Source organism: Salvia splendens, chromosome 20, assembly GCF_004379255.2.
Source record: "Salvia splendens isolate huo1 chromosome 20, SspV2, whole genome shotgun sequence".
Lineage (NCBI taxonomy): Eukaryota > Viridiplantae > Streptophyta > Magnoliopsida > Lamiales > Lamiaceae > Salvia > Salvia splendens.
The window spans coordinates 4,718,232-4,790,320 of record NC_056051.1 but is presented as its reverse complement, the minus strand read 5'-3'; the positions used below and the strand labels follow the sequence as shown (position 1 = coordinate 4,790,320).

The 72,089-nt window shown below is 36.8% G+C and overlaps 4 protein-coding genes across 4 annotated transcripts; 2 read left to right on the top strand and 2 right to left on the bottom strand.

Moving 5' to 3' along the window:
- Positions 1–5,717: 5,717 nt before the first annotated feature.
- Positions 5,718–6,808, bottom strand: LOC121781327. The gene is made up of 2 exons (XM_042179073.1): positions 6,473–6,808; positions 5,718–6,425 (listed from the first exon to the last, which is right to left on the bottom strand). The coding sequence occupies exons 1-2, from the start codon at positions 6,806–6,808 to the stop codon at positions 5,718–5,720; spliced, it is 1,044 nt and encodes a 347-aa protein (XP_042035007.1).
- Positions 6,809–35,117: 28,309 nt separating this feature from the next.
- Positions 35,118–38,056, top strand: LOC121782963. The gene is made up of 2 exons (XM_042180978.1): positions 35,118–35,204; positions 36,499–38,056. Exon 2 carries the CDS (start codon positions 36,511–36,513, stop codon positions 37,888–37,890), a length of 1,380 nt encoding a protein of 459 aa, XP_042036912.1. The 5' UTR covers positions 35,118–35,204; positions 36,499–36,510; the 3' UTR covers positions 37,891–38,056.
- Positions 38,057–50,962: 12,906 nt separating this feature from the next.
- Positions 50,963–51,607, bottom strand: LOC121781326. Its single transcript, XM_042179072.1, has one exon. The coding sequence runs from the start codon at positions 51,605–51,607 to the stop codon at positions 50,963–50,965; it is 645 nt and encodes a 214-aa protein (XP_042035006.1).
- An 8,608-nt stretch (positions 51,608–60,215) lies between these two features.
- Positions 60,216–66,133, top strand: LOC121781004 (probable LRR receptor-like serine/threonine-protein kinase At3g47570). Its single transcript, XM_042178678.1, has 5 exons — positions 60,216–61,042; positions 61,848–62,210; positions 62,488–62,775; positions 63,651–65,495; positions 65,602–66,133. The coding sequence occupies exons 1-5, from the start codon at positions 60,967–60,969 to the stop codon at positions 65,991–65,993; spliced, it is 2,964 nt and encodes a 987-aa protein (XP_042034612.1). The 5' UTR covers positions 60,216–60,966; the 3' UTR covers positions 65,994–66,133.
- Positions 66,134–72,089: the final 5,956 nt, after the last annotated feature.

Below are 72,089 nucleotides of genomic sequence, written 5' to 3'. Positions count from 1 at the left end.
GATTGAATGGGCAATTCGTCTTCGTCTTCAACCTTGTTGATGATTGGGACTCCTTGTCTCGCAAATCCCTCTCAAATCTTCCAAAGCCGCTTCTGGGGCGTGTAGTGTATCTGGTGTCGAAAACCTAGGTGTCTTTTATACTCGGGGCAGAAATAAAGCATTTGTAACGCTCCGCACAAATCGCCCGGCCGGGTGATTTGTAAGTGGGAAAACACCCGACCGGGTGTTTCATCAGGATCACGTATGTCATACAAAACACCCGACGGGTGATTTGGAATTTGGAAAACACCCGGTCAGGTTTTTCCTCTGGACTTTGACAGCTTCTTCGAAACACTCGACCGGGTGTTTTGGCCGATGGAAAACACCCGACCGGGTGAACCCTCTGGACTCCTCAAAATTTGCCTCGGCTCGTTCAAACTGTTATTCACTCTGTTTCAACCTGTTTTCATCACAAAACTCCGACAAAACTCATTAACTCTTCAATTAGTGTATGAGTGGTGAAAAACCTATATTAAACACTTTAAATTATCAAACTCACCATCTAATTACCCACAAAACCATCCTAAACTATGAGTTTGTCAACTCCTCCAAACTTAAACACTTGTTTGTCCTCGAACAAGAAGAAAGAAACAAGACTTTCAAACTCATGTAAGGATGTGGAGTGTCATCATTGCCTCAGTAGAAATAAAATATAACAAGTATCAATGGCCTCATATGAATGTAAAAGTATTATGAAATATAGCTTCAAGTTACTATCATGTACTCAACCTTGCCAAGTTTCCCTCACAAGGAGAAAATGCAATGTGCATTTTAGAAATTTCACTCACTCTCAAGGTGTATAAGCTCATGACATAACTCTCAAATCATCAAAGCATGCATAGTTTACCATAGGCTTGCTCGAAATCTACACTCTCCTCTACTACGGTGTGATTAAAGATCTAAGATCCGAAAGGTCTTTTCTATAGGTTGTAATGTCGGCTTTTTGGTTAGGTGACATAATTTTTGGCTAAATGACTTTAATCCCCAAGATATAACTTGTTCAACTTCACCAACTTTCTTTCTCAATCTTAGCTAGTCCTAGGCTTTGCCTAGACTCTTCTCATCTATCAACATTCCACTTTTGTTCTGCACCCATTTTCCAACCTTCAAGACACCTTTTTCACCAAAAGCTAATTATACACAATTTTTTAGTTTCACTTTCATTTTTCTTTTTCTTTTTCCTTTTTTTTTCTCATGCAATCCTATTTTTTTTTCTTTTTCTTTTTCTTTTTTCTACCTCAACACCCTTATTTTTTATTTTATTTGCTAAGACCACTTCCAAATTTTTATTTCCCTTTGATTTTTCACATGCAACAAAAAGAAACTCAATCCCTTGGTTTGTCAAAGAAAACGGTTTATCGGCTCAACGTGGCTAGCAAGGATTATTAATATGATAATGGGTAGGGTAAAATTTAGCTAACAAAGATGGCCTAACATCCTCCCTTATCTCTATAACCACTATGTAGACTCAAGGAGATCGCGAGCAAGTTCTAGAAACACATGACATGCTTGAGATAAAGCACACGATTGGCAATAAAATAGGCTCAATTCTCACAAGGTATATTGTTTTTGGCAAAAGACAAGGCACCATGCAATTCACTTTAGGCAATTTGAAATAAAATTACATTTTACTTAGCCATATCAACAAGGTTTTCAAAATTTTGAAATTTTTTTGGCAAAAATCATCATTGGCAACTCCTCCAACATGTCTCACACTCGTTCAAACTTCAACTTTTTTTTTCACCCTACTATCTTCCTACCCAAGGGATATTTATTCAACACAAAAGGAAACAAGAAAAACAAACCTAAAAAGAAAACACAACTACAAAAACAAGTAGAACACGGAAACATGGCAAAGTTAAGGTTACATGCCGGAAACATGGCAAAGTTAAGGTTACATGCCCACATATCATCATCAAATATAGCCAAAAGAATAAGGGTACAGGCCGGGGCATCATCAAATAAAGAGCATGAGAGAGAGATAAAAGAGGAAAGAGGGAATCCACTAGACACCCCCCCTCCCCAAACTTATTCCAAGCAAAGCTAGGATAAGTTTGAAAGATGGTGGATCTCCCATGGACCTTCACTGAGGCGGAGGAGGCGGATGCTGCCATTGGCCACAGAATTCATCGAATCGGGTATTGATGTTGGCCCATTGTGCATTGTTGAATTCAGTGAATTGGTTCAAGTTGGTCTCGAACTGGTTCCACCGCGCTTCATTCTAGGTCTCATACTGGGTCAGCCGTGCATCGTTCTGGCCCAATATTCCTTCTGCCGAAGCTCCATTCATGTCAACCTCTCATTTATCGAGCCATAGTCCTCCTCTTCTCGCTCTTGTCGGCTTCGTGTCCTCCGAGTGCTTGTCCCGGCTCCTCGTCACCACGCGGCGGCATCTCTACATTAGGCTCCTCGGGAACCTCATCTTCATCTTCATCCGCATGCCTTATTCTCAAGTTCTCGGGGGCCTCGGGAGCCTCAGGAAACTCCGCCCGATCAAATTCTTCATACTCGTCCGGATCAACATCGTCGAATCTCCTGTTTGGGTATCGGACTACGATGGCTTGGTGGATTGGGGAATTCATCTTCCAGTTTCTCTTATCCACGGGCCCGTTGATGTAAATGTTGACGGGGTCCGGAAGAGGGAAGTGATCCTTCAACCTTTGCAAGAAAAAGGCTCGGCCCCCATACTCTACTCCAAGATCATGTGATCTCCGGAGTGCTTCAATCTCCATAACCGTGGACCCAAGATCTTGCTCAAATCCCCTTGTGTTCACCCCCAAGTGGCGCGCAATGGCACTCACTACAGCACCGCAACATATCATACCTGAGCTCCTCTTTGATGCTTGCTCCATGTTCTTCACTATGTAGTGGACCATGTTCATTGACCGTCCATGTACTAGGCACCATAACAGGAATAGTTCGTCTTTCTGGACACTCCCTGTTTCAGTCCGTGCGAAGGGATGGTTATTGCAAGCCTTCTGGATCTAACGGAGAACTGGGTTTCGGATCATAGAGCTCTTAGCCCAGGCGGCCTTGAACCCCTTAGTCTCCAAAGTAATGTCGTTCCAGAATCTTCAATCCTTGAACTCCCTCGGCATTTTAAATTCGTCCGTTGTGATCCCATATATCTCCTTTAGCTCCCCCATTGGTAGCTCATACTCCATGTTTCTTAGTCGGAACTTGATGGCCGCAATAGTTCTCATCCGCATCACCACCACCAACGTGGTTAAGAACTCCAGAGTTAAGCGATGGTGGGAAACGATCTCCATCGTGAACATCCTATGCAGTTCCCCCACATTGCACAACTCATCAAAACATTGAAGTAAGCCTAGATTGTGTAGAAGGGCCCGACAAGGTTGCCTCGCAACCTTATAATCTTGTTTGGCCAGAGCCTTCCAAGTGGCCCGCACCTCTGCAGTTCTTAGAGTGACCGAACATCCCGCAGCTGTAAGGACCATCACTGTACCTACAAGTGCAAAGTATTAGCTTATATGTAACCAAAAACTTGCCATTTCAATCAATATTCACACGTTAGCGTGTGGAGTACAACTAAGTGCATGCATCACCCCCCATCATGTGCTTATATACCACCAATCAAAGCATACAACAGAAGAAGTTAAGCACAAAATCACAATTGAAGCTCAAAAGATGCACAAATTCATCCTACACTTGTTGTAGCATGTAAAGATCAAACAATTCACTCCATAATACCACGAATTCATCAGTAATCCTCATGACATAGTCAAATTCTCTCCCAAAGTCCAATCAATCACAAGTATCAACAATTCAAACCAATATCACCCACAATTACACCATCATTCCATAGATTTATCCTTCTACAATCCCAACTCTTCATCAACATGAAACAAATAAGCAACAAAGTCCAACAAAGGCAACTATCAACACATTCAACTTCACATTAAGCAAGGAATTCATAAATTCTCACCCAATTCTAGCAATTCTCCAACAAATTCACATTAATCCTCAAAAACCCATAACTATGCATAAAATTCATCATAATCTTTCATAAATCACTCAATATTCAACAATAATCAATGGGTAAAGAAGATAAGAGGGAAAAATTCGTACCTTTGGGGTTTAATTGAAGTGGAAATCGAAAATTAACCTCTTGCCTTTTTCTTACCAAAATTCACCGATTAATCGGTTAAACTTGTGTAAAAGAGAGAGTAGAAGAGAGATTAGACTGTAGAAGTGGGATTGGAAGGGAAGGATTGAGAGGAAATCACCGGAAATTCGGATTTGGAGGCTAGGGTTCGCGAGAAGAGGCGCCGGGTGTTTTGAAACCGGGTGTTTCTGCGCGCCCTATATGTAACGACAAAAACACCCGACAGGGTGTTTTGTAAATTGTAAAAACCCGGTCGGGTTTTCTTTCTAGACCCCCGATTGTTTCTTCAAAACACCCGACCGGGTGTTTTGGAAATTGGAAACACCCGGTCGGGTTTTCTTTCTGGACCCTCGATTGCTTCTTCATAACACCCGACCGGTTTTTCTGTGACATGGAAAACACCCGGCCGGGTTTCTTCTCTGGACAATAACCCATTTTTTGCCGTTCATTCCGTTCTTCACACATCGAAGCATATTTTCCTGTTCCACTCAAATCACACAACAAAACACCCATCTCAAACACATTTGGGCATCACTTAACAAAACAAACACAAGGAAAACACACCAAAACACACAAAAGCGATAAATTTTACCTACTAGGGGTTGTCTCCCTTATAGCGCAATTGTTTAACGTCGTTTGCCTGACAGTCTCTAAGCTTTCACTCAGTGATCCAATCTCACTCGGATAATGTCATCGGGGCCCGTCTTTGTTTTCGCGGCCAAGTAGAGCTGTATAGGCGCTTCTTCCACCAATTGGGCTTTACATCTTCCCCAACAATACTTCCTTTAGATCTTCCATTTTCCAGCTTGGCCACCTTCTTCTTTTCATCCCCCAAACTATGTTCGTCTTCAAACAACCTTTCGGGTACAAGTATCTCTTCCAGAGGTTTCTCCACCTCAACATCCTTACCATTCACATGTGCCACTTGTATTATCTTGCACTCTTCAACTTTCAAGGGCACCTCTTCCACTCCCTTAGCCTCTTCCACTTTCTTGGTCTCTTCCACTTCATGGCGTTCATCTTGTCTAATATAGAGAGAATGGACGTCTTGTTTCCACGCCTAAGGGTGAGTTCTCCCTTAGTGACGTCAATTAGAGCTTTCCTGGTTGCAAGGAATGGTCTTCCAAGGATGAGAGGGACATTTGGATCCTCCTTCATGTCCAAAACAACAAAGTCTACGGGGAAGATAAAATCATTCACCCTTACCAACACATTCTCAAGGAGTCCATTCGGGAATTTGACGGACTTATCCGCCATTTGGAGGGTAAAGGTGGTTGGCTGCAAGACACCAAATTTCAACTTTCGGAAGAAGCTTAAAGGCATGAGATTTATGCTCGCCCCTAAGTCACACAAGGCCTTAGTTTGCCTATCATTCACGATCACAAAAGAAATGTTGAAGCTCCCCGGATATTTCATCTTTGCCGGCATCTTTTCTTGGATGATTGCACTACAATTCTCGGTCAAATTTACGGTTTCATAATCAACCAACCTCTTCTTCTTGGACACAATCTCTTTCAAAAACTTGAGGTAGCCGGGCATTTGTTGGAGAGCCTCAATAAGAGGAATATTGAGGTGCACTCTTGAAGATCTCGAGGAACATAACAAGCTTCTCATCCAACTTCTTCTTTTGCACCAGTTGAGGAAAATGAATTTTAACCTCTTGTGGCGTGGGAGGAGCAATTGCCTCGGGTTGACCCTCGGACTGCATAAGAGGTGATTCCACCTCAATCTCCTCTTCATCTTTCTCTTCGGGTACTTCATTAGCTTCCACCTCGGGCATAGGAGGACTCTTATAGCTTGTCCCACTCCTTAAGTAGATTGCCTTGCAGTCTTTCGGATTTGGAACTGTAGTACTTGGGAATTGCCCCGATTGATGTAATTGTCCAACGGCTTGGGCAATCTGACTCATCTGCGTTTCTAGGCTCTTCATATGTCCTGCCATGCCATGCATATTATTCTCAACTTTCTCTAGCCTTTGATTGGTATGCTCCATGTTCTTGTGCGGCTCAGTGATCATTCCTTGAGAAACTGTGAACCCCGGTGGTGGTTGAAGGGCATTGTTGGGGTTCCCATACGATAGGTTAGGATGCGTCTTGTTCCCAAAATGATTGTAACCTCCACCCCCTTGATTGGGGCGGGAGTTGTTATAGTATCTATTGCCCCCTTGGTGTATGTAATTAACATCCTCTACACCCTCTTTCTGCTCCTGTACAGCCGGTCCCATCCCCATGAGATCTATCTTCTTATGGAGGAGCTCTATCTGTTTATACATGTTGTCATATGGCTGCTCTTTGCTGCAGAGGCTACCTTGTGTACTATTCTCCTCTCGTTGTTCCAGCCTTCATCATTAGAGGTCACTCTGTCAATCACTTCCATGGCCTCTGCTTCTCCCTTCTTTAGCAATGATCCCCCTGCGCTCAAGTTCAGTTCACGCTTTGCTTCAGGCAGACACCCCCTATAGAATGCTAGGACTTGATGCGTCGGATTCAGCCCATGATTGGGGCACCTCTTCATCATCCCCTTGAATCTTTCCCAGGCTTCTCGGATACTCTCTTGGGGAGTCATCTCAAACGAAATGATCTCTGACTGCCTCTTCAACGCCTCACTCGGTGGGTAGTATTTTTCTAAAAACTTTTCCACCATGGCCCCCCACGTGCGAATGGAGTTAGGCTCCATACTGTCCAGCCAATCCTTGGCATCATCCTCCAGAGAAAAAGGGAACACCCTTAATCAGATTTGTTCATCTGTGACTCCATTTATCTTCGTCGTGTTGCAGATCTGAATGAATTTAGTAAGGTGCTTGTTAGGATCCTCTGTGGGTCGGCCTCTAAACGCATTGTTCTCGGCCATCTGCAGTAATCCTCTCCTGAGTTCAAATGTGTTGGCATTAACATTGTTGCCAACAGTTGGGTTTGCCACCCCATGATATGCATACATGTTCTGGACAGGTACCATGTTCTGCCTTTGATCCAACCGTCTCTGCAAGTCTTCGAGTTGTTGTTGAAGCTGAGCATTCGTTGGAGGAGGTGGTGGAACATTATTGCCGTCTACGTTCTCCTCAGAATAGGATAATGTGGCTCAAACTGAATGGGGGAGTGAATTGGTGATGGAGTAGGTGACGGTGACTCTTGAACCGGTGAAGGTGATCGTCTCTGGACCGGAGAAGAGACTCGGATCCTTTGATTTAGCCTTCTCAAAGCGTTTCTCCTTCTGTTGGATGCTTCGATCTCAAGATCGATAGGCTCTAAAAGTAGACCCCTAGAGCGTGTGTGCATACAACCTGAAACAAGAAAACTCAAAGTGAGAGCTCAAAAATAAAATAAAAATTAAAGCAATAAAGTCTAAACTAGTAATCTCTATCTTTACCACGATATTGAGCTAAATTAACACAAATTGTCCCCGGCAACGGCGCCAAAAACTTGACTCAACTTATTTTAACACAAGAAATTCCCGCAAGTGTACGGGGCTATTGTAGCACAAAGCAAGCAAGAGTATCGTATCCCACAGAGATAAATTGTGTAAACTCAAGTACCACGGACCGATGTTAACTACTGTCTAGACAAAACAAAGGTTTGGTTTGATTCTTGGAAAAACAATTAAACATAAACAAGTTAAAAGCACGCAACAAGGATAGGTTTCAAATAAGAGAAAGAAGTAGAGCTTTGGATCCAACTACAACGAATACAGTGTGAACAATTCAACAACTTCGATTACCCAATTGAAGTCTCTAGGATTACTAGGAAAGCCGCTAGTCTAGGCTAAGCCCTCTCTCGAGTGCACTCAACCCGTTGATTAACCATTAATATTGAAGTCTCCTTCTAATACTTTACAATTAACTCCGTAAAACAAAAGGCTCAAGCCCTCACTCTAGAATTCCTTCTCTCGAATGTAAATGATCTAGGTGTTGTTCATTCTTTTATCAATCCTAATTAGGTATCTCTCGATTACTCAAAACTAGGTCAACAAACCAATTGGTAGCTAAGCAATTGAATTGAAAAAGCTCAAGAATGAAACAAAGGAATCACAAGAGCATAGGTAATCAAAAGTCCATGAATTAATCAAAAGCGTTCATTGTAGTCTTCACCAAAACTCTACAAGAAATTTAGTTACTCATATTCAACGCAAATTCACAAGATAAATCCATAGAAATTGAATTGGACATAGGAAAACTAATAAAGATACTCTCAAAGGTAGATTGAATGGGCAATTCGTCTTCGTCTTCAACCTTGTTGATGATTGGGACTCCTTGTCTCTCAAATCCCTCTCAAATCTTCCAAAGCTGCTTCTGAGGCGTGTAGTGTATCTGGTGTCGAAAACCTAGGTGTCTTTTATACTCGGGGCGGAAATAAAGCATTTGTAACGCTCCGCACAAATCGCCCGGCCGGGTGATTTGTAAGTGGGAAAACACCCGACCGGGTTTTTCATCAGGGTCACGTATGGCGTACAAAACACCCGATGGGTGATTTGGAATTTGGAAAACACCCGGTCGGATTTTTCCTCTGGACTTTGACAGCTTCTTCGAAACACTCGACCGGTTGTTTTGGCCGATGGAAAACACCCGACCGGGTGAACCCTCTGGACTCCTCAAAATCTACCTCGGCTCGTTCAAACTGTTATTCACTCTGTTTCAACCTGTTTTCATCACAAAACTCCGACAAAACTCATTAACACTTCAATTAGTGTATGAGTGGTGAAAAACCTATATTAAACACTTTAAATCATCAAACTCACCATATAATTACCTACAAAACCATCCTAAACTATGAGTTTGTCACCCCACAATAAAAAATCCATCCCTTTTTCTCCCCCTCAATCTCATGGTTCACGGTATATGCAGCGGAAATTTGGTTTAGGGGCTCAAACTGATTTTTAAGGTAAATATGGCCAATTTCAATATTTTCATAAATGTCAGGGGGCTTTTCACAAAATTCCATAAGTCGTGGGTCATCATAAATTGGGGGGGGGGGGGTTTGCAAAGTGTGGGGTTCTTTGTATAATTTTCGAAAAGTGATGGGGGGCTTTTGTGATAAATTCAAATAACTAGGGTTAGGGTTGTGAACGCCCAACCCTTTACATCCATTCGAATCGGCGCCGCTTCTTCTTTCGTTCCAGTTCCTTCTTCCGGTGAAATTGTCGGCTCCGACGACGCCTCCACCTTCGCCTCCGCCGGAAGCTTCTGGTCCCCCTTCCTTCTGCTTCCCTCGTCCATTCGGTGGTGCCTCCCATTTCTCGGGATTCGGATTTTCCGTCTCATTCCCGACGGTTAAGCCGACAACCATATTGGCCCTTGCCGTCTGCTTCTCCTCCCACCAATCGGGGTATCCCACCAGTTGGAAACAATTCTCTCACGTGTGCTTCTGCATTCTGCAGTGGGAGCAGCATAGTTTGGACTTGTCCGCCGGTTTGCTTCTCGGGCAGTGGGTGGTGGCCGTTGGTCGTGAGTTCCCACCCCGATGAGGTTGTCTCTGTCCATGTGCTGCAAGGCCGTGGCCGATTCCTCTAGATGGTAGATCGGTTCCTCCATGGTTGTTCTCGGAGTAGAGGTCCGCGTCACTTTCATAGGTGATGGCTAAACTCTCCCACAGTGCTTGGTAATGTGAATCTTAAGCATTCAAGACACATATGTTTGCCCCGGACTTGCTCTTGTACATATTTCAATAACCCAAACAAACCCAACAAGAAATGAAACAATAAAAATGGTGGAAAAAGGAAGAAGGTGATAAGTGTTATGATTTAGATTAAAGTTCAAGAAAGAAAACCCCAAGGCAACTCTCACCAAAGTAAGAATCTAATGGCTCCACAAAACTAGCAACACAAGAACTAGTAAAGCATACCTTAACATTCAACATAAGCCCGGCAATAGATTGGAATGCAACCACAAAGGATTTTGATAAATCTTCAAAAATGAAGATGGGTGCTCACAAATGGAGTCTTTGTTCTTACAATATCATTCAAAGTCTCCTTGAAATAAACCCTAGCAAGAGTATTTATACTAGAGTGAAAAAGAAGCAAAATAAAACAATTCTTGGCCAAAAAGTCACATTCAGGACAAAACACCCGACCGAGTGTTTTCCAGGGTTCATTTCACCCGCCCGCGTGAAGTCTCTGGACAAAAACTGGTTTCTCGGCAAAAACACCCGGCCGGGTGTTTTTGGGTCGGAAAAACACCCGCCCGCGTGTTTCTTTCTACATTGCGCGACTTTAGTCAAACGATCATATCTCTCTCATCCGAACTCCGTTTGGGGCGTATGAGGTACCCACGCAAAGGTATTTCGACGATGAAGACGATGGTGGTATTAAATCAGCATTTTTACACCGTCTCAGTAGGCATATTGATATTTGAACAGACCTCCACATTCGGCTTGACTCCTTGTCATGTCTCCACCCTCTTCTCGGACCCCAATCAACCCATGGCCCTCGACATCGTTGTATTCTATGATTGTGAATACATGGATTCACAACATCCTCTCCTTCTTTGTGAAAGGATTTATCCTCAAATCCGGTTCTTTGATTCATCATTATGACACTCGGATTCACATCATCCCCTCCTTCTTTTGAAGGATTTGTCCTCAAATCCCGATTAAGTACACCTACAAAATCGAGCTAGTCCAAATCAAATATCTTAGTACTGTACAAGAGGTTGATTTCACTTTGGAACCAAAAAGACATTTCACTAACAAGGAGATGGTTCTCACAATCACAATCAATGAACCAACTTCCACTATCACATTCAAAATCGAATTTAGAAATGAGAACAAAGGAGACCTCAATCTTAAGATCATTTTCTTGAAGCTTACAAGGAACCATACCAAGTAAAGTATCAAGGTTGTCAACGTGATGCTCACTTAATTTCTCCAACACTTTGAAAAAGTAATCATTATTATAAGAAGAATGTGACCAAAAATTATTATGCATAGCATGTAGGGTATGTTCAACACAAGACATGTGAACCTTGTAAAACACCACATGAATCTTGTAAAACATAACATCAATTAACATAAGGAACTTATCAAAATAAGCCCATCGTAATTGCTCTAACAATTTCAAGACATGGGCACACACATGGGAAGAAGGGATTATTATGAATTTAGTCACAACATAACCCACAAAAGACATGTGAGTGGAAAAGTCCTTCACAAAACGACCATAGAATATTACAATCCCATTGAAGAGTTTTACCAGATCCCAATAAAAACATGTAGTAAACCAATGAATAAACTCAACAATGTATGTACTCATCTTAGGTCTACTAGTTCCATTGACACACTTAAGAAACTCAAAATTTCCAACAACAGAAAGTTTAGGTATCTTAGTATGTAAGGAGCTCTTTCCAACATTCAAGCTAAAATCCTTAAGAGAAGTGACATTCCTATCAATGTATGGATTTATCAAGAAAGGATCAACATAGGATGCAAAGATAGACTTAGCATTCAAAGATTCAAGCTCTTGATGTCACAAATCACCAATGACAAAGCTATCATCACAAGTCGGCTTTGCAAAGTCAATCTTATTCTCATGTGTCACTCTTGAATTTACAAACTCATGCTTTAAGTACAAGATAGGCTCAACATGGTTCAAATCAATTTTGCAAAGCAAGTTATTGTCCAACACATCAATCTTATCTAAGCACTTCAAAGAAACATCACAAGGAAGCAAGGATAGTGTACTTGAACCTTGGGCAATGAGTTCTTCGACTTGTTCTTGTTCCTCTTGATCAATTTCGGTGAGGTAGTTTCCAAGCCATTTGCATCATGATGTCTCACTTCCATGTCTTCAATTTTACTCACTATAAAAGTCTCATCAACACAAAAAGAAATATAAGAAGTGTTAGTGGGTAAAAGTTTATATTTCTCACCAAGGGCAAAAGGCAAATGATTATCTAGTGCCCACCCAAGGTTGACCTTATAATCTAACAAGCCACTTTTTTTTCTCACATGCTTGTAGTTTTTCTCTCTTGATAGTTTTGATTCACACTCACCCCCACCACCCTCTCTTGGCTTTTGCATCTCACATTTTAGCCTTTTCTCACACTCTATATTTTCTTCTCTCTCTTGATCATTCCTTAAGTGTTCATTTACTTTTGCAATTTCATTTGGCTTCATTTCCATGTTCAAGACTTGAAGGAGTTTTAATGGCTCACGCTCATCTTCGTCCACCACTATGCTAGACACGCCATCATTAAAAGTTGGGCGGGAGTCTTCTTCATGTAAGGTTGTGGATTCTTTTTCATCATCACATTACTCTTCATCATTATCGGAAACAAAATCCACCATAGGCTTGACACGCTCTTTAACAATGTGGTTAACATTGTCACACTTACTTTGAATCAAGCTCTTTGAAGGATGGAAGTTGGATGACAACCACGAAGAAACCTTCGTGTGATAGCTAGGATGAGATAAGTCCACCTTCTTTGGTGGGACACTTCTTCCGCTTGTGCCACAACCATAATGTCGAGAGTTTGAGCTCTTCCTTGCTTTACTTGAGGTTTCTTCCCCCATTAACCACTCATGTACCTTATGATGACCATGATCCCTCATCCTCCTAGAGTGTGACTCTCCATGGAACTTTGAAACTCGTTCCCTTCTACTCCCTCTATCAAGTCCATCATCATGGTACCTTTACTTGTAGCCACTCCTATCATGTCTCTCTTGGTTACTAGGTGCTACGGAATGGTTATGCCTAACTCGATCTCTGAGGAGGGCTATATCTGCATGAAAAGTCGTAAAGCCCCCTTGCATAGTGGTAAGGTCACCACGCATCCCCGCCACCTCTCCCATAAGTTTTGGCATCATCTCTTTGAGGGCGTCGTCGTATGTGGACGCGATGTCGTCCCCATCCTCCCTTCTAAGCGAATTGTGCCTAGAATTCCTCGTATGTGGTGGCATTTTCAGGTACCTACAAAGAAGATAAAAAGGACTAGGGACAAGTCCCTTTTGTTAGTAACACAAACAAAACACACACCCAATGTCGCTTGGAAGGAGCTCACTTCCCATATTATGTACCCCTTTCCCCAAAATTCACACCCAATGTCGCTCGGAAGGCTTAGAAATTTTGGTGGCTAGGATACTCTCCCTCACTTGCTCTCGACGATGATAATCCACAAGGGTAGCACAATTCACAAACAAGATATGCAACTAGGCAAGTAATTACTAGTTCTAGAAGCCAAAAGATAAGTGAAAGTAAGGTGCTAGGCCAATGGGACAAATCAACAAAAACTTTGTGTGCACAATTTCACCAAACAACAATAGACCCAACAATTGATGCAATTTTGGTTTACAACTTTGGAATAATCAATTTGACATACCCAACAATATATATACCAATATATAGCTAAAGCCCATGTATATATTTTTAAGTATCTCTTTTTTTTTCTTTTTTTTTTCTTTTTTTTGATAATTTTCTAACAATTACAAGAACAAGAACCAATGGCTCTTGATACCAAATAATGTGAATCTTAAGCATTCAAGACACATATGTTTGCCCCGAACTTGCTTTTGTACATATTTCAATAACCCAAACAAACCCAACAAGAAATGAAACAATAAAAATGGTGGAAAAGGAAGAAGGTGATAAGTGTTATGATTTAGATTAAAGTTCAAAAAAGAAAACCCCAAGGCAACTTTCACCAAAGCAAGAATCTAATGGCTCCACAAAACTAGCAACACAAGAACTAGTAAAGCATACCTTAACATTCAACCTAAGCCCGGCAATAGATTGGAATGCAACCACAAGGGATTTTGATAAATCTTCAAAAATGAAGATGGGTGCTCATAAATGGAGTCTTTGTTCTTACAATATCATTCAAAGTCTCCTTGAAATAAACCCTAGCAAGAGTATTTATACTAGAGTGAAAAAGAAGCAAAATAAAACAATTCTTGGCCAAAAAGTCACATTCCGGAAAAAACACTAATTTATAGTATTTTGGTAGTGGGAAGTTATAAATCTTGTTGAATAAGAAGGGACACGTATAAACGACACACGCATGCAAAATCCCCTCCCTTTCACAATGACATATCCTCCTTGCACAACCTCGTCTTTGAAGAATTTTGTCACGAGTAGTTATATCTTATTTGAACCAGAGATGCATGTTTGAGTGGGAATTGCTCCACATTCGAATTACTACTATTTTTCCTCAAGAATATGCGATTTCTAACGTATTAAATGATGCCCGGTAAAAGTAGAGCGAGTGCGCACACTGAACTTCTTGGGAATTCAAAGATTGCCAGTAAGTCACACAATTAGTAAAACTTAGAGGTTGTTCGGTTTCGAAGATTATATGTCATGAATAAATATGTAATATATTTTGTTCATGAGATTGAATATCACAATTTAAATCAAGATGGATAATCCTATGATAATAAATCATAGCCACCACCAATCCATATCCAACAAAAATAATCTCACAATTAAATATAATCACGCGATAATGAGTTATGACAACCAAACGACACCTCAATGTACTAAATTACTACTCCCTTCCTTCTATGTTATAAAGACATCAATTTCTGCCCAATTATAACAAATAATTGTTAAAGTGGGAAAAGGTAATGTAATTTTCGAAATATTTTGTATCGAACAAATACGATTACAATAATAGTCATATCTGGATCTCTCTCTAATTATTTAGCTTAAATTAAAAATATTATCAAAATTATAACAATTCCATTTCATTAATTTTTGTTATTGTGTATATCTTTGTATTCTTCCATATTATACATACGATCAAGATTATTGGTAAACAATCAATAATATAAAAATTATGTTAGAAATAATGGGATGAAATTCCCAAGCCGTGTACAGGCGGTACTCTAACTATTACAATCGAAAGGAAACTTGCAACAAAAAGAGGGATGAAAACTACAACGAAAATAAAGCAAACCAAATTTATAAGTCGAGTCGAGGAAATCCCTCTTTCCGCAAGACAAATTACGCCTCGGCTAGTGCTCATGGAATGACGTATTGCCCCCAAAGATAAAACGACTTCCTCCTAGCGTGTAGAAGCACCTCAAACCCGCTAGGCACCGGCGAACTTGATGGATTTCCGAGAATTGAGCTATGCAATGCTCCTATATGCATACTATGATGTAGAGAGCTAGAGAGAATGATTTTTTGTTGGTGTATTTCATATCCCTCTAATCCACCTATTTATAGGATAGAGGATGGTACTTGAAAAGCATGGCATTCAAGATACAACATAAAGAAATTAGAGGTTACACAAGTTGAAAGGCCATAGGTCTAGGCCATGTGAAAAGCCTCCAAATTCCTCTATGTTTTACACGTTTCCAACAATCCCCAACATTGGTTAGAGCGCTGCAAGCTCAAACCAACACCAGACACAAATGCATGTATGCAGACTCTTTGCTCAATTCTCGAGAAACAATATTGCATTTGGAATAATAGCTTGGGGCTTTGAACTTTCCATAGTCAACACTATCGGGCATACCGGCGGCCTGATGGACGTGATGCTTTGAACCATTCCTCCTTAGTGTATACCGAGACAATAATATTGACACAATATTATTTACAAACTCATCAGTTCTCACGTTTGTGTCCTTTACTGGCCATGGAACACCACTTTGGACTCATAAGTGATTCACGTGTTGAAGCGGCCCACACTTCTTCACTTACATAGGTGATTCTTTTCCAGGTATCCTGCAATACCCACCTCCTCGAGGTTTCTAAGAATCATTAAAAGTCAAATCTTAGCCACTTACCACATGCAGGTTACAACACTCAATGCTTTCTAAATAATGGGCGAAGATTAAAAATCTTCCGAGTGTTACAACTAAATTCATATAGCTTCGTTTTCCCATTGAACCAAGCCCATGGGATCTCCAATCGTATGGTTGGGTTACCACTATAATCATCTTTTTAAGATGTGGTTTTCAGTCTTATTCCTTTTAGCAATTTATGCATTTGATCATGATTTAAACCTTTTGTTAACGGATCCGCTAAGTTATCAACTGACCTTACATAGTCAACTGTGATAACACCACTTGTGATCAATTGTCTGACGGTATTATGTCGCCGACGAATATGTCGAGACTTACCATTGTATAAGCCACTATGTGCTCTCCCTATAGCTGCTTGGCTATCACAGTATATCACTACTGTCGGCACTGGCTTCTTCCAACATGGAATACATTCTAGGAAATTTCTGAGCCACTCGGCTTCTTCCCATGCTTTATCCAATACGATAAATTCAAATTCCATGGTGGAACGAGCAATACACGTCTGTTTCATTGATTTCCACGAGACAGCACCACCTCCACAGTGAACACATACCTACTTGTCGAAAATGAGTTTTTTGAATCAGAGATCCAATTTGCATCACAGTACCCTTCAAGTACTTGGGGATATCTTGTGTAATGCAACCCAAAGTTCAGGGACGGATCCACATGAGCATCACAAGGGGCAATTGCCCCAGCTGAAAAAAATTATTTATACTATTTTGATTATTAATTTTTAAATTTTTTGAAATATCCTCTATATATGCCCCTTCTCTAATTCTTAAAATATGTTTATATGTATTTTGCCCCATCTATATAGAATTCCTGGATCCGTCCCTACCAAAGTTAATAGTCTACTTCAAGTATCTCAAAACTCTACACAGAGCTTTCCAATGTTCCTTGCTTGGGTTGCTCGTAAATCGGCTCAATTTGTTTACAGGACAAGCGAGATCAGGTCGAGTACAGTTTGTGATAAACGTCAAACTTCCTATGACCTTTGCATATTCTTCTTGGGCTACAGGATCACCCGTGTGCTTACTCAAATGCACGTTAGGTTCAAATGGAGTTTTAGCTGGCTCACAATCGAACGAGAGAAATTTCTTTAGCACTTTCTAAAATATAATGAGATTGTGTCAGAGCAATTCCCTCATAAAGGTCGGAAGTGATGGAGTTTTTGAAGGAAATAAGTGCATGCTTATCAGTGGTGATAGAATTCAAGGAGAGGGAAAAGCTATGTAATAACAAGATTGAAACGGCAAATGAGAAGATAGAAGAGCCCATTAATTTGGTGATTGGTTTCATTTGATAGACTGCGTTTTTTTATAACATATCTATGCTTTATATATAGTTAGCATTTAGCTTAAGTGATTTTATTTCAATTCCTTTTAAGGATGAGTCTTCGTCAAAATAATCGTACAAATATACATGTGGGACTATTCGTTCCTTTTGTTTTGCTGTTTAATTTTATTCTCTATGATATTTAGGTAAGTCCTAAATTATGGGTTGCAACTGAAACATTCTATGTCTATGTCTATATTGCAACTATTACTATCAAGCAATTTGTAAACGCCTATTAAATGAATATTGCTAGATACACCTCTAATATTGCTGGATAACGTGTCACGTGGCAGCACGAGATTAGTGGTACGTTGTCACTTTAAGAAGGGTTGTCATCTTAGTACAGTTCAAGTATGGTGTGAATTAATTAATTTAATATCACATCTCGTTGTAGGCTTCTAACTTAAATTACGAAGGTAAATACGTGTGAAGTCTTTTCTTTGATAAAAAAATTTAGACTGAGAAGCTGTTTTAAATGATCATGAAATCAAGTACCTGGAAACTCATTATTCTCGAGATGATTGAACATTAACCGTATGTTAAGTCTGATTATTATGTTGAATTTTAAAATGATGTTTAGATTTTGTAACTATATTTAAGCATGTAAGGATTTTATAAAATGGTGTGCTTCTCGTGGAAGTTGTCCAGCTATATGGATTGTCCTGTTGTGTACGTGTTTGCAAATGTGAAATGCAAGACAATGGATTGGTTGTGTTTCATTAAACAAATGTGTTTCTTCAACTTGACCGTTGTGGTCCCAAATGTTAAATGTGGTTTTGAATTTAGAGTACTCTTCACACTAAATTTTATAATTGATCACATAAAATGCCAATAAAATCAGTCACCCAATTACAAACTAAACTAATGTATCGTACAACCATTTGTGATTGATTAGAAAAGATTGATTGTTTGAGCATGTTTGTCAATGGCAAAATTAAAAATTGGCGCGGCTAAGTGTAAAAATGCAAATTAAATAAATTAGGTGATTCAATTGTTTGTGCTAAATAAATTAGGTGATTCAATTGTTTGTGCTAAATAACTAATCGGATCAATAATTAATTTATTCTGAAAACTAATCACATGGGAATTAGTTCGATAAGCCTAATATTTATTAATTATAGTCCAACCTCAGAATAACCTTTACATATCATAAATGGCTCAACTTTGAATTTGGAGCCCAAAAGCTCATTTGACTTAGTCATACAAATCCCCTCTCTGATTCAAGAATTTACTCGTGGGCTTATTAGGCTTCTCCAACTGGACTTCATAAACATGAGTTGGGCTGAAGAGTGTCTTAATTCACTTTATTTATTTGCTAGGCCCAAATATATACACACTTAATTTCTTAGATTTCATTGCTTTAGTTTTGACTCATGCCTTGTACAACATTCCATTTGCACATATCCTGAATTCACATCATTTGCTATTTTTGGGATACTTTTATTCGAGTATTTAAAACGCGAAACGAACTTGGCTTCTTTGATAACATTCAGCTAAATGTTTGACATTCTTTTGAAAATAACTAAAAAAAGAAATCAGGGTGTTACAACAATGTTCTATTCTATTTTTGTTTTCTCTCTTCTAATTATTCAACCTCAAGTAACAATAGGAAAAATTCTTATGCGCCACTCCCTCATTTAGAATGATTCTATTCTCTACTTCATTAAATTGGAATTCCATTACTCGCCTAGAACAAAAGAAGAAAGATCTCCCTCATCCGCCCCAATGTGATTCTCCTCCGTAGAATAGAACTTTGTAGAGGCGAAAATAGAACTTTTCCAATGGGTTATTAATTACAGATGGGTTTTGCATTAGTTTTTTGTTTTTCTGCAAACCCATTTCCGTAGATGGGCTTCTCTTTCCTTCATTGAACTGGAATTCACATTAGCAGTTATAATGGCTTTAAGAAAAATACTCTCTCCGTCTTAAAAGGGAAACGTGGCTTTAAGAAAAATACTCTCTCCGTCTAAAAAGGGAGACGTGAAAAAGTAGGAGAGAGAAAATGAAGTGAAATGAGTATTAGTGAATTGTGAGAACCAAATTAATGATGTGTAGGGTCACTATTTAATTTATTGAAAACGTTTCACATTTAAACTTGGTCTAATTTTGGGGGATAACTCAAAATGGTAAAATTAGTGTATTTTTTGAGGAGGATCGATGGAGTAAGTTATAAGATCAAAAGCGACCACAATAGAAATAGTCGTAAAACCAAATCAATAAAAAAGGGATACTACTAAAGAGTCCTAATATATATTAAAAGAATATTTTTATATATTCTGAAATTGCTATCTATTTGAGTGCTTTCTCCGTCTTTCAAAAATATAAATTTTTAAATGGATAAGTTTTAATGCACAATTAATAAAATAAGAAAAATAGAATAAAAAAAGTGATCAAAGTATATAAACATATATATGATCGATCATATTTTTAAGTTTGAATATTGCATTTATAATACCAATCCAAAGTTTAGATACCAAATATAGTTTACTAATTTATTTATAAAGTTTAAAAGCAATGCAATTATTTTGGTATAAAGACTCCTCAAGATAGCCAGCTAGAAAAAGAGTACTTTGAAAAGTATGCCTAGTTAATTTCATGTGCATTCAATTTGTGGGGTCGGTATGCTTAGTTATTTTTTATATAAAGTCCACAACTTTAACATAGCCAGCTTGAACAAAAAGTACTGTTGAAATTACCGAATATGGATTTTGAATTCCTATAATTATGCATAGTGTTTTAAACCTTGTGAAATAACAATCATTTCTCTATTTCTTGCTTTTGTTTCTGTATTCTTATAATTGTTGATAGTGTCTTAAACATAGTCTCAAACTCACGTGTCAATGCATAATTGAGTGGTCAATATAAATTCACGTGTCAATTAAATTCATGCAGTGTTAATCAGATTAAATTCTTGTACTACTCAACCAGACGTATTATTAATTCACTTGTCAATCAGATAAAATTCTTGTATTCCTTCTTAGTTTGTCGTACGTATTGATAAATTAATTTTACTATATTTGTCAAAAAAAAGATAGTCTTAATTGTAAATGATATAGTTAACTAGGATAGAGAAAAACAAGATAGTCATAAATAATGTAACGAACTTTGACGGTGGAACAATATTTTTTGAATGGAGGGAGTACATTAAATAATTGAGCCGAAGTTTAATAAACACGTGATTCAACAACTTCATTGGTGGGGCCAGTCGCAATTTAAATAACGAGCTTGAGAAATAATTGTACACTTGAAACTTATATACAGTGATCAATGTATAACTAATCTTAAATGTATAACTAGAGAACAAATCTCAGCCACATAATGGAACAAATATTATTTATTTTAATTATAGAAAATATGCTGAGGGTAATTTTGGAAATTGCTTTCTTAATTTAAATCTGCGATCAAAACATGCAAATCTGCGATCAAATTACTCCACAATCTGACCGCCACCGTGTGCCGATCTCTGACCGCCACCGTGATGCGTCGGAGGCGCTTCGGCAGAGAAACGTGGAGCTAGAGAGGGAGCTCCGGAGCAGCCTGGAGGAGGAGTTGCGGATTTTGATGCATCATCAGCAGCAACACCGTCGCCAGTTCCGCGGTCGCCGTGGCACTCGCCGATGCCCGATAACTGCGATGCCTTGCAGCGGTAGGGTGGAAATTGGCGCAGTTAGCTAAACAATAGGCGTGGAGTTCGAATTCTGTGGATTTGTAACGAATTTGCTGGCCAATCTCGATGCGGAGATGCTGGAAATTAGGGCGGGCGATGATGAGGAGATGATGTTTTTTTTTGCTTAGTTTAAAGTTGATTCATAAAATTCACAAAAGGCAGTGAGTTTTGATTGCCCTGAGTTTGAGGCATTCGGGTTTATTTGCATTAGTTTTGATTATGTATGAAATGAAGGCAATCAATTATTATATGTGAATTGTGATTACTTCAATTTAGATTAAATGATTTCTACTGATTTATTTATATAATATAAAAGAATTATTATTTAAAAGAAAGAAAGAAAAACCAAGCTTCACTCTTGTTCACAAAACACTTCACTCTTGTTCAGAAAACACTTCACTCTTGTTCACAAAACACATCACTCTTATTCTGATTTTACTTCACTCTTGTTCACAAAACACATCACTCTTATTCTGATTTTACTTCACTCTTGTTCACAAAACATTTCACTCTTGTTCAGAAAACACTTCACTCTTGTTCACAAAACACATCACTCTTATTCTGATTTTACTTCACTCTTGTTCACAAAACACATCACTCTTATTCTGATTTTACTTCACTCTTGTTCACAAAACACTTCACTCTTATTCAGAAAACACTTCACTCTTGTTTACAAAACACATCACTCTTATTCTGATTTTACTTCACTCTTGTTTACAAAACACATCACTCTTATTGTGATTTTACTTCACTCTTGTTAACAAAACACATCACTCTTATTGTGATTTTGTTAACAAAACACATCACTTTTATTCTGATTTTACTTCACTCTTGTTAACAAAACACATCACTCTTATTCTGATTTTACTTCACTCTTGTTTACAAAACACATCACTCTTATTCTAATTTTACTTCACTCTTGTTAACAAAACACATCACTCTTATTCTGATTTTACTTCACTTTTGTTTACAAAACACATCACTCTTAGCATGATTTTACTTCACTTTTGTTTACAAAACACATCACTATTCGAATGATTTTACTTCACTCTTGTTTACAAAACACATCACTATTCGAATGATTTTACTTCACTCTTGTTTACAAAACACATCACTCTTATTGTGATTTTACTTCACTCTTGTTAACAAAACACATCACTCTTATTCTGATTTTACTTCACTCTTGTTTACAAAACACATCACTCTTATTGTGATTTTACTTCACTCTTGTTAACAAAACACATCACTCTTATTCTGATTTTACTTCACTCTTGTTTACAAAACACATCACTCTTATTCTGATTTTATTTCACTCTTGTTTACAAAACACATCACTCTTATTCTGATTTTACTTCACTCTTGTTTACAAAACACATCACTCTTATTCTGATTTTACTTCACTCTTGTTAACAAAACACATCACTCTTATTCTGATTTTACTTCACTCTTGTTTACAAAACACATCACTCTTATTCTGATTTTACTTCACTCTTGTTTACAAAACACATCACTCTTATTCTGATTTTACTTCACTCTTGTTTACAAAACACATCACTCTTATTCTGATTTTACTTCACTCTTGTTTACAAAACACATCACTCTTATTCTGATTTTACTTCACTCTTGTTTACAAAACACATCACTCTTATTGTGATTTTACTTCACTCTTGTTAACAAAACACATCACTCTTATTCTGATTTTACTTCACTCTTGTTAACAAAACACATCACTCTTATTCTGATTTTACTTCACTTTTGTTTACAAAACACATCACTATTCGAATGATTTTACTTCACTCTTGTTTACAAAACACATCACTATTCGAATGATTTTACTTCACTCTTGTTTACAAAACACATCACTCTTATTGTGATTTTACTTCACTCTTGTTAACAAAACACATCACTCTTATTCTGATTTTACTTCACTCTTGTTTACAAAACACATCACTCTTATTCTGATTTTACTTCACTCTTGTTAATAAAACACATCACTCTTATTCTGATTTTACTTCACTCTTGTTTACAAAACACATCACTCTTATTCTGATTTTACTTCACTCTTGTTTACAAAACACATCACTCTTATTCTGATTTTACTTCACTCTTGTTTACAAAACACATCACTCTTATTGTGATTTTACTTCACTCTTGTTTACAAAAGTGATTGTTGGAATGAATTTGATATTCCTTCTTCTTCTTGGCAGATTTTCGCTTCTTCGCACCTGGTGTTTTTTTTATGTTTTTCATGTTTTTTTATGAATAGCTAAAGTGACTTCAATTACAATATGGTTAAGCGTATCAATAATACTATTACGATATTAATTAAAAACTAATTTGTACACAGCTTTCGCAGAAACCAAAATCAAATGGATCAGCTGAAGCCAAGTCCGCTCAATTCAAGGCCGCTGACGCCGATCAGCTTCATCGAGAGAGCCGCCACCGTCTACGCTGACTGCACCTCCATCGTCTACGGCTCCACCACCTACAGCTCGAACCGCCACTCAATCGCGGCGGTTCTCGACGGAACGCTCCTGATCTCCCGCTCCTCCTTCCCTTACTTCATGCTTGTGGCGATCGAGGTCAGCCGCCTCCTCCGCAGCCTCATCCTCCTACTCGCCTTCCCTCTCATCGCCGTTTCTCAATGAATTTCTCAATGAATTCAATTTTGCACCTAACATGATTTTGGATTTAATTCGGTCTGCAATGACAATAATACCCCTGACTTGTTATTATGGAGTAAATTTGTGATTGAGGGAGCTAATATCTCATTAAATTCAAAAATTAATATTAGCCCTTGATTTTTTTTGATCTTGTGGCTATTATTTGTTCTCTAGTTATATGGTTAAGAGGTGTTTGCCATAGATCATGACCCTCAAATAGAAGTTATATTAAAATAACTACTTTTCCATACCATAAGCCAACCGCCAACTCAATCCACGGCATTACACATATATACAACCACCACTTTAATATATGCATATTTATAATCATTATTATATATACATATATAATAATGAACAAAATTTTCTATTTGTGTGTTTGAAGGCGAGTGCACAACTGGTGTTTGAGGAAACGAAAGTTCCAGATATTTAGGCTGTGTGAGTTGGGGGGATGGGACGATGATAAATTTGTAACAATCGCTAAACAAACACGTTTTAATAGAGCAAAATCCATTGAAAAAAAAATGCTACTAAATTCAATATTGTAACTACAACTGACTCTAAAGTTTATAGTATTTTTAATAGTTTTTTCCATATTTGGAAATAAAAGAAACTTTTCCTTTTTCTTAAATGATCCTTGCTGTGGGCGCTGGACTTCACGCATCGATCCATCGTCAAGATGAACTGTGAGTATGATGATGGGTTGGTGTGCTCAAACTTACGTGGAAATTGGCTGCATATTTGCTGATGGAACAATGCTGGTGAGTATTAGTAATATCCATGAGTTTGTATTAATGGTTATTTTTCAAAACACCTCTTTCACTATTTATTCCAAAAATGAAATTGGAGAAAGAAGAGAGAGAAGCCCACTTTGCAGAGGCGAAAAATAGAACTTTTCCAATGGGTTATTAATTACAGATGGGTTTTGCATTAGTTTTTTGTTTTTCTGCAAACCCATTTCCGTAGATGGGCTTCTCTTTCCTTCATTGAACTGGAATGGAATTCACATTAGCAGTTATAATGGCTTTAAGAAAAATACTCTCTCCGTCCTAAAATGGAGACGTTAAAAAAGTAGGAGAGAGAGAAAATATACTGAAATGAGTACTAATGAATTGTGAGATCCAGATTAAAATTATGTGTGTGGTCACTATTTAATTTATTGAAAACGTTCCATATTTAGACTTGGTCTAATTTTGTGGGATAATTCAAAATGGTAAAACTAGAGTATTTTTTTGAGGAAGATCCGTGGAGTAAGTTATAAGATCAAAAGCGACCATAATAGAAATAGTCGTAAGACCAAATCAATAAAAAGGGGATAGTACTAAAGAGTCCTAATATATATTAAAAGAATATTCTTATATATTCTGAAATCGCTATTTATTTGAGTACTACCTCTGTCTTTCAAAAATATAAATTTTTAAATGGACATAAGTTTCAATGCACGACTAATACAATAAGAAAAATAGAATAAAAAAGTGATCAAAGTATATAAACATATATATGATCGATCATAATTTTTAAGTTTGAATATTGCATTTATAATACCAATCCAAAGTTTAGATACCAAATATAGTTTACTAATTTATTTATAAAGTTTAAAAGCAATGCAATTATTTTGTTATAAAGTACTCCTCAACATAGCCAGCTAGAAAAAGAGTACTTTCAAAAATATAATTTCATGTGCATTCAATTTTGGGGTCGGTATGCCTAGTTACTCTTAGAGGAACCTGTTTTTAGGTATACGAACTTTGCAAAAGTATCATTTTAGGTCCATTAACTTTGAAAATATTATTTTAGGTCCGTCAACTACAAGTAAATATCATTTATGGTATTTTGAACTTTTTCCGGACGAAAATGCCCTCAAGGCCTTCAAAGGGTTATTTGGACAATTCTTTCGCTACTAATCTTGTGTCAAAAACCTAGAGTCCAACAATTGTTTTACTACTATTTAATTCAATTACCATCCAAATTGAATTTAAATATAATTAAAATTTGCCGTAAAAAAATACTCCCTCTGTCCCATGTTACTTGAGGCATTTCTTTTCTGTACGAGATTTAAGAAAGTTGTGTTTAGTGACATAAATAAAATAGATAAGTAAATAAAGTAAGAGAAAGAAGAGAGACTAAAGTAAAAGAAAAAATAAAGTATGTGATATTGGATGTTTTGTTTTTAGCTAAAAAAGAAATGATTTAAGTAACTTGGGATAACCTAAAAAGGAATACGACTCAAGTAACTTGGGACGGAGGGAGTATCTGTTAATTTTTCAATTATTAGATGACCAATTATTTAGGGATAGTGAATTATGACTTGATACTTTATTTTATTTTTTCAATCTAAACTGCATTTTAAGAACTTACTATAGGTGATTTGTGAATTATATCTAGTTTATTTGTTTTGAAATTAGATAGCTATTAATTTTGATTGTTATTCGGAGTAATAATTATATGAATTTCAGAATGGAGACCAATTACTGTCCAAATTGAATTTAAATATAAAAATTTGCAGTTCAAAATTGTTACTCTTGGTCTCTGACGCAAGATCAGTGGCGCAAGATCAGTGGCGAAAGAATTGTTCAAATTGTCATTCGAAGGCCTTAAGGGCATTTATGTCCGGACAATGTTCAGAATATCTCAAATGATATTAACTTATAGTTAACGGACCTAAAATAATATTTTCAAAGTTCACGAACCTAAAATGATACTTTGGCAAAGTTCGTGGACTTTTTCCTCTATTTTTTATATAAAGTCCACAACATGGCAGCTTGAACAAAAAGTACCGTCAAAAGTATGTGTATTTCATTTCATGAGCATTCAATTTGATTGGTTGGTATGACTAGTTATTGTTCTTGAAGTCTCTCTATTAGCTGATTATGATATTTTTCTCTTTTTTCATCATTTCGTCTAGTAATAAGGATTACCCTAGCTAGATATCATTGTATTTTTTTTATTAATACTTGTAAATCTTATAAATTACTGAGTGTTAGATTATGTAAATCTTTTCCGTATCATATTAACAGAGACAAACCGAATATGGATTTTGAATTCCTATAATTATGCATAGTGTTTTAAACCTTGTGAAATAACAATCATTTCTCTCTTTCTTGCTTTTGTTTATGTATTCTTATAATTGGTGCCACAGTAGTGCAGATGTCCCGACGGACATTCCGACGGACTTTCCAAAAACACCCCATGTCACGTCATAAGGACATCCCACTGCACAACGGCGGACATCCACAATAATAAAAATTCACAAATTCATTAAATTAAACAAATTACGGAATTAAAATTTCGACACGAATACGGAGAAAATGCAACCACTTTATTTAAAAAAACATACATAATTATTAAAAAAGTACATAGTTAAAAAAACAACCTCCAGCTTCGACAAATGAGGCCCCCGTCTCACTCCTCGTCGCCACTGTCTTCCATGTCTCACATCCCCAAATTGCGCCGCATACTATTGATGACATCCTTCAGCATTGACATGTACACGCGGCAGGTCGTTGTCTGCCACTGCTCCATTGTAACTAACAGGGATTCATGTTGCGTGATGCGGGCGAGTAAGAGAGCTCGGGATCGATTTGGGAAGAAGCTGTGGATTGGACCTCGGCAGACCCGCTGGCGCTTCGAATAGCCATCCGCGTCGCGGACTTTTGCCCAACGGGGATACGGCGGCGGGCCGACGATTGAGGTGTCGGGAACTCTGCCTTGGCGACGCACTCCCCTATGCTTCAGACTGTCCTCTTTCTCCTGCCGGATCCCTCCCCCTTCTCATCGGCCCCCGCCCCACCCTCGTTCCTCGCAGGCGAGGTCGTGCCCCGTCCCCTGCGCCTCCTCCCTGCTGTCGTTGGCATCTCAGTGGGAGAATCCCTGAGCTAGCTCCAACTCCTCAAAAGAGAAAGCCTCAGTGCCAGTGAACTGAGTATCCAAAGGAGTACTCGGGCCGCTGACAATAAATCCATGTAGGGGCGATAGACATTGTCCCCATGTGATTGGGGTACACCCTGCCTACCTCCTGCAGCGGCAGGCGAGCCCTGCATCATCTCGGGCATCATCATCCCGGGCATTTGGGGCATCATCACGGGCATTTGGTTCATCCCGGCACTCATCACAGGCATTTGAGACATCATCACACACCCAGGCATCATCCCCGCCATTTGGGGTTGGGGCATCATCAGCGCAATTCCCGGTATTATCCCGGACATCTGTGCATTTCTGCCAACGGGAAAAGTCGGTGCTTGTGAGTCACTCATAACGGGGGAATCACTATTGTGGTGCTCCATTTATCTTCAAAACAAAAGTATGTAGAGAGAGAAAAACTCGTTAAAACAAGTGGTGTGAATGAAATGAAGTTCAACGAGCAGTATATATAGGGTTTTTAAAAAATATAAAATAAAAAATTGGGACGTCCGCCGGAACGTCCGTCGTGTCAACACAATGGCGGACGTCCCCGGAACAATGCAGAACTCCGGTGTCCATAGCGGACGTCTGAATCCGTGTGCCGGCGGACGTCCGTCGTCAACACAATGGCGGACGTCCCCGGAACAATGCAGAACTCCGGTGTCCGTAGCAGACGTCTGAATCCGTGTGCCTACTGCCTAATGGCGGACGTCCCGCGTGAACGTCCGGCACGCCGATGGGATGTTCGTCGGGACGACAGTCGTTGTGGATTCTCACGGAGACGTGAAAAAAGTAAGAGAGATGGAAAATGTAGTGAAATGAGTGTTAGTGAATTGTGGTATCCATACTAAAATGACGTGTAGGGTCACTATTTAAATAATTGAAAACGTTCCACATTTAGACTTGGTCTAATTTTGGGGAATAACTCAAAATGGTAAAACCAGTGTATTTTTTGAGTTATTTTTGTGGGGTCAGTATGCCTAGATATTTTTTATATGAAGTCCACAACATGCCAGCTTGAACAAAAAGTACTGTCGAAAGCACGTGTATTTCATTTCATGAGCATTCAATTTGAAGGGTTGGTATGACTAGTTATTGTTCTTGAAGTCTCTCTATTAGCTGATTTTAATATTTTTATCTTTTGTCATGATTTCGTCTAGTAATAAGGATTACCCTAGCTAGATATCATTGTATATTTTTATTAATACTTGTAAATCTTGTAAGAGTGTCCACTATAGGGGCGGACAGCCCCCTCCCACCGCCGCCCCCGAATCGAACCGCCGCGCCGCCGCGTCAGCCGCGGCTATAGCAATAGACAGCCGCGGCTATAGCCCCACTCCTTCTCTCTCCAGCCACCCTCAGCCGCGTCCTCGCCCCGGAGTCGGCGATCGCGCGTCCGCCGCCCCTCCCCCCACCCGCCGCGTCCACCCCCACGGCGGACACCCTTCCCACTATAAGCCGCCCCGCTTCCGCCCCAAACGCGGCTATAGCCGCGTCCACGTTATAGTGGACGCTCTAAATTACTGAGTGTTAGATTAAGTAAATCTTTTCCGTATCATATTAAGAGAGACAAACCTAATAGGGATTTTGAATTCCTATAATTATGCATAGTGTTTTAAACCTTGTGAAATAACAATCATTTCTCTCTTTCTTGCTTTTGTTCTGTAATCTTATAATTGGTGCCATAGTGGTGCGAATGTCCCGATGGATATCTCGACGGACTTTCCAAAAACACCTTCTGCCACGTCATAAGGACATCCCACTGCACAATGGTGGACATCCCCAAGGACATCCCGACGAACATCCACAATAATAAAATTCACAAATTCACCAAAATAAACAATTTACTGAATTAAACAATTTATGGAATTAAAATTTCGACACGAATACGGAGAAAATGCAACCACTTTATTTTAAAAAAATAATACTTTTTAAAAAATATAATTATTAAAAAAATACATAGTTATTAAAACAACCTCCTGCTTCGACAAATGTGGCCATCGTCTCATTCCTCGTCGTCCCTGCCGCCAGTCCCTTCACCGCCACTCTCTTCCATATCTCCCATCCCCAACTCGCGCCGAATACTATTGACGACATCCTTCAGCATCGACCTATACACGCGGTCGGTCATTGTCCGCCACTGCTCCATTGTAAGTAACAGGGATTCATGTTGTGTAATGCGGGTGAGTAAGAGAACTCGGGATTGATCTGGGAAGGAGCTGCCGATTGCACCTCGGCAGACCCGTTGGCGCTGCCCCTAGCCATCTGCGCCGTGGACTTTTTCCCAACCGGGCGATGGCGACGGGCCGACGATTGAGGTGTCGGGAACTCTGCCTTGGCGGGGGGGAGTTCGTGGGAACCAACACTGCTACTGTACTCCCCGGAAGCGTTGATCTTCATCCGCTTCGGCCAGCTAGCTTCAACACACGAACTAAATTTGGCGGAAGTCTGCACCACAAAATAGACCTTCAAAATATTTGAATTCGTCAAAGCCCAATTCATGGTCGATGTAATGCTGGTGAGACAGAAGCTTCACATCATCGGCAGACATGTCGCTGGTTGTCGTGCGGAGATTGTTTGTGTAGATGCCGGCAAATCGGCTGAGCTGCCTCCTCTGCCGCTCCCACTGTTTTCGGCATGGCTCTCCAATGTGAGGCTTCCCACCTGGCTGTTTGAATTGGAGGTAGTTTTGGCTAATGCGCCACCACATCCTGTCGATATGCTGGTTAGCCCTGACGTAGGGATCCTCAACTACACTGATCTAGGCTTTCGCCAGGGCGACGCATTCCCCTATGCTCTAGACGGTCCTCTTTCTCCCGCCGGATCCCCCCCTCCTCATCAGCCCCCGCCCCACCCTCGTTCTCCGCAGGCGAGGTAGTGCCCCGTCCCCTGCCCCTCCTCCATGCCGCCGTTGGCATCTCAGTGGGAGAATCCCTGAGCGGAAATAGGCCCAACTTCTCAAAAGAGAAAGTCTCAATGCCAGTAAACTGTGTATCCAGAGGAGTACTCGGGGGGTTGTCCGCCGACAATAAATCCATGTAAGGGCGATAGACATTGTCCCCTTGTGATTGGGGGACACCCTGCCTACTCCCCCCTACAGCAGGAGGCAAGCCCTGCATCATCGCTGGCATCATCATCCCAGGCATTTGGGGCATCATCCCGGGCATTTGGGTCATCCCAACACTCATCCCAGGCATTTGGGGCATCATCCCACACCAAGGGGTACATATTGTAGTACCCGGGCATCATCCCCGCCATTTGGGGTTGGGGCATCATCAGCGCCATTCCGGGTATCATCCCGGACATTTGTGCACTTCCACCAACTGGAAAAGTCGGCGCTTGTGACTGGCTCGTAACGGGCGAATCACTATCATGGTGCTCCATTTATCTTCAAAAGAAAAGTAAGTATGTAGAGAGACAAAGAGAGAAACTCGTTAAAACAAGTGGTGTGAACGAAATGAAGTTCAACGAGCCGTATATATATAGTTTTTTAAAAAAAATAAAAAATCGGGACGTCCGCCGGGACGTCCGTCGTGTCAACGCAATGGCGGACTTCCCGGAACGCTGCAAAACTCCGGTGTCCACAACGGACGTCTGTATCCGTGTGTGTCTGATGCCTAATGGTGGACGTCCCGCGCGAACATCTGGCACGCCGGTCGGATGTCCGTCGGGACGGCTGCCGTTGTGGATGCTCAGGGAGACGTGAAAAAGTAAGAGAGATAGAAAATGTAGTGAAATGAGTGTTAATGAATTGTGGGATCCATATTAAAATGATGTGTAGGGTCACTATTTAATTTATTGAAAACGTTCCACATTTATACTTGGTCTAATTTTAGGGGATAACTCAAAATGATAAAACTAGTGTATTTTTTTGAGTTATTTTTGTGGGGTCAGTATGCCTAGTTATTTTTTGAATAAAGCTAAGCGGCCATATTATGGCCAGCCATAAATTTATTAAATAGCAAAAAAAATCGATTTTTTTTCAAATTTTTGGTTTAATACTACTTGATTTTATTTTTATATCCTTTTCATTATTTGTTACTCAACATGTTACTGCTGCTCTTTCGTAGTTTTTGCTCAACTTATTACTACTGTCACTTTTTATTGTTGCTCAACGTATACAGTAATTCGTGATATTAATGTGTTTTACATAATGGAATTCAAAGATAAGTACCAACTCACAAGTTCATTCACACGCATATAAGGTTATATCGGTAATTCCAATTTTTTTATATGTAAATGGACTAAATTAACTCTTTATAGCCAGCCATATAATATCACTCTTATCATATAATATCACTCTTATTTTTTATATAAAGTCCACAACATGCCAGCTTGAACAAAATGTACTCTCGAAAGCATGGGTATTTCGTTTCATGAGCATTAAATTTGATTGGTTTATATGACTAGTTATTGTTCTTGAAGTCTCTCTATTAGCTGATTATGATATTTTTCTCTTTTGTCATCATTTCGTCCAGTAATAAGGATTACCCTAGCTAGATATCATTGTATTTTTTTTTATTAATACTTGTAAATCTTGTAAATTACAGAGTGTTAGATTATGTAAATCTTTTCCGTATCATATTGAGAGAGACAAACCGAATATGGATTTTGAATTCCTATAATTATGCATAGTGTTTTAAACCTTGTGAAATAACAATCATTTCACTCTTTTTTGCCTTTGTTTCTGTATTCTTATAATTGGTGCCACAGTGGTGCAGATGTCCCGACGGATATCCCAACAGACATTCCAAAAACGCCTCCTGCTAGTCATAAGGACATCCCACTGCACAGTGGTGGACATCCCGAAGGACATCCACAATAACAAAAATTCACAAATTCACCAAATTAAACAATTTACGAAATTAAAATTTCGACACGAATACGAAGAAAATGCAATCACTTTATTTAAAAAACATACATAATGATTAAAAAAATAAACATAATTATTAAAAAAAATACATAGTTATTAAAACAACCTCCAGCTTCGACAAATGCGGCCCCCGTCTCATTCCTCGTCGTCCCGCCGCCAGTCCCTTCGTCGCCACTCTCTTCCATGTCTCCCATCCCCAAATCGCGCCGAATACTATTGACGACATCCTTCAGCATCGACCTATACACGCGGTCGGTCGTTGTCCGCCACTGCTCCATTATAAGTAACAGGGATTCATGCTGCGTGATGCGGGCAAGTAAGGGAGCTCGGGATTGATTTGGGATGGAGCTGCCGATTGGACCTCGGCAGACCCGCTGGCGCTTCCCCTAGCCATCCGTGCCGCGGACTTTTGCCTAACCTGGCGACGACGGCGGGCCGACGATTGAGGTGTAGGGAACTCTTCCTTGGCGGGGGGAGTTCGTGGGAACCAGCACTGCTACTGTACTCCCCGGAAGTGTTGTTCTTCGTCCGCTTCGGATAGCCAGCTTTAACACCTGAACTAAACTTGGCTGAAGTCTGCACCACAAGATAGACCTTCCAATATTTGGATTCCTCAAAGCCCAATTCATGGTCGATGTATTGCTAGTGAGACAGAAGCTTCACATCATCGGCAGACATGCCGCTGGTTGTCGTGCGAAGATTGTTTGTGTAGATGCCGACAAATCGGCTGAGCTGCTCCCACTGTTTTCGGCATTGCTCTCCAATGTGAGGCTTCCCACCTGGCGGTTTGAATTGGAGGTAGCTTTGGCTAATGCACCACCACGTCCTGTCGATATGCAGGTTAGCCCCGATGTAGGGATCCTCGACTACACTGATTCAGGCCTTCACCAGTGCGACGCACTCCCCTATTCTCCAGACGGTCCTCTTTCTCCCACAGGATCCGTCCCCCTCCTCATCGGCCCCCGCCCCACGCCTCGTTCTCCACAGGCGAGGTAGTGCCCCGTCCCCTGCCCCGCTTCCCTTGCCTCCCCCTCCTCCTACCACCGTTGGCATCTCAGTGGAAGAATCCCTGAGCAGAGATAGCTCCAACTCCTCAAAAGAGAAATTCTCAATGCCAGTGAACCGAGTATCCAGAGGAGTACTCGGGGGTTGTCCGCCAACAATAAATCCATGTAGGGGCGATAGACATTGTCCCCAGGTGATTGAGGGACACCCTGCCTACTCCCCCTGCAGCGAGAGGCGAGCCCTGCATCATCCCAGGAATTTGGGGCATCTTCCCAGGCATTTGGGTTATCCCGACACTCATATTGTAGTACCCGGGCATCATTCCCGCCATTTGGGGTTGGGGCATCATGAACGCCATTCCGAGCATTATCCCGGACATCTGTGCACTTCCGCCAACGGAAAAGTCGACGCTTGTGACTAGCTCGTAACGGGGGAATCACTATCGTGGTGCTCCATTTATCTTCAAAAGAAAAGTATGTAGAGAGACAGAGAGAGAAACTCGTTCAAACAAGAGGTGTGAATGAAATGAAGTTCAACGAGCCGTATATATAGAGTTTTTTAAAAAAAATAAAAAATCGGGACGTTCGTCGTGTATCCGTGTGTCTTCTGCCTAATGGCGGACGTCCCGCGCGAACCTCTGGCACGCCGGTCGGATGTCCGCCGGGCCGTCGCCATTGTGGATGCTCTGAGAGTCATGAAAAAAGTAAGAGAGAGAAAAAATGTAGTAAAATTAGTGTTAGTCAATTGTGGGATCCATATTAAAATGATGTGTAGGGTCACTATTTAATTTATTGAAAACGTTCTACATTTAGATTTGGTCTAATTTTGGGGGATAACTCAAAATGGTAAAACTAGTGTATTTTTTGAGTTATTTTGGTGGGGTCGGTGGGCATAGTTATTTTTTATATAAAGTCCACAACATGCCAGCTTGAACAAAAAGGACTGTCGAAAGCACGTGTATTTCATTTCATGAGCATTCAATTTGATTGGTTGGTATGACTAGGTATTGTTCTTGAAGTCTCTCTATTAGCTGATTATTTTATTTTTCTCTTTTGTCATGATTTCGTCTAGTAATAAGGATTACCCTAGCTAGATATCATTGTATTTTTTTTTATTAATACTTGTAAATCTTTTAAATTACTGAGTGTTAGATTAAGTAAATCTTTTCCGTATCATATTACGAGAGACAAACCGAATATGGATTTTGAATTCCTATAATTATGCATAGTGTTTTAAACCTTGTGAAATAACAATCATTTCTCTATTTCTTGCTTTTGTTTCTGTATTCATATAATTGTTGATAGTGTTTTAAACATAGTCTCAAACTCACGTGTCAACGCATAATTGAGTAGTCAATTAAATTCATGTATTGTATGGGGTCTAGAGTGTTAATCAGATTAAATTCTTGTACTATTCAACCACACGTATTATTAATTCACTTGTCAATCAGATAAAATTCTTGTATTCCTTCTTAGTTTGTCGTATGTATTGATAAATTGATTCGCGTTGTCATCTACCGTTAATAATTTTACTATATTTGTCAAAAAAAATAGTCTTAATTGTAAATGATATAGTTAACTAGGATAGAGAAAAACAAGATACTCATAAATAATATTATGAACTTTGACAGTGGAACAATATTTTTTGAATGGAGGGAGTACATTAAATAATTGAGCCGAAGTTTAATAAACACGTGATTCAACAATTTTATTGGTGGGGCCAGTCGCAATTTAAATAACGAGCTTGAGAAATAATTATACACTTCCAACTTATCTATAAATAGAGTCGTCCCACGTCAAGGAAATCACAACATTACTCATAAACCTTGAGAGCAAGACAATCAATTCCTCTTTTCTAAATTTAGGTAATCATCGATCCCCCTTTCATTTTATTTAAGTTCCTAGTTTATACTACTTTGTTTCTTTGGTAGATATTAGTTTATGAAGGGGTATTTGTCTTCCATTCTTCTTTGAGTTTCAAACATAATGTGTTTATTTTAATTTCATACATACTTAAATTGTACCAAAAACCTAGCACCCATTTTGGCCATATATTTCCAACAATTTTGTAAAACTCCTCTCTGTTACACACTACTACACTTATACTTACATATATAAGGGGTGTGTTATAATGCTAACTTTTTTTAAATTGCTAACTTGCTAACTTATTAACGCAGTGTATTAAAAATGTCAACACGATCACATTAAAAAGTTAACACAAATTTGTGTTGACATTTTAAATATAATTGTAAACATTGTGTATTACTCCCTCCGTTCCGCTGTAGTTGAGTCATTTCATTTTCTGCACTCCTTTTGAAAAAATGATAATAAATAGTTAAAATGGAAAGAGAGTAAAGCAGGTGACAAAATAATGTAGATAAAAGTCTTATCTACATTATTCTCTCTCTTACTTTATTTTATCACCACTTTAACTATTTATTATCATTTTTTTAAAACGAGTGCAGAAAATGAAATGACTCAACTACCTCGGAACGGAGGGAGTAAAATATTAACTAAGTTTATGTGACATTTCAATGTCATCGTGTTGATATTTTTAATACACTGTATTGACGAGTTATCAGAGTTAACAATTTAATAAAGTTAGCAATGAATCACAACCCTAGTGATAGAATGAGTATTTAGTTTATGCCCATAAAGTACTTACTCTACTCAAAGTGTGACATGTGTTATAATAAAAGTAACTGATACATTATGGTTGAGATTTTACCTTATGAATATGTGTCAATAAAGATTAGACATTAAAAAGTGGTGATCATGCTGTCACAAATTGTAAATAAATCGATATAGTACTGATCTTTATAGAAGTACCAATACTGATACTGAAAATAATAATAGTCCCTCCGCCCACAATTAAAGGACTCACTTTGATTCGTCGTAGGCCTTAAAAATATCTCGACCATGTGAAAGAAAGTGGATGAGATAAAACAGTGGAATTTTTGTCCTATTTTTATTATATAGTTTTATAATATAACATGAGAGTAATGAATTAGTGGAGTGTAAGATCAACTTACTATACATGGGAAAAAGTAAATAAATCATTTAATGGCGGATAGCGGACACCTGAAAATAGAAAAAACCGGCCATTTAATCATGGACAGACTACTTGATTGTATAAAATTGTGGGTGTTTATTTTGCAGAAGTTGGAGAAAATGGCAACCACTTCTCTTCCAAGACTTGTTGTGTTTAACGTCCCAAAAGCCGGTACAAACACTTATGTATACCGCAAAGACGATGGGTCTGTTGTTGATGGAGAAAACGACAAGTTCAGCGAGCTCGTCAAGATCGAAGTTGAACGATCAAAAACCAATAACGAACGCGTTCATCTCCGATTTTCTCATAAAAACAGATATTGGCAAAAAAACGCAAGTGATGACTCCATCGTGGCGGTATCAAACAAGCCTGAAGAGGATACCACGAAGGCGTCCTGCACGCTCTTCGAGCCCGTCCAGCAATCGGACAATGTGGTCTACTTGACTCACGTCCAGACCGGTTGGCGCGTGATGCTGAACAACTCCACGGGGGGTTTCTACGTGGACAAAAACAGCGTGGGCGCGCCTCTAGGGTTTGTGGACTGGGACACATTGGTCAAACTGCCGAAACACGTGGCATTTTTAGGAGACAACGGGAAATACCTCAAGGCACTTGGACATAATGGGTTCAAGTACCTCCAGTTCGGAATCGACGATCCAAACGACATCTTATCAGGCAATGAAGTCTCACTGATGCGCGACGGCCACGTCCGGATAAAGTCTGATCTCTGGGGTTTGTACTGGCGGTGGGCCTCTAATTGGATTTACGTGGATTCCGACGACGTCACGGCCAACAACAAAAGCACTCTCTTCTGGCCGGTCAAAATCAACGAAAACACGATCGCGCTGAGAAGCGCTGGCAACGGCCTTTTCTGCAAGCGCCTGACGGAGGACGGGATGGAAAGTTGCCTTAACGCGGGGGTGAGCAACATCACGAGCGAGGCGAGATTGCAAGTGCAGGAGCTGGTGATGGAGAGGAAGATCTACAACGTGACGTATCGGATGGAGGACGCCAGGATATACGGGGAGACGCCTTATTTGGCCGGGACCACCACTGTCGACAACTACGCGGACGAGGCGGGGTCGATCGCGGTCTCATTGAAGTATAAAGACACTTCGTCTTACTATTTCACCCGCAGCGTGTCTTTAACTGCGGGGGTGACTCACACTATGACGGCGGGGATACCCGGGATTGGGGAGGCGGGAATTGAGATGTCGGCTGAGATAAGTACGGAGATGGAGTGGAACGACAAGACGACCAAGACGATTGAGGTTTCGGCGAGGGGTTCGGTTCCGGTGCCGGCGAAGAGTTCAGCGGTGGTTCATTATGTGGGGACGAGGGGAACCTGCGATGTTCCCTTTTCCTATACTCAGCGGGATAGGAGCTCCACCGATGGGAAAATCACGCAGACTGAACAGATTGATGGTGTTTTCACTGGCGTCAATAATTACGGCTTCAAATTCACTGTCGAAAAATACCAGCCTCTTCCTGATCAGTAATATCATAGCATGCCTTTGCTTTTGCTTGTTTATTGTTGTGTTTGTGTGTGAAATTAGATTAAGATTGAGGGTTTTTTTCATCAACTTCTTCCAACTTGTTTTTTTCCCTCTCAATAAGCCATGTACTATTGCCTGTGTGGCCTTCTAATAAACGAAATATTTTTAATTGTGCGTTTATAATTTGAAGGAGGGTGCACAACAGATGTTTGAAGAAATGACAGTACCAGAAATAGAATATAAAGATGCAACTAGGGTTGGCAATTTTTGACACGACACGATAACACGACACGAACCGGCACGAAAATAATGGGTTTGGGTCGGAGCTTATTGGGTTCGTGTCCTTATCGGGTCGACCCGTTAAGGACACGAAAATTTCGTGTCGTGTTCGTGTCGTGTTCGTGTCGGGTTCGTGTTATCCGTTAACAATACGTGTTCGTGTCGTGTTCGTGTCGTGTTCGTGTTATCCGTTAACAAATAATATTTTAATATTATTAATTCTTATTATTTTCATTTTTAATAGGATTAACCGTTATCAGGTCGTGTTGTTATCGGGTCGTTATCGTGTCATCTCGTGTACGTGTTGTTATCGTGTCGTGTTGACCCGAATTGGTTCGTGTCGTTAATGGGTTCGTGTCGTGTTCGTGTCGTGTTCGTGTCTGAGGATTTCGTGTCGTGTTCGTGTTCGTGTTTGAGGTTTTCTTAATGGGTCGTGTTCGTGTTTGTTGTTATCGTGTTCGTGTCGTTATCGTGTCGACACGATAACGACCCGACACGCACGATTTGCCACCCCTAGATGCAACTTCCATCACATGAATACTTTGATCAAAATATGGAGTATTTGTTATTACTACATTATGGCTTTTATTTAGAAAAGCTCCGAACTTATTTTTAACAAAACTATGACAATTATTCACGACCCGTCATGATAATTGAATTTTCTTTTAATGCATTTTTTCTTTATAACCTCTCTTTGTAAAAGCATCTTCTGCTCAACAACCTTCTTAATCCGTGTGAGATGGCATACGTGGCAGCCATCGGAGCATCCATTTAAGTATTGGGCAAAACTCAGATTGGGCCATCAATTAAAACCAGCCCAACTGATTTAAATAGCAAGCTCAAATTAAAGTCCACAATTTCTCACACTATTATAATTGAATCATTACATTCTTTAGCAAAAAACAACACATCTCCATTGTATTTATTCTCTTTTTATCACTCTATACTCTATGTATTAATCTATTTCCTACTTTACATTCTCCCTGTTAATTCATTTTATAATTTTCTTAAATCTCGTGTCTAAAAAAATATCTCTACTATTGAACTAATAGAGTATAATGCAGTAGAGGAACAGTGAAATTCTATTGAAAAATTTAAAATACTAATAACTGCATTCTGTTAAAGATACAATAAATTAAGATTATGCTTGTGAGAAAATGCAAAAATTAAAAGGATGGGATAAGATTTGACTTGTAAACATTGTACTAATCGGATTCCGATCCAATAGTAAGAAAATTAACCTTCAAAATCTCAAACTTAAAATTAGAAAAATTCAACCTTCATCTAGATTGTTCGCCATCTACCCCCAACTCTCTATGTATTGATTAGAAGATAAGCGTCATGCCAATTGAATTCTACTGCGACCATATCAATACTCCCTCTGTCCCATTCAAAATGTACATCTTTCCTTCTTAGTTTGTCTCATTCAAGATCTCCACTTTCAATATTTGAAAATAAATCACTGTCTGATCTATTCTCATTAAAATACTGAACTATCTTTTTTCTGTCTACTTATTTCACCTAACAATTCATCCTAAAATCCCGTGCCACTAAAAAATGGGACACCTTAAGTGGGACGGAGGAAGTATTATATTAAGTTGCATTTATATATTTTCAGTATATTATATGTAAAATCTCCTAAATATGTTTATCTTCATTTTTGTGAATATAATTGACACCACATACAATAGCTATCTTGTATATTTGCTTGCATTAGTAAAACATACATACAAGTGGCACAAGTTGAGTTGACGAAGACGACGACTCATATTGCCGTTTATCGCATAATACAATGCATAGACATCATGACAGTCTGGAAATTGTTTACATTTGTTTTTTAACCTTTCCTATTTTCAGTCCATGTTATCTTTAGTACTCCACAAATTAAGCCTCGAATATGTTTATCTTTAGAAATCTATTTATCTTATTTTTTAGAAATTCATAGACACCACATATAATAGCAATACTGGAATACTTTTCTATTTGATAGAATTTTTTTGCATTATTTTAAAATAAAAATAGAAGTGTGATACTTTTAGTTTGTTTTCACATCTCTTTGTTTTATCACACATTTTGTCGGTACATATAAATTTCTACAATACCATGTGCTGCAGACATATTTTTCAACATCCTACATATCTTTAAATCATATCTTCTCAAGCACTAATCTAACTTGAAAACGGGGGTTTGTTCGGTTTACTGGATTGTATCTTCAATTAATGTTTGGTTCATAATATTGAATCTCATGACTAAACCTTAAATGGATAATCATGTGATAATTAGTCATAGCCAATTCTCTCCAACCAAAATAATCTCCAACTAAAAAAATCCTAAAATTGAAAGTTTTCATTTTACTGAGATAGGATTCAAATTGAAATAATATTCTTTTCATTTTTAAGAGAATGGAAGTATTATTACTTCTAAAAATATCTATGTTTAATTTGGAAAAAGCGAACATTCAAATAAACTGAATCCTCATAAATGAAAAGGAATCGAAATAAACGTTAATTAAAATAAATGATCAGAATCTACATTACAAACAAGCCAGTGTATCAAAGGAAACGAAACAGCAAATTAATGGAGGGTTTTACATTTTCCTTTGCTCTTCCAATCATGTTCTTGAGTAGCTTTACCCTCTCCTTGAATTCTATCATCACGTGATGATAAGCATGCTCTTATTTCCTTCAAAAACTCTATCACTTCCGACCCTTATGCTATTTTGAGCACCAATTGGTCTCAAAATACATCAGTCTGTAACTGGGTTGGTGTGTCGTGCGGCCTTAAACACCACCGTGTCATCGCTCTTAATCTCTCGACCTACGATCTTGCTGGAACTGTTTCTCCACATCTCGGAAACCTTTCGTTTCTCAGATATCTGGATATCAGTTCCAACAATTTCACGGGAATCTTACCCTTTGAACTCTCTAAACTGCGTCGTTTGAAGGTAGTGAATGCGGGAGTGAATTCATTCACCGAGGGAGGACTCTTGTTGAAAACTAAATCTTGAGCAATTTTCTGGTTGCTTCTGGTCATCTCATCCGGCTTAGACAAAAACATAATGTCCTTTCCAAGGTCATTTTTCTTCAATTGTTAACGCGAGTCGGAAGATAGATTAGAAGTCCAAAAACGATAAAGAAAACAAGAAAGGCGATAAACGATTATTTCATTGATTGATTAAAGAGAATAATAATAGCCTTATTTATAATAGGGATACTAACTTAATGAGCAAGACAAAAGATATGAAAAAGATATGCAATCCCTAAATATCTAGCTAAATAATGCAATTAAATAATAATGCAAGATATATGGAATAATAAACGTATCACCTCACCACTTTAATTAAATATTGTTAAGCTACTTCTCATTAACGTGTTCACCTCACTACAAATTTTAATTTCGTATGTAGTTTAATTCGACGTAGGATTGAGTAAATGATCAATCCATAATCGAACCGATCGAAATTCCTGCTATTAGTTAAGTTTAGTCCTCATTGTTTTGATAGAAAATCGATTATCCATTTATCTAACTCATATTAATCAATTTAATAGGCTACCTCATCTTACTAAAATCATTATTTACATTATACGTCATGAGTTTGCTAATTCATTTTAAACCACTTGTTTTTGTTTCCATCCCACTGAATTTGCTAATTCCTCTCGAGTTTTTTTGGATAGATAGATATATATACCATTCTTATATAAAAGTTATTTTCTTTTATGATTTCATTGTTAACTACTCTTTCATTCCCTGAAAATTAGTCACTTATTTTTATTTTTGTCTATTCCCAAATTATGCTACCTTTTATTTTTATAATTATTTATAATGGACCACACATTCCGCTCACTCATTCTTACTTACATTTAATTATAAAACTAATATGAGTATAAAAGTAGGACTCACGTTCCATCAACTTTTTCAGCTCATTTTCTATTATATTTCTTAGAACCCGTGTCAGGTCAAATGTTGATAAATTATTAGGGGCGAAAGGATTAATCATTTTGTCCGGACCTTGATCCCTATTACATTGGGATACAGAGAGTATTAAATTTTCTAATTAGAAATAGCATTTTAGCCATAGATTAAAAAACCTTACACTTTACTGACGGATATTATCGGAAATTAATTATAAACATTTTGTTAAAATCATATTTTCGATTTACTGATAGCAAGTTCTAGTTTGTTGGTGAATTAACTTTGCCATTTAAAAATACATTTTTGAAAAGAATAATTATACTTCACCAACGGAAACATCTATCAGTCATTTACGATCACAATGTTCGTCGGTAAATTCGACGAGACCTCATAGAAGCATTGTATGTCAAAGAATAAGTCAGAAATTTATTGGTAATTAATGACGGTTTACTATCCGTATGTAATTATGTCGATAAATTGTGTTTCTTTCTATTGTAGTGTACTCCCTCCGTCCTATAAAATATGTGCACTTTTCATTTATGTTCGTCCCATAAAAATATAGGCATTTTTATTTATAAAAAGTTATCCCAATTTATTATCATACATATCAAGTTATTTACAACTTATACCACCATTAAAATACTAATAATAATGAAAGTTTCATTATCCACTATCACTACTTTAACTATTATTTTCCTTTTTGCTCTTATTTTACTAATTTTATCCTAATTCTCGTATCATATTATATGTTCAGTATTTTTATGGGATAAATGGAGTAATAATTATTCACCGTCTAGACCTCCAAATAGTTGACAACTTAGAATGAATACAATTCATATAAGTGAATTAATTGACACCACATATAATAGTAATGATGGTGTACTTCAATTATTTTGTAGATTTATTTTTCATTATTAAAAAAATGAAACGTGACAAGTGGAGTTGACTAGGTGGACCCACACGTTTCCCCAAATTTTCTAGTACATAGACCATAGTTTAATTTCTACTCCTTGGCAATGGCTTGATTCCCAATTTCTAATTTTGTTTAAGGATAAAAATTCTTACCAGCTTAAATATAGTTATAGAATCTAATATTATTTTAAAATTAAAGTTAATCATCATACTTAAGAAGTTTAATGTTCAATCTTAAAGTCTGAAGAGTATTATCTTGAGAATAACAAGTTTCCCAGTACTTGATTTCATTAATATTTTCGTTACATATCAATTTTATTGTGAAGGAAATAGCATTGCCTTTAGTCAAAATTTGAAACCGCATTTGAGACAATAAACAAGCTATAATCGATAAGGATCCGTTTGAGTGGATCAATGTGATTTACCCAAGATTATACCACTAAGTGTTTATCTACCAAATAAACATAAAATAAACAAATATAGGGTGGAGCTAGCAACAAAAACTAGATTCAAATTTGAATTGGATAGAATATTGGAAATGAAAGAATGTGTAAATGATGAATAACTAGGATTAAAGCCATAGGACCTTAACCAAAAAGATGGAGATAGCCCTAGGCAACTTTCATTAAAGAAAGAAATTAAGCAACCTACAAAGTAGAGGTGTACATCGATGGTAGATGTACACCTCTACTTGATTCAATTAAAGAAAAAAATTAAGCAACCTACAAAGTAGGAATTGAATAAACCCTTTCAAAATATAAAAATTAAGGCATCGGATAAAACACCGGTCAGGCATTCAGAAAACGTTAAATCGCCCGACCCGAGCGAACTATCTGGAATCCGCAAGGCATACTCCCAATCGTCCGGTCATGCGAATTCTCAGTATGCAAGATACTCACGCAAAACTATTTCGAAGGCGGAGACATTGGTTGCATTTGGAAAGCATTTGGACGTCATATTCATTGAGCGATTACTAATTGAATCTAGCTGCAGTTGACATATTTGATGTACGGCTTCCATGATCGTATCAATAATACTTGAGTAGTAATCTTTATTAATGAAACAATATTTGGGACCAAAAATTGATTTATGTGTTAACGAAATTTTCTAAAATGTAAAGATTACCTTGTATCTTGTCTAAATGGCTAAATATCATAGAGAATAAAATTAGTATGGTTAGTGGAAACACCAACACAAAAAGGTGGTGGGGAAAAAAAGTGGGAACGACGATAAATAAACGACATAGTAGTACAATATATTGAATGACAGCACATATAATAGCAGTGATGGCATGTAGATCAATATTACTCCAATTTGGTAGATTTATTTCCATTATTTTAAAACAAAATTGAAACGTGAGGTCTGACGAGGTGGGACCCACACGTTTCAATTTTTCTACTACCAGTCTACCGGTACATATACTTCATTCATCCGGCAATAGATGACACGGTCAAGTTAGAATGCATATACTATCCGATCCTCAACTAAGATCAATACTGAACTATTAGATTTTACTCAACTAAGATCAATACTAAACTATTAGATTTTAAAATAAGTGAATAAGATTAAAATTCACGTATTTCAATAAATAGTAGATAAAATATCAACAAAATGGTAAAATAGTAAAAACTGTTATAACATAATCGTTTTCACGATATATTTATATCAACATAGTGACATGAGAATCTCAACACAAATACCAGAAGATATCAACCCAGTTTTATTGATATTGTAAATACATTATGTTGAGATTGTTTGATGCATTTATTGATATAAAATATGTTTATCAACATATACGAAAATTGAAATAAAAATTATAAAATTTCATTATCCGTTCATCGTCGGAACGTATGCAATCGAGAAAACTACGTAAATCGAGAAACTTGCGTAAATTGACCTATATACCCTTTAAGTTTATTTAATAATTTTTTAATATTAAATATAATGCACGTGGCAGTATTTTAACCACTAGATCTCCTAATCTAATGGCTAAAATTTGATCTTAATTTGGTATTGTTAATTAGTTAGCGATTATTTGAAAATTGAATTACAAATTAGTGTAAATAAATTATCTTAATTTGCTTCAACTTTAGTTGTACGGATCAGCTTCACTTTAGTTGCTCCATCAAAATATATCTTCATGGATGTAGCATACCTATTTATAAGTGTATAATTCATTAGAAAGCTTCACTTATAAGTGTCAAAAAAAGGAAACTTCATATGCATAGTGTTGGTTGAGACTTGAGGCGGCTTAGCCATCATCTGTCTTCCTCGTGTGTTCCTAACATATTGTCAAAAGTGTAATACTCCATACATTTCCAAAAATAAAGGTTCTGGATCAATACGCAAATTTTAATGTATAATTGGTAAAATAGAAATAATATTAAAAGAAAAAAATGATAGAAAATTATTATGGATCTCATTTCATTAAAGAAATTTTTTTTATCAAAAATATAAGTAGATTAATTTTAAAGAAATGGAAGAAAATTGAAAAACACTTCTAACCATGCCATTATGAAATACCGAAACGATTAATACGTTTTCATAAATTACGTGTCACATAATCGATTGCGAGTAAGATGAGGCAACAATATATGTATTTTTAATATCAATATAGCACATAAACCTGGTTATAATTTATAAACTCCAAATCGAATATACGAATTCAATATTATTATTTCCTTTATTAGGGTGGATATTCAATCTTAATTTCCCCACTACACATAAGTCGATCTGTCAATATTATTATTTCCTTTATTAGGGTGGATATTCAATCTTAATTTCCCCACCACACATCTGTCGATGATATTATTCAACCATAAGGATCCAATTTTACATATACAAAATATATTCAACAATTTATTTCCTCCTGCCAAGAAGAATAGTCCACCGTGTGTTGACGAAGACTCAAATATTGATTTCGCATAAAATAATAATCACTAAATAGTACTCTCTCCGTCCTACCGTAACTCAGTTGCATTCTTTTTTGGATTGTCCTATTATAATTGAATCATTACATTCTTTAGCAAAAAACAACACATCTCCATTGTATTTATTCTCTTTTTGTCACTCTATGTATTAATCTATTTCCTGCTTTACGTTCTCACTATTTAATTCATTTTATAATATTCTTAAATCTTGTGTATAAAAAAATATCTCTGCTATTGAACTAATGGAGTATAATGCAGTAGAGGGACAGTGAAATTCTATTGAAAAATTTAAAATACTAATAACTGCATTCTGTTAAAGATACAATAAATTAAGATTATGCTTATGAGAAAATGCAAAAATTAAAAGGATAGGATAAGATTTGACTTGTAAACATTGTACTAATCGGATTCCGATCCAATAGTAAGAAAATTAACCTTCAAAATCTCAAACTTAAAATTAATAAAAATTCAGCCTTCATCTAGATTGTTCGCCATTTACCCCCAACTCTCTATGTATTGATTAGAAGATAAGCGTCATGTCAATTGAATTGTACTGCGACCATATCAATACTCCCTCATTCCCATTCAAGATGTCCATCTTTCCTTTTTATGTTGTCTTATTCAAGATCTCAACTTTCTATATTTGAAAATAAAGAACTGTCTGATCTATTCTCATTATAATATTCAACTATCTTTTCTCTCTCTACTTATTCCACGCATTAAGCCTCGAATATGTTTATTTTTAGAAATCTATTTATCTTATTTTTTTAGAAACTCATAGACACCACTTATAATAGCAATATTGGAATACTTCTATTTGATAGTTTTTTTTTTTTGCATTATTTTTAGATAAAAATAGAAGTGTGATGATAAGTTTACTTGACTACGACGACCATCGCTTGCCCCATTGAATACTCAACACATATATACACATCGTCTTCATTTGTTTCTTAATTTTGTTAGTACACATAAATTTCCACATTACAATGTGACTTTGTAGCTACAGAAAGTGACATACAAGTATCCTTCTCATCGTCATATATACGTTTACAAGAATCCCATTAATAAATTCCACATGCATATTTTGGCTTATATATATTTCATTGACAAAGACTCAAATAAATTGAATCCTAACAATCAAATGGAATAAAATAAATATCAACCAAAATTTTTAAAAATCATACTCCTTTTATATCAAATGATAACTATAAAGAGTCTATTATAAAGAACACCGTCTACCAAATGAAACTAAACAGAAATATAATGGAGAATTTTATTTTGTCATTTGCCGTTTCAGTCTTGTTTTTACATAGCTTTGCCCTCTCCTTGAATTCTATCACCACTGATAAGCATGCACTTATTTCCTTCAAAAACTCCATCACTTCCGACCCTTATGCTATCTTGACCACCAATTGGTCCCAAAACAACACATCAGTCTGTAATTGGATTGGTGTGTCTTGCGGCCTCAAACACGGCCGTGTCACAGCTCTTATTCTCTCTGGCTACGGCCTTGTTGGAACTGTTGCTCCACATCTCGGAAACCTTACGTTTCTCAGATATTTGTTGGTAAATTAATTTTTAGATGATCACAATTATGGTATTTTAGATGGATTTTGTTGGCAGGCTGTTGTTTCCGGGTATGGATGTGGATTGGTAATCGGTGACTGTGGGTTGTCTGATTATTGGGTATGGAAGGCCTAAGTGGTTGGTGGAGTGGGTCTACAGATTTTACAGGATAAAGATGAGAACTCGAGGAAGAAATGTGGCACCGCAAAGAAGAAGAAGGAGAAGGAGATAAGAAGGTTGAGATTTGTATTTATTTGCATGTTTATTTGCATGTCATTACCCCTTCCAATTTATGTTGTAAATTCAAATAACCCACAGAATATTATGTGTGTTTAATATTCCTAAACTGGGCTCAAAATGTTAAAATTTCCAAATTCTACTTACAAATGAGGGAGAAATCGAAAGTGCACGAGTAACAACGGCAGGCAGTTGTTGTCGTGGGGAACGCTATGACTTCCCTGACCGTACTAGCCCCACCCAATAGCATCATCAGTCCATCCAACCGAAATCAATTCCTCCTGTGGAAAGAACTCGTGTAGATGTAAAACGAGACAATGCAACATTCATATAGACGGAAGAGGTGGCGAATGGCGGTGGATTTAGCGGCGGTCATGTGAGCTGAGGGAATTTTGTGGGAGCTAGGGTTTAGTGTTACCACTTCACTGCAAGAGTACAGTTTCGTGTGTAGTAATTTAAGGTGTCGATCCACAGAGAAGGTAAGTTCGTTTAATTCCAAATAAAAAAAACACAGTAATGACGAAGGCTTTTGTTTGAAGTTTGTTTTCTGAAAATAATGAAAAATAAAGTTGAATCCAAATTAACACAAGTGAGATAATTGTTACTCCAAACACTTGTAAACAAGACATAGATTAATCCTATGCATTCAATTCTATCTCATATGTTCGGGACAATTTAAAATTATTCAACCTGCAAGCACTAAACATGCTAAGCATCAACTAGTCAAAGAATAGCTAAACACTTACTCTTTAAACCAAATTCAATAATCCTAAGAACCCTACGGAAGCGCGAGATTCAAATTACAATTGCAATTAAGATCAAAATCCATTATCAAATTGTCATCTAAACAATTCCAATTGGTAATTCATTACCACCACAATCCATCTCAATTCAAGCTAAAGAGGCATTAAATCAAGACTACAGAATTATCACTAAAGATGCACCTAAAGTAATAAATTCATTCAATTAAATAAGTAGTAATAACGAACATGAGATAAAAACGAGCATAGAATAAATCACGATATCAAAATGTCATACTACGTGTTTGGAGTAACACAAGATTCTTAGCCTAACATAATCAAACCAAGAACAATGATAAATGGAGATAAAACCCTAGAAACCATGGAGTAAATTTGAAGTAGATGATGGCAGGAATTTTCTTCTTTCTCTTCTCACTTAATTTCCTCACGCTGAATTCCTCTAGAATAGCTCTTCTCCTCAATTGCTCAATGCTTTATTTCTCTCTGTGTCGTATGGTCAAAAAAATGGCGTCTACTGCGGTTTTTTATTTTGATTTCATCCTTTTCCAAATAGGTCACGCCTGCTTCATGTAAATTGGGCCTCTTTTATTTTTTTTTTAAATAGTTGATAGGCCCACTTGTATACTTTGCTGCCAAAACAAATAAAGATCAACTTAGTCATCCAAAATTTGCTATGCCCACACGTAAATCACTCTACATGAAAATATACCAATTAATATATAATAATTAAACTTCAATAATTAATTGATATATGATTTTCATATAAAAATCAAGAGAAATCTTTGAATAGAATTAGCATTATTTGATTTACATCAAATACCCACAAACTTAATTTTTACTCGTCCTCGAGCAAGATAAGCAATCAAGCAAAAAGGTTTTCAAATCATGACTAGACTCATGAAATCCCCAAATTCATATCATAAAAACTCTAACAAGTCAAGAGATTACCTAAGCTAACTCCACATTCTCCTTTAAACATGACTTAGAATGAAAGTATGAATACAAACTAGCTTCCTAAGAACTATTTATCCAACAAGCAAATCCAAGTCCAAGCAATGACTCTAGTGTCTCAAACCATCGATGCTAAATCGTCAAAAGAAGTTCATTCGGCTATTCTCTATTTTAAATCTCTTTGGTCTTTTCACAAAATTCAAAGCAGAACTCTTCAACAAAATGTGAATACCTTTGCACAAATCAAAAGGTCTTTATTTGTGGTTGTAATGGGGCTTTTTAGTTAAGGTGGGATATCAAATTTGGTTAGTAGCTCATTCCACCAAAATAAAGAATACTAGCACATCCCATAGGACAACATCACCCAAAGCTCCATAATAAATAAGCATGAAATTTCCACAGCTTACCACCTCCAAACTTAAGATTTTTCAACATAACAAATCAAGCTACTATTTCTTTCTTTCTTTTGAGCACTAATTTGAGTTTTTTTTTCTTTTTTTTCTCTTTTTTAGCCTTGGCTTTTTCTCTATGAACATGCTAACTCTTTTTTTTTCCTTTTTTTATTTTTATTTTTTAACTTAGCAACTTTGCACTTTATTTCTCAAGCATAAATTGGATATTACATAACAAGCATCTAAACTTATGACCTTTATCTTGCCACCAACAGCAACTACCCAAAGATGTGCTAGCACCTCAATTTTAGTGACAACGACTGAAACGAAGGGCTAACAAAAGGATATATCATGTAGGCTAGTATAGTGACTTCAAAATTTTAACAACGAAATTAGGCTATAAGGCTCAAACTGGTTCGCTAGGGGTTCATGTAGGGTCAGGCATGTGATATTTTGGCAATGAGGCCTAAATCATTTTTGTGCATCGACATCAACAAAATATAGTCAAGTCCTACTCAAATTATGCAAATTAACCATATAGATTTGTCAACTCATTTTTCAAAACTGAAATAGTTCTCTCTCCTTAGCTCAAGAAATCGGACACCAAAGAACACTACTCTTTCCTAAATTACAAGTAAGACTCCTTGTTCTCCAGAAGCAAGTAAGTGACAACTAAGTTCATAGCACAAGTTCACAGGAAAAGCTAAGTCCACTTAGTGACTCCCAACAAGTATGAGCCAGAAACAATCCATAGGAAATCATACTAACGTGCGCACACAGCAGAATTTCAACCCTCCCCCAAACTTAAATTCTACATTGTCCCCAAGGTAGAAGACAAATATAAGGTGGGTATAAAGATACTCCCCTGTCATTGTGAAGCTCATGGGTGGGTGGGTTGGGCGACTCTTTTTTTCCAACAACAGAGATACGACCTTCATCTTCACTCCTACACAAAAAAAACAAAAAAACAAAATAAAAAATGCTCAATTCAAAATAAATATTGAGGGAAAGAACTGAGCAAACAAAACCCCCAATATATGAAAGCAAAAACAAAAAAAAACAATAAAAGACTTGGGTTGCCTCCCAATCAGCGCCCTTTTTTATAGTCATTGGCTCGACCTTCTTCATCCTCGGCCTACACTTTCGGACTCTCTAGTGTGATCACCTCTCTTGCTTCCTTACCACTTTCACCACCAACATAGGCCTTCTCAACATTGATGGTCAGTTGCTCACCATTAATTCTGAATGTAACAGAGTTATCCTTTGCTCCAAGCAATACATCTCCCGTTGCTAGAAATGGTCTACCAAACAAAATTGGCACTTCTTTATCTTCTGGCATGTCGAGCACAATAAAATCAACGGGAATGATGAACTTATCGATTTTAACCAAGACATCCTCAACAATTCCAGTGGGCTTCACTACGGATTGATCAGCCAATTGTAGAGCGATGTCAATGGGCTCCATTCTTTCCTCCAAACTAATGGCAGGAGCAGTTTTCAATGCCATCAGTGAGATCCCTGAACCTTGGTCCAATAAACACTTTGTGAAAATCATGTTACTAATTTCACATGGTATGATGCAACCTCCTGGATCTCTTCTCTTCGTTGGCATGATTCCAGATATAAGTTGTGAGCAATTCGTGCTCAATGCCACAATCCCCTCATCCTGAAGTTTCTCCTTGTTCGTCATCATGTCTTTGAAGAACTTGGAGAATCTCGAGAAATTGGTGAAAAGATCCACCAATGAGATGTTTACATTCACCTTTCTAATCACATTCATCATCCACTCAAAACTCTTTTCTTGCCGCACTCGCTTCTTTCTCGTGAATGGATATGGAGGCGGTGGAATGTCGTAGGAATACTGAACTTGCTCTTCTTAGGTTCTGTCTCATTCACCTTTTTTGTCTTTCTCTTTTGCTGTAAGTCTTCCATTTAACTTAGATTCATCACCTTGTTCCTTGCTGCCGGATGCAGCCTGTTCTTGACCATGTTGGGCATCCTGCACGGGACTTCGCTTACATGCCTCGTCCGCCCCTGCGTGCGAGGAATGCAAGCCTAACATCTCATCCGCCCATGCGTGCGAGATGCCAGAAGTACCTTGGTCGTCCATTAAAGGCATTGAATCCAAATTTCTTTCGTTTCTTAGGGTGACTGCTTTGCAATGTTCATTTCCCATAGGGTTGGGCACTGTATCACTTGGAATGGTGCCGGGAGTTCTTGTATGAGAAGCTGTAGCAAGCTGCCCTATTTATATTTCCAAATTCCTCATAGAAGCCTCGAGCTGACCAAACTTCTCAATTGTTTTCTCTTTGAAGAAATCATTCTCTTTTTGACTCTTTGACAGGAAAGCGAATATCTGTCCTATCTGATCTTCTAGTGATAGTTTCTTATCAAAACCAGGGGGTTGGGAGTTGTTTCTCCATTGGTTCCCACCATTGTTACTTGACCCAGCTTGGTTCCAATTCCCTTGTTGTTGAGGCTTCCAGTTCTGATGATTGTTATTGAAATGACCCCCTTGGCTAAAACCTTGGCGGTTATTGCTTATGTAATTCACATCTTCAACTGTTTCTTGGGATTGGATCATTTGACATTGATCTGTGTGATGCCTACCTTGACACAGTCCACATTTAACCATTGCAACAATTTGAGGTTGTGGGTTCAGCTGCATGGAAGATACTGCTTTAACCACCAATGTCATTTGGGTGCTAATATTAGCTAGTTGTGCCTCAACCGCTGTCATTCTACTGGAGCATTGTGCCTCAAATATACCAATTCTACCGAAAGCGAGACTCTCGACAACTTCAGGGTTAGTCTTAGAAAAAGTGTGTGCTTGAATGTGTACTAGCAAACTTTAAAAAAAACACAAGGAGTTAGAAAGATACTACCACAAATAAAACACTCCTTCGTCTTCGAGTCCAGACGTGGTAGATGGCTATCACCCGCAAGAACACGAATTAAGTACCTACAAAATAAAATTAAAAGATTAAATAAAAATAAAAATAAAACAGAAAGTTAAACAACCTATTGCCTTCCCCGGCAACGGCGCCAAAACTTGATGTATAATTTTAGGTCTTTTTAAATCAGAATAGATATGCACTCAAGTTCACAAAATTATCCCTAATATTACTACTTCACTGCAAGAGTACAACTTCGTGTGTAGTAATTTAAGGTGTCGATCCACAGGGAAGGTAAGTTCGTTTAACTCCAAATAAAAAAACACAGTAAAGACAAAGGCTTTTGTTTGAAGTTTGTTTTCTGAAAATAATGAAAAATAAAGTTGAATTCAAATTAACACAAGTGAGACAATTGTCACTCCAAACACTTTTAAACAAGACATGGTCCTATGCATTCAATTCTATCTCATACGTTCGGGACAATTTAAAATTATTCAACCTGCAAACACTAAACATGCTAAGCATCAACTAGTCAAAGAATAGCTAAACACTTACTCTTTAAAACAAATTCAATAATCCTAAGAACCCTACGGAAGCGCGAGATTCAAAGTACAATTGCAGTTAAGATCTAAATCCATTATCAAATTGTCATCTAAACAATTCCAATTGATAATTCATTACCACCACAATCCATCTCAATTCAAGCTAAAGAGACATTAAATCAAGACTACAGAATTATCACTAAAGATGCATCTAAAGTAATAAATTCATTCAATTAATTAAGTAGTAATAACGAACATGAGATAAAAACGAGCATAGAATAAATCACGATATCAAAATGTCATACTACGTGTTTGGAGTAACACAAGATTCTTAGCCTAACATAATCAAACCAAGAACAATGATAAATGGAGATAAAACCCTAGAAACCAAGGAGTAAATTTGGAGTAGATGATGGCTGGAATTTTCTTCTTTCTCTTCTCACTTAATTTCCTCACGCTGAATTTCTCTAGAATAGCTCTTCTCCTCAATTGCTCAATGCTTTGTTTCTCTATGTGTCGTATGGTAAAAAAATGGCGTCTACTGCTGTTTTATATTTTGATTTCATCCTTTTTCCAAATAGGTCACGCCTACTTCATGTAAATTGGGCCTCTTTTATTTTTTTTAAATAGTTGATAGGTCCACTTTGTATACTTTGCTGCCAAAACAAATAAAGATCAACTTAGTCATCCAAAATTTGCTATGCCCACACGTAAATCACTCTACATGAAAATATACCAATTAATATATAATAATTAAACTTCAATAATTATATGATATATGATTTTCATATAAAACTCAAGAAAAATATTTGAATAGAATTAGCATTATTTGATTTACATCAAATACCCCCAAACTAAAAGGAAAATAAAAATATAAAGGAAAATAACTAAAAGGAAAATAAGCAAAACGGAAAACCTAATTTGTAGAAGGAAAAACAATTTAATATTTTTCCATCTACTATATTTTACGAACTAGAAAATAAATAAATTCCAAAATATAACTTTCTTAGCCACCAAGTCATATATTCTATAACTGCGTCATTCCAATTTTGTCACTGTTATGTTCTAGGGTTTTTAGATTCTTATAAATAGCGTTGCATTTGTTTTGGGCCGCAGTTGATTTGTTTATAATTATAATTTCGTTTTCACATAAACTAGGGTTTCTTGATTACTTCTCCGTTCAGTATTGTTTCTCTATACGTTTTGTATCATATAAAAACATTGTATGAGCTTTTAAAACATATCAATTCTTGAATAAGCTTAGTTAAGCAGCCCTAATTCCAATTTTCACTGTAGTATCTTGCTTAAGCGATTAACTACGAACCAATAGTTGAAATATTTTAACATGTAGAGAAAAAAAAGGTAATTGGGATATTAATGAAGATAGAGTGAAATTGACAGGTAGTTGAATATATGTTGATACTGTTCTACAAATATACTTTTTCCAAAATTGTAAATATATAATTTTTAATGAATTGACTAAAAACAAACAGATGGACAGGTGAGAATATACAAATTACGATTTAATGATTTATTTCTACACTTGCTAGAATTTGATTTTATTTTGTTTATTTTTCTTAGTACATGAGACTTCATTTTCTTGTAGTACTAGATGTCTAGATCGTAAAAATATGTTGGAGTTTGATAAAACTTACTCTGTTTATCGATGAATCATAAAAAAAGAAATATTATTTACCCCGTTTATCACGTAAAGCAGTGGCGAAGCCACGTTGGGGACAGGGTGCCCTGGTCCCCCATCAATTTTACTTATATATATATATATGTATAGGATTGTGATCAAGGTAGAACCATTCTTAAACGTAGAACCATTCTTAAACGTAGAACAAATGCCAAACGATCAAATTTATATTATCATCGTCCCACAAGAATATGCACTCTTTCCTTTTTAGTCCGTCCCGCAAGAATATCCATTTTCCAATTTTGGAAACTCCTTTCACTCTCTAAGGTGGGACTCATTCTTCACTAACAATACTTTAATTAGATTTTTTCCGTATCTCTCTCTTACTTTCCCAATTTTGCATTAAAACTCGTGTCGAACCTAAATTACATATTCTTTGGGGACAGAGGAAGTATATAGTTTAAATTGCGCACTTGGTTGGAAACTGGGTCTTCTGTCCAATAGTTCATGACACCGACTCCCTTAGGCAACATTTTACCTCCTTTTATTCTCTTCTCTCTATTTATTTAACTTTTTAATTCTAATGTGTATAGATTGTTTCTCTTTGCTTTATACTTTTTGAAATATACCATCATTATACCCATAATAAAAAAAAATTAATAATTATTATATTCTACTTGTTACTATAGTCAGTGGCGGAGTAAGGATTTTAATCCCGGGGGTCCAAATTATTAGTACGGAGTACTATTTAATTTGTTGATTGTATTCAGTGTTAATGATATAAAAAATTAAACATGAGTAATACACAGTTACACGTAAAAGATGGACAATGAGATAGATCATTAAAGATCATTAGAAACTAGAGATACAATGACAACGTTGACAACAAAATAATTAAGACTATAATTTTTTATAATAAAGGCTATAGTATTGAAATTGATATTGATATTACTAATATTATATACTATTTATTTATTTAATTATTTATATGATTAACAAATTATTTTCTATTCTAGTTTTTGTAATAACAAAGAGCATATTATTAAATTGATTTTAAATAATATTACATGACACATTTACATGTTTATGAGATTAAAGAAATAATTTCTATACATATATTATGAAAAACATTCTCTATGATTACAAAATATAATTATTTATACAAAATTCTTACCTACAACTAGAGAAAATAAACAAAATTAAATGTGAGGAGTTGGGAATCAAACTCAAATCTAATCAATTGAAAGTCCACTACGTAAACCAAGTGCGCTGTATTATAAATTAGTTGTTGCATACATACAATATATATAGGAAAAATACAAATGTGTGAGGGGCCCAAGGCCCCCTGCCCCACCCTATAGTTTATATTTTCGTTGATGTTTTCTATAATGGCATTCTAACATTATAAAAAATTTGTGTCCATCTTATTGTAAAAAATGAAAATATCAATTATTTCGACGTCACGAACATAAAAATAGCCCTGTAACTATTAATAGTAATTTTGGACTCATCGTAAAACTTTTGGCTTCACCATTAACGTAAATTATATATTCACAATTGTTTTCCAATATTTCGGTAGTGCATTAAATTACTAATAATCCAAATTATGATCTATAAAAATTACCTAAATATGAAATATCATAGAGAATAAAATTAGTATGGTTAGAGAAAACCCCAAAACGAAAAGGTACGCAAGTGGTGGGGAACAAACTTGGAAAGACGATAAATAAAGGAAATAGTACAGCTATATTTTTACTGGTTATTCACAGTCTAGACCCTGCAATTAGCTGTGAAAATGTGAATCTATTTAACTTCATAACTTGTGAAACTAATTGACAGCATATGTGATGGCATGCAGTTCAATAATACTCCCCCCATCAAAGGAATCCAAGGAAAGTAACCATTTTCTTGGCACCATTCACGTATGTATTAAGTACACAAAATATATAGTAGTAACAGATAGAAAATAGAAAAGGGATATATATGTTTTTATTTTTAGTAAAGAAACATTTTGGCTAGAAAAAATCAGAAAGAAAAATTGGTCATCTTCAATGAAACGGAGAGAGTATTTAGTCGATTTATTTCCATTATTTTAAAACCAAAATTGAAACATGAAAATTAGAGTTGACGATGTGGACTCACATGTGTCCATATTTCTAGTACATATTGATACGAGCATATCTTCAATAATATCCTTATATCTTTATTAATTAGTTAGTTATTGATTTATCATATCTTTTCATATTTATTAGAATTATTTTCTTGTTCCTTAAGTTAAGGTATCCACTATTATAAATAGTGGACATTGTTATTCATTTCGATCAATCAAGAAATATCAATTATCTTTCTATTTTATTTTCACGTTTTTATTTCAATTCTGTATTGTTCTTGGTTTGATCGACGGGCAAAGCTCCAGCGACTACCTTTTATCCCTCCGACGATTGCAATCGCGATGCTGGAATCTTGTTAAGGGAACTTTTCCCTTAACACATATACTACTCCATTCCTTTGTAGCGGAGTCGTATTTCTTTTTTGACTGTTCCATTATAACTGAGTCATTTTCTTTTTCGCAAAAAGAAACATATTTAGTCTCTCTTAATTTATTATCTTTCCATTTCTCTATGCCTTTAATTTGCATTTCTATTTTATTCTCTATTCACTTAACTCACTTAGTACATTTTTTTATTAATTTTCGTATTCAAAAGAAATGCCCCTACTGTAAAGGGAGGGAACATTTTTTTATCCGCAAACTTTGTTAAAATATAAATTTTAGTCTGTAACCTTTGAAAATATATACTAAACTCCACTAATTTTGAATATTACGGACCAAAATAAATATCTTGACAAAGTTTACAAATAAAAAAATTTAATCACTTGACTTTCTACTCCACATAACCTTGTCACCTAGCTACCGACAGATGTATCCATTCCCATGTTATCAATAACCCAAATTATTTGATTATGATTTATTTAATTTTCCGATAAAAATACATACAATACAATGTTATACTTCCTCCGTTCCTCTCCCTTGTTAGTTGACACTAATTTCATTTTTCGTCCTCCACAGTTAATTAACATCCTTACTTTATATTTTCCTCCACAGTTAATTAACATCCTTGCTTTGTGATAAATACGTCTTCAAATATGAACTTTGAAAATGTCACAGATTTTAATATAAAATTAAAACTAAAAAAAACAAGAGAAAAGATGATAAAAATAAGATAAAAGAAACCAAAAAAAAATAATATTAGTGAATTATGAGATCCTTTTCATAAAATAAAAAAAATATTTTAAAAAATGAACCAAAAACAAAAGAGTTTATAATTTAAGAAATTGAGGGAATATATAGTTATTCACTAAAAAGTACTAGTACTTCATTCACACCACTTGAAATAAGTCATTTTTCTTTGTTATTATAAAAATGAAAATATCAATCGTTCTTTTTTATTTGTATTTCACTTATTATTTATATATAAATGAAATAGAGGAAAGATTGATATTTCATTTAAATAACAAATCAATAGTACTATATAAATGGGACGGAGGTAGCTTATGTTTATAGTGAGATGTATTAATATGACAAATCACTTTATTGTAACACCGTACCACCGTTAGATTTGAAGATTGTGTGATTCTCAAGCTGCTATGTGGCAGCCCATATTTATTACTCCCTCCGTCCCATTGAAGATGACTCACTTTTCTTTTTGGTCTGTCCCAACCAAGATGACCCATTACCAAAAATGAAAATACTTTTCTCTCTACTTTATTCTCTCTCTTACTTTACTCTCTCCAATTCACACACAAAATAAAGTTGCATAAATTCTCGTGCCGCCCAAGGAATGGGTCATCTTTCTTGAGACGGAGGGAGTAATATTTATTAAAACTCGTGTTAGAAAGAAATGAGATTCATATTCATGGACGGAGGAAGTACGTGTCAGAAGCCTACAAGCAGAGAATAATTCACACCATATAATACTCTCTCCTTTGCACGACAGTTAAGTCGACTTATAAGATTACTTGGGTCGATCTTTTCTTTTCTACTTTACGTAGTACTCCTCCGTTCCACTTAAAATGTTCACCCTTACTTTTTAATTTGTCTCACTTAATATTTCCACTTTCTATAATTTATTTACTTAAAATGTTCGCCCTTACTTTTTAATTTGTCTCACTTAATATTTCCACTTTCTATATTTGAAAATAAATTTGTGTTTCTTTATTTAAATATTCTATTTTATTTTCACTTCATTTAATCTACGAGCACTTATATTTTCATATGCGTGTCAAAAACTATATGGAGACTTTGAGTTGATGGGACTCAGTCTCCTTTGCCCGGCCCATCGATCACGTAAAGTATACACACAACTGTTTATAGTCGTGCATATAAATTCTAACTGTCAATTTCATTATGTTCCAAAATTGGGTGATTGAATTAGCTTTACTTTATAGAGTTTAAAATTAGGTAGGTATGAGGAAACATCAAAACAGAATGGTACAAATAGGTGGGAAGAAAGCTAGAAACACATGCTCCATCCGTCCTGAAATTTTATCCCATTTTTTCATTTTTGTCTCTCCCACAAAATTTGTCACATTTTACTTTTTACCATTTTTTATAATGGACCCCACATTTCACTAACTTATTCTCACCTACAATTTATTACAAAACTAATACTTTAAAAGTAGGACCCACGTCATACCAACATTTTCAACCTACTTTCTATTACATTTCTTAAAACTCGTGCCCGGTCAAAATATAACAAAATTTGGGGGACGGAGGTAGTAATAAATAATAGAGATGAAAAAGTAAGAGAGATAAAAAGTGAATAAAATAAAGAGATAGAATAAAGTACTCCCTCTATCCATTAGATATAAAACGTTTTCATTTTTTGTTTGTCACATTAAAAATGAAGTGTTTCTAAAAATGAAAATGATACTCTCTCTATTTTTCTTCTCTCTTGTTTTACTCTCTTTTCATTAACTTACAAAACAACACTACATAAAATCTTGTGCCACAAAGCATATAGTGCATATTTTGGGACTGAGGGAGTAGGAGATAGGGAATAAAGTAAAAAGAATAAAAGTGTTAGCTTTTTGAAATCACGAGTTTTGTGGACATTTCAAATGGTAAAATAAAACTAAGCTTTAAAAAAGATCTGATGCAACTAATTTCGGTTGACGAAGACTCATTGATGCTTATAATCTAAAAGGAACTGAAAAATAAAAATCATTTAAGAAATGAGTTATACTCCACTATACATACTTGTACCATTACACTGCAAATGCTAACTATATATATGAAGCATAGATATGTTTTAAAGAACGCAGTCTATCAAATGAAACCAATCACCAAATTAATGGAGTCTTTTATCTTCTTCGTTGCTCTTTCAATCTTATTCTTACGTAGCTTTACCCTCTCCCTGGATTCTATCACTGATAAAAATGCACTTATTTCCTTCAAAAACTCCATCACTTCCGACCCTTATGCTATCTTGAGCACCAATTGGTCCCAAAACAACACATCAGTCTGTAATTGGATTGGTGTGTCGTTCGGCCTCAAACACCACCGTGTCACTTCTCTCAATCTCTCCAGCTACGACCTTGCTGGAACTATTTCTCCACATCTCGGAAACCTTTCACTTCTCAGATATTTGGACATCAACTCCAACAATTTCAGTGGCTTCTTACCCTTTGAGCTCTCTAAACTGCGTCATTTGAAGGTGATGAATGTGGGAGCGAATTCATTCACCGGAGAAATACCAACATGGTTGGGCAGTTTACCTCGTCTAGAGAAACTCTATTTGTACAAGAATACTTTCTTAGGTACAATCCCTTCATCTTTGTCTAACAATTCCATGAACCAGATGTTACAAATATTAAACTTAAACTATAACCAGTTGAGTGGGTCCATACCATTTGCTATTTTCAATGTGTCTTCCCTTACAGAAATTAGAATTAGAAATAATATCCTATCTAGTTGGCTACCGAGTGATATATGCGATAATCTCCCAAATATTGAAGCACTTGATATTTCGGCCAACCAACTCTCTGGACAAATTCCTCCCAACATATGGAAATGCAGACATCTTCAAGACCTGGTTTGAGTATGCTTAGAAAGTTGTACCTGGGCGTGAACGATTTCAGAGGTAAACGTATCTCTATTTAACTACCTCTACATTTGATTTCTATATTACTATTCCATAATTTGAAATGGATAAATGATTTGAAAGCAATTATATTGTCTATTCTGTATATCACCTTCATCCTTAAAAAATAATCATATTTTTCCATTTTACCATTTTTGTATCTCTCTAGTTAATTGAGTTTTATTTACTAATAATATTTTAATTATTTTTTATAATTATCTTGCTTTATCAATTTTACATTAAAATTAAATACATCAGTTATCATTTTTAGATGCATCAATAGAAAATAAAATTAGGCCATCAGACACACAAAATTGTCAATTTATTGTTTCTGCAAATTTTATTTTACTTTTGTCATTTTATTTTTTTTCTTTTTAAATTCCTAGGGTTTTATTATTTTGCTGTCAGTTTGATAATATTACTAAATTATATTTTTAAGAAACTAGGATTTCTTTGATTTTTCTATAAATTGTTTTCCAAAATTCGGAGGTGGAAACTATGCTGTGTTGAGAAGTCTTTTTATGATCATATAGTTGTGTTTAAAAAGTATTTTTAACCCAGCTACTATTATTGAAAAGATGCTTTAGAAGAAATAAATGAGTATCTAACTAAATCATTTGTTTCCTTTTTATTATTTGTAATTTCCTCCATAATGTAGGAGTTTATAAAAAAAAACTAAATCAGTTTTTTTATCGAATAGTATATGCTAAGCACATAATGCCTATTCAAACTAAATTTACTCATAAGCATAATGGGAAGATGAAGCAAATGGTTTCCTAATGTGTTTCTACTTGTAAAAATGCAGGAAAAATCCCTGAAGAAATAGGGAATCTTTCACAGTTAGAGGTGTTAAGCATCCCAGACTCCTCTCTTACCGGAAATATTCCATCTTCAGTGTTCAACATTTCTTCATTGAAATTCATGGACCTCTCTAACAACAGTTTGTCTGGAAATATCCCAAGTGATATGTGCGACAGTCTTCCAAATATTGAAGTACTTAGTCTTTGGACCAATCAACTTTCTGGAGAAATTCCACCAGACATATGGAAATGCACATATCTTCAGGACTTGGAATTATCTGTTAATCATTTCAATGGAAAAATCCCAAGTGAAATTGGAAGTTCGAGTATTCTTAGAAAGTTATACCTGGGCTTTAACAATTTCAGAGGTATTATGCATATGCCTCTCTTTTTTACTTTACGTTTCTTAAAAATTTGTGTCAAGTCAACTATGGGCTCCTTTTCAGGGACAAAAGGGAGTAGTTCTTTTTTACAAACATGTTGAGAAAGTCATTCTGTTATCCGCTAGTATGATTTACATGATGGTTTTGAAAAAATAAATGATTATCTGATGAAACCAGGTTGCTGTATCAAACAAAGCTCATACGCAAACTGTTGTATTAAAAGGCATCCTCTCATGTTATCTTTCTATTTCCAAATGTGCAGGAATGATCCCTGAAGAAATAGGGAATCTTTCACAGCTCGAGACATTAAGTATCACAGCCTCCTCTCTAACCGGAAATATTCCATCTTCAGTGTTCAACATTTCTTCATTGAAATTCATCGACCTCTCTAACAACAGTTTGTCTGGAAACATTCCACCAAATATATGGAAATGCACACATCTTGAGATCTTGGCATTATCCGACAACAATCTCAGTGGTAACATCCCGTTCGAAATGGGGAACATGAGCATGCTTAAGGAGTTGTATTTGGATGGGAACAACTTTCAAGGTATGCATACATATCGATATTCAATTTTGATTTGTAGAAGTATTTATTTTGGATATTCAAATATAGGAGTATCTTAACTTAACAGCTTTCATATCAGAAATTGCAATTTAATTCTTGCGGTGATCAATGGTAGAATTTCTTTAAATATCACAATTCCAGCCGAAATAGGGAAACTTACACGACTAGAGGTATTAAACATTGGAAACGCCTCTTTAACTGGAAATATCCCAACCTCCATATTCAACATGTCTTCTTTGAACACATGGATGCTCTATATGGTCACTGTGCTTTCATATATAGTTTAAGTTGCAAAGTAAATTTCTGATTTGTATCTTACAACAATAAATTCAACTAATTCAAATATCAGGCTCCCAAGTGATCTGAGCAAGAGCAAAATGCTTTATACACTTGAGAACTAATTTGAAGGGCACATTCAACCAATATATATATGCAAATGCCAACGTCTTCAATTATTTTACAACTATTTTGGCTGCACCATCACGTGAAATCGGAAATAAAAGTATAATTTATACTTATTTTACAATAGAACAATGAATTAATAGGCAGTGGCGAAGCCACGTTGGGGCCAGGTCCCCCATCAATTATCCTCTTAACTATTATAATATATGTAAACAAAAAGATTAACATGTATATCCCGAGTTGGTCAGAGACATGGTTCTTGTCCAATATGTCCCCAAAAAGAGATTATTTTTTATCTGAAACCTTAAAGAAAGTCTTCCATATTAAGTCTTTCATATTCTCTGCATTGTTAAGTCTTCCATATTCAACCTTAAAGAAAGTAGCTGCATTGTTAAGTCTTCCATATTCAACCTTAAAGAATAAAATCTTTCACTCAATGAGTTTTCACTTTTCAGGCACTCTTCCTTCAAACATGGGGATTTCACTTCTCAATCTTGAATTACTTTATTTGAGTACTAACAGACTCAATGGTCCAATTCCAAGCACCATCAAAAATGCTTCTAAACTTATGGAGGTTGACATGGGATACAACTCCTTCATTGGCTCCATACCAGACCTTGGTAATTTGAAACACCTTCAGATGCTAATGCTCGAGCAAAATCATTTGAGCGGAGAGGAATCTTCAACTCAGGAGTTGACATTTCTCTCTTCTTTGACTAAATGTCGCAATTTGAAGTACTTGGCGGTATCAGACAATTCACTGAATGGTATCCTACCTGCTTCTATTGGGAACTTTTCCTCGTCTCTCCAAAGTATTTGGCTACAAAACAGCCACATCGTGGGTGCCATTCCTTCTGAAATTGGAAATTTAAGTAGTGTGTTGTTTATTGACCTGGGAGGTAATCATCTGCGTGGACCCATTCCACCATCAATTGGGCATTGTAAGAAACTCCAAAGATTGTATCTTGGCAGGAATAAGTTGGGAGGGTCTATCCCTAACGACGTTTGCCGAATGAATAATTTGGGAGAGTTGATCCTTGATAGAAACATGCTTGTGGGTCCAATACCTGAATGTTTGGGTGAAGTTAAATCCTTGAGAGAGATCAACTTAGGGTACAACCAGTTGAATTCCACCATCCCTCCCAACTTCTGGAATCTTACCGACCTCGTGAAATTGAGTTTGTCCTCAAATCATTTGATTGGTCAATTGTCATCTCAACTTGGAAATTTGAAGTCAATCTCCTGTCTAGACTTATCCTTTAATCAATTTTCAGGTAATATCCCCAGCTCAATTGGTGGTTGCCAGTTATTAGAATGTCTCTACTTATCGAATAATTTGTTGGACGGATCTATTCCCCAATCCTTAGCAAATGTTAGAAATTTGAAAGCATTGGATTTATCTTACAATAACCTTTCTGGATCTATACCCAAGTCATTAGAAGACCTTCGTTTTCTTGTGCATTTCAACGCTTCCAACAACAAATTGGTCGGGGAAATTCCAGACAAGGGTTGTTTTGGTAACTTGAGTGATCAATCTTTTTCCAGCAACCTTGCCCTTTGTGGTCCAATAAGATTTAAAGTTCCACCATGCACAAAAAATCATCATAGATCAAAAAGCTTGATGAAATTTATAGTGCCTTCTGTGATTTTAGCTGTGACTATGGTAATTGTCATCCTTGTGTTTATAAATAAATTTAAACCGAGGAAATCAACACTACTTCCCACTGCTATTTTACCGGTGACGGAATATAGAAGAGTTTCTTACATAGAACTAGAGCGGGGAACCAGTGGTTTTAGTGAGAGCAACCTTCTTGGAAAAGGAAGTTTTGGTTCGGTATTTGAAGCAACACTTTCTAATGGGTTGAAAGTTGCAGTAAAAGTTTTTAACTTGCAACTACAAGGAGCAGAAAGGAGCTTCTATACTGAAACTGAGATACTTGGGAGCATTCGACACAGAAACACAGTTCGAGTTATTGGATGTTGCAGTAGCCCAGAGTTTAAAGCTTTGGTGCTCACATATATGCCGAATGGGAGCTTGGATAAATGGTTATATTCCAGCATGCATTGTCTAGATCTTATCCAGAGACTGAAGATAGCAATAGATGTTGCAGCAGCCTTGGAATATCTTCACCATGGCCATACATGCCCAGTTGTCCATCGTGATGTAAAGCCAAGCAATGTTTTGCTCGATGAAGACATGGTCGCTCATCTTGGTGATTTTGGTATTGGCAAACTTTTTGACGATGGAGAAGTTGTCGTTCAAACACAAACATTGGCGACTATCGGCTATGCTGCACCAGGTGATGCATAATTCTAAACTTTTCATTCTTCAATGATATTATAGTTTTTTATTTATAAAAATAGCAATGTTTAATCGAATGCTTATCATGCATGTTGCACGGATAGAGTTGGGAATGGAAGGGAAAGTGTCCACACATGGAGATGTGTATAGTTTCGGGATAATGTTGCTCGAGATGTTTACAGGGAAGAAGCCAACAGATGATATGTTTGATGGGGAAATGAGGTTGAAAGAGTGGGTAAGTGAATCATTACAAGAAAACTCAGTTCCTATTGCACCCGTTTTCCTATCTAGCGAAGATCGGGATTTATGTGCAAAGGAGCAATGCGTGTTGTCAATTTTTGAGTTGGCAATGAAATGTTTAGCCAATACACCTCATGAGAGAATCAACATGATTGAAGCAGCGAACACTCTCCAAAGGATCTATGCAACAAGGGTAACAAAAAGGCGTCGTCCACGATATGCATTTTCTGTTGGTAGTCGCAGTAATGGGTTATGATGATTGTGGCAGAGAATTTTACTGTATACTGACTATGTTGACAGTTCATGTGGCATGTACTACCTCCGTCCCAATTAAGTTGATACAAAACTTTTGAGCACGGAGATTAATAAATTATATTGAAACGTCGGAGAAATAAAGAGAGAGTAAAGTAGGTAATGAAATAAAGTAAGATTGATTGAATATTTGTTTTTGTCATAAAAGGCAATGACTCAACTTAGTTGGGACATTCTAAAAAGGAATATGACTCAACTTAGGAAGAAGGGAATATAAGTTATGAAGTTGGAATTTGTGAGCATGTTGTGGAGGTGAATTTTATATTGTAGTGCTAGATTCATCAGTGTCAACAAGTAGGACAATATAGAAGTTTCAAAAATAATATGACCAACTAGGTTTTGGGAATATCTCTACCATTTTCTAATTACAAAAATCATAAAATTAATAACTATGAATAAATCTAATTGTGAAATTAAAATTAAATGGTGGGAAAACAAACTAAGAAAGATGAAAAAATATAAATTAACTCCACTTACAAACAAGCTGAAATGAACATACAATTATCCCGACGCCAAGCACCTTCTTCCCAAGCGACGGCTTTGGCGCCATTATACATGTTTATTCGACTCGGACATTGAAATTACCAAAATATATATAATTGATGTAATGTATGCATTTGTACATACACACACATAGATGTATATTGTTTGATGTCCTTCAAAATCTAGCTCGACTACGGGCGAATAATGGGATTTAGCTTCATGATTCTTTGATTTCTGATGTATTGATTTCATGTGTGTTTGGTGCTCCTTTCCTCTTCTGATTTGTTTACCCCACTTCCCTGTTCTTGCTAATGAAGGACCTAAATTCACCATACCAGAGCTCTTCCCGATTACACACTGCGTTTTTCGGTATTCCTCACATGCGTTCCATTGTCAAATTAAGTAATTGGATTGATTTGCAAGAATTTGGTTAGTGTACTGCTTGATATTGTTCTGGTGAGTCTTCTGTCCATTTATTATAAAGAAATCTAGAAGATTCATGGAATTATGATGAAGGATTTATAAGAACAGTAAATGGAAAATCAACCAACTATGAAGATCTATCTATAAAAGTCTACCTACATGCCCTAGAACATGGCCTTCTTGATTCAGCTATAACTTCTGGAACTAGTAAAATTTGTGTGGTTCAAGTATGTGACGATATGCAAGTTAAATATTATCGTCTAGCTTCTCATGGTAACAATGGTTTAGTTACAAAAAGTCGTTTTGGTCACGATGTTTCAGTGTTTCTAGCTTCTTATACACTTAATCTTCACTCCACAGAGAGAAGTAGACACTACTACAATTCCAAGATGGCGAAGATAGCCCTATCATCAGTCTATTTAAATTTCGAATCCTGGTTTCCCAAATTCAACATCATTCAGAGTCCTGTCAAGACAAGCAGAAGCTGCTGGTATTTATTTCTTTATTAATCTCCTCGTCAAACTAGTGAGCGTACGAAGTATAGATAATCTTCTTAGGCAGCGAAAGCTAACTATATGATCCGAAAGATTAAACTAGTTCAGTTTGTAGTCCTCAGCATCATATCCTCTATGATATTCGTCTGTACTTCTTCATCTTCATCTGTTGCATAATCATGCTGGCATATTTTCCCGTAACGTTATGTTGAAAGCAAAGATGATACCTATTGAGTTTGTTCTGTTATGTCCTCCCAAAACCAAAACTATGTCATTGAATTGCAGGAATACCTATACACGAAGCTGTTGTGGTACAACCAGGCCACCACAGAATGCTGGGGGATTCAGTTGCTTGGGGTGGCTGGACAGTAATATACCTTACTGGGCCAACAGTCGCATTTTGATCTGTTCGACTTGTCACACAAAGTCCTCAACGTTGCAGAGGTCGAGGTTGCATCAATCACATCAGCCCATACGAATTCACACTCCCTCCAAGTACGCAAAATTTTCCTTTCCTCATCTCTTTTATCATCTCTGATTCATCCAGCCCCCACGAAATGGACACGCACACTCTCACGCGCGCACACACACGGACATGAACACACGATTTCTCTGATTCCTCCCCAAACCAGTGCCATCATCACTAACTGTATGACTTTTTTGTTTTTCTAATTGTTAATTTTTCCTAATTTTATGCTTTCAGTTTGGGCGAATTGAGTTTCTCGTGGTTTCAGTACTTCAACATAAGCTTAAAAATTGATTTTTTGTTAGGCGTTAATTTGCATGTGGACTCCTAGTTTGATCCCTCTCCTATTTGGATCTAGGATTAATGAAAAGTAGATAAATGTAATTTTAGAAGTGCATTTTTACATCTGAAAATGAAATTAGTGAGTATAGACTTCAGTTATGATAATTGATGATATAGAAAGATTATGCGTTTGTCTGCAATTTTATAAGTTTGATTTATCGATATGTCATTGCCTATTTTGGCAGTGCCCTTGTAAAGATCACCATTTAAAAAGATGGTTATATAGAAGTCTAATTCACTTGTTGAGATTTCGAATTCTAAAAGTTGCTTCTTCTGCATGTCTAATGCTGTTATTTGATCAGATGGAGTGGGAATCAATCCTCAACAGAGTGCAGCTACTTATTTGATTTCACTATTCAGATTATTATGTTACATAATCTCGATTTGTCTATGTGTGAACTGTTTCATTTTTCTGCGACTGGTTGGAGATTTGTGTTCTTGATGGCTACCTAGAGAATAATAACATTATCTTGGTCTACACATGTAGATTCTGCATCAGCTTATGATTCTATGCCGCGGTTTATCAACTTTATGGATATGTGTCTAAATCAGCTAGTTTTGTTTCTTGACCTCTGTTTCACAGATTCTATGTCCTGACCTTGTTATTTCTTGACATTTGCATCTATTGCTTTCACCTTTGTCGTTTTAGTATTTCTATGATCTACTGTTTTGGTATAAGTTATTTGATGCAAGAGTAATGCCACATATCTTTTAATTTGTTAATCATATTATTTGGTATAAATTCAAAGATACGTGGTATTACAGTACATGTCTACTATACCTATTTCACTGTATTCTTCCCAGCTCAAATTGCTTCACAAAGATTTCATACTTCGACAAAATTACTACAAGCTACCAAATCTTGGTTCAGACATAACAGACCTGGCTAATTTTGACACTTAGGCTATGTAATTTGGTTGTTGTTTATGATCGTATACGTAATATAGACGAACGAATTCAAATCCCAGGCACTGCTAACTCCGATGTACACAGTTTATTATATTATATATGTAAACATCCCTGAATCAAGATTCAAGAGTAGCCCAACAAGCATCCTAGGAATTCAGTCATCATGTGCTTTTGTGACATTTTAGTTCAGTTCTGAAATTTTGATTTATAATGCATTTGTGGACTGAGTCAATTCATGGTTTGCACCCAACTCTTTTTTTGTGTATTGATTTCTTAGGAAATGTCTTTCTCAAACATGGCTCGGAACTGCGCCTGATTCCTCGAGACAGAGTTGGTGCTTGTATGTAAGCTTGAGCTCGAGTTTTAGACAGTTTTTCCCATATGCATTTCAGTATGTATTCCATTGACATAATCCTTTCTCCATATTGGCCTTTTTGTGTTCTTTTGCTACCCAGACTGCAGAAAATGGTACAGCCAAACCACTTTTCACAATTTAATTAAAAATTTTAAATTTGAAGTTTTCATGTTTCTCTTATGTTTGCTTTGCTCAAGATAATTCTGATCTTCTGATCTTCATTAGTGATAGTTTCTCTCGGTTACTCCACAAGTTGTGGTGCTGCTTATATTATCAAGATTTGATTTTTTTTTATAAAGTGTGAAACCTAATTATAATAATACTCAAAAAATATTTCACATATGTTGTGTGATACACAGGGTGAAATTAAAGACACAGGTAGTTGTCTTGATGGAGTGGGCAGTAAGTAGAGTTAGGGGGTTGAGGCATGTGACAAGTACCAGTCTTTTATTAAGCCAGAAATAATTACCATTTAAAGCCTTTGATCCATGATGAAGGTCCACAACTCCTACATCCTTGTCGGTTGGTTCATTACATTTGAATCCAACCTCAATGTGTAGTGTGAGAAATGAACAATGAAATCTGCATCCAGTCTTCTCTCTCATCATTAGGGAATAAGGGGACCTTCTTGACATGACTCGGAAAAAGTACCGATGATATTGTTTTAATTATACATGTGACGGGGTATTAAGATGTGATTCGGGCGGTTGGTGGCCCCTTTGAGAGTTGCGGGGCCTCCTCCGTTGTGGGTAAACTGGAAACCCGACTCTGTGAATCCGTTTCGGATTGAAAAAGTGGTGGGAGTGGGACTTGTGAGTATGATCAATGATGGATTCTGATATATGTAGTCAAAAGGAAAAGTTTAAAGCATTCAATTTATGGGGCTAAAGCTAAGTGCATATTAGCTTTGTTATGATGAGGTTAATGTGGTACAACAATCCAAAAAAGTAGCATCAAGATGCTAATTAAATCTAGTTTTTTTGTGATATATGTAGTATGTGTACATGTATCTTTTATTGGAATAATTGGAGTTGCTTGAGAGAGTGATACTGCAAAGTACATGTGGAAATTTGGGGAAGCCATTTTTTTTTGTTTTTATTTTCATATATATTTTTCAGAATCTAGTAAACTTTATTAGTACTTGAAAGTAATGAAAGCAAATCACATGCTACTACTATTCATGATGATTCCACTTACGAGGCAATGAACCACCTACGTCTACGGAGAAGATGACCGGAATCTTATTGATGAACAACTCTCAAATACAATGAACTCACACGCACAATTCAATCACTCCAAACTAATCGCAAGCTAGAGCAATAATCTCCTAATTGTGTATGTGTATTGTGTATTCTCCTTCTTTTACAACTGAACACCTATCGAGTTATATATGTGAGATAAAGAAGAAAACAACTTAACTAACTTCATTTCCCAAAGTTAGTTATAACCGCCAATTTCCAACGGCTAGTTCCAGCTCCCAAAAACCGAGCTTCCTCTGCTTCCTTTCTTGATCCCTTCCTTGAGCTTCAACGGCTCTATCGCTCGATCAAATCTCCACCTTGCTGTGAAAGCTGAGTTATGCAAGAATGATAGTTTGATGATACAAGAATGATAGTTTGATTATGCAAGAATGATAGTTTGCATGGACACACATTCACAAATCTCCACCTTGTCCTTGCAAAGCTCCATCAATATCTAGATTCCCTTCTCAATCCTTGTTACAAGTCTCAACACTCCACAATCTCAACCAACTTCAAACAATGTTTGAACTTCGAAGTTGGCAGAGATTTTGTCAACATATCTGATGCATTCTCGTCAGTAGGAACCTTCACCACATTGATCTTCCCACTTTGAATCTCATCCCTGATAAAGTGTCTCCTCACATCAATATGCTTCGACCTCTCATGAAACATTTGGTGTTTGGCTAGGCAAATCGCAGAATTGCTGTCACAGTTTATCTTTACTGCCCCCAGCTTCATTCCCAGATCTTCCAAGATTCCTTGCAACCATTTCCCTTCCTTTGCAGCCTCTGTCAGAGCAATATATTCAGCCTCGGTTGTGGATAAAGCAACCACTGGCTGTAGGTTGGATTTCCAACTGACTGCTGTGCCAAATAAGGTGAAAATGTAGCCACTTTGTGATTTTCTGTTATCCAAGTTGGCTGCATAATCCGAATCACAATACCCTTCAAGGACTTCATTCTTTTCAGACCATGCTTCACCACCAAACCTTAAACCAGTCACAACAGATCCCCTCAGATACTTCAAGATCCATTTCAGAGCAGCCCAATGCTCTCTACCCGGATCATCCATGTATCTACTAGCCACACTTATGGCATGAGCAACATCCGGTCTTGTACATATCATCAAGTACATTACACTTCCTATTATATTTGCATAGGGTATCATGCTCATCTCCTTCCTGATTTCATCTGTCCTTGGCACTTGCTCTCTGCTCAACTTGAAATGGCCCGCTAATGGAGTAGAGACTGATCTTGCATTCATCACCTGATATTTTTTCATCACCTTTTTGATGTATTCAGCTTGAACCAGCCTCAACTCCTTCTTC

Excerpts from the sequence above, each read along its gene's own strand:
- LOC121781327 (XM_042179073.1), bottom strand. The coding sequence starts at position 6,808 with ATGGTGGAAAAGTTTTTAGAAAAATACTACCCACCGAGTGAGGCGTTG. Across the intron at positions 6,426-6,472 it reads AGAGGAGAATAGTACACAAG|ATAGAGCTCCTCCATAAGAA; the intron begins GTAGCCTCTGCA and ends ATGTATAAACAG.
- LOC121782963 (XM_042180978.1), top strand. The coding sequence starts at position 36,511 with ATGGCAACCACTTCTCTTCCAAGACTTGTTGTGTTTAACGTCCCAAAA.
- LOC121781326 (XM_042179072.1), bottom strand. The coding sequence starts at position 51,607 with ATGAATGTGATTAGAAAGGTGAATGTAAACATCTCATTGGTGGATCTT.
- LOC121781004 (XM_042178678.1), top strand. The coding sequence starts at position 60,967 with ATGGAAATGCAGACATCTTCAAGACCTGGTTTGAGTATGCTTAGAAAG. Across the intron at positions 61,043-61,847 it reads GGGCGTGAACGATTTCAGAG|GAAAAATCCCTGAAGAAATA; the intron begins GTAAACGTATCT and ends GTAAAAATGCAG. Across the intron at positions 62,211-62,487 it reads GGGCTTTAACAATTTCAGAG|GAATGATCCCTGAAGAAATA; the intron begins GTATTATGCATA and ends CCAAATGTGCAG.